The following is a 72,089-nucleotide window of genomic DNA, read 5'->3' on the forward strand; positions in this document are numbered from 1 at the left end:
AGGAAAACACAACAGCAGGTTCCCATCTCCAGTGAGGGCTGTCCTCTGGGAATTATGTGCTTCTCACTAGCAGCGGCTAAATCCTCTTTGCAGCTGCAAGACAACCATTTATTCCTCAGTGCCTTATATCACAAAAGCGATGACCAGACAACCCAGATGCCATCTTCCTGGGTGCCACGGCTCACCCATACAAGATTCTGCCACAGCTCTTTCATTTCTTTCATTTATGTTCTCTGCTGCACCGCAGTGATTTGGGATAATTGACGGTGGAATTCTGCTAACGTGAACTTTGGGATTGAATTGGTTTAGATTAGTGAATGTTCCTATTGCACATTGGTGACTGCCTGTGCAAGTATTTATTCTTCAGATATGCTACTGAGGCTTTTTGTCGGAAATGAGTGTTTGGAAAGAAGACAAAACAAAGGAAAAATAACAATAAGCAGTAAACACAAGAATCTTGTGGTAGTAAGAGAACCGGAGGAAGCAGTAGGTTGGTATTTGGCTACATGCACTGCTGAGTTCAAGGATTGTGCTGTTACTCCGTATTAAATTTCAGTTTCTGCTGAACTTTCACAAGAGATTTCCACTGGTTTTCCTTTTCGAAAGAAAGGGTAAATTAGCCACTAGATGGTAAAGGAGCTGGTACAGTGTATGGCTTTACCAAGCAGGATCACTACATCCACCTCTATGAATACGTCTCCACAGTGTAAGGCACTTGCCTGAATGTACATCATAATATGGCAAAAAATCCTGCTACTGGCCTTCTAATCCATGGGATGCCAGTCTCAGCAAATATATGGTTCAATTACTCTACTCTTATACAGCAGTGACTTGCTGAAGAATTAGGATATCATTCTTGTTACAGCAGCTCACTTTCAACAGTTAGATGGGATTTTATAATTTCCTTTATAATTGTGTATTAATGCTGAAATGCATCTCCTCCCTCTGTATATTTCATTCCTTTTTCATGGTAGTGAGCAATACTGAAAGGTCTAAAATCCCCCTTTCACAGTACCAGCTACCTCACCCAAGTGAGCATTGGTTGTTTTAGTTAATGCATGTCATGGTAATCTCAGGAAATTTTCATTTACTGTTGTAAACTGTACAGCTTCACAAATTTCCCATGTAAATTACAATTCTTCAGTTTTCAGTATACATACTGCATCTCCTGCGCTACATGACTCTGGACAGCATGACAGTGGGAAAAGAGAGACCTTTTTCTTCACTGCTGATTGCATCGCAGTGGAATCACCTATCTTCTTTGCTGCCTTAGCCCTGCTGACTTCTCCAAACAGCTGGAGAAGTGGGAACAGAGTCTCTGCAATGTTTGCTCTCTACAAATACATAGTGACTTGATCTTACACAGATCTGAACTGCCAAGCCCCAACTCAGGGAAACATTTCAAGCCTTGTTTAGCTTTAATCCAATAAATTACCTAACTGAAGTCCACTGAATTACTTTGGTGCCTAAAGTTAAGCACAATAAAGCATCTGAGCATGCACTGGGACAAACAGCTCTGCACTTTTGAAGCTCATACTCTTAACTGAATAAGTCTTAACTGAGTAAGTCTTAACTGAGTATCACGCTTAGGAGTTGTGGAATGAGAGTCTTACCCGCTTTACATCCTTTTGTCTTCAGTCCTTAACAACAAGCACATTATTCAGTCACCTCTCATTGCACCATATCAGGTCTGCAAGCACTACAGCTTCAAAGAGGCAGAGTGCTAAAAATGAGGCAGACTGATCATATGACATCAAAAACATACAAGAATTTGGGTAAGCGGGGGGGGGGGGGGGGAGGAAACGGGCATGAAAGCATGTGCTTACAATCCCTGGACAAGCACTGCTCTCTCAAAGACAATGTACATATGTTATTTATATGCCACCATTTTAATGGCTCTTCAATGAAAAACATCTTGTTACCATAGTAACTGCCACATTGCATGCTATCTCTGAGACTACTACATCATCATACTAGACACACACAGCGTTTCACACCGATAAGTCATGGGCATGTCTGGTATTTTACGAAAGAGCAATGTGTACATATTTTCTGTACCTTAACCCATTACTCTTCATGCACACTATTGATGTGAATTTCTCAATATGAGAAAGGAAAATTGTGTTCTTGTTCTTTCTCTTATTGTTTGGGCAGATAGCAACATATGCTCATAATGGCAACTCACAATAGCAGGAAAAACTTTATTTTAAATTATTATTTTACCTCTCCAAGTATCACAAGCTATTTACAAGTTGAAGGAGAATTTGTTGAATTGTTTCATCTCAGTTTAAGTGCCTACTTAATCCATTTTGGCATTTCTGTAACACTGTTTTTTTCAGGATACTTTGCAGGGAGTTGTGCTTGTTTGCAGCAGACATTCCCTGCTGCCATCCATGGGCAAAGACTCACTGTGAGGTGCAGGCAGAGGTCCGTCTCCATCCTTCACTCCATCATTTATATATTTTAAGATATTCTACATCTTACCTAAGCCATTGAACACGTAATGTGTGTTGCCTCAATTGCTTCCCTATTTCTATCCAATGCTATATTCTTTGTCAGTCATAACTATCTTAAAGATTTAAAACGACACAAAAAGTGGACTGAATTTTCCCTTTGGGAATGGGCGCAATAAAAATGCTTTGCCATGAGCATAAGTAAATGTTGGGTGTCTGTACATAGTCTCCACAGGTAGAAATTCAGAATAAACTATGCAAGAGTGTCTGCACGCTGCATACAATAACAGCTCTGAAACCTGTGTACTAACATCCATTCAGCGGTATAGTTGAAGAAAACACAGGTAAACAGTCTGCTGTTTCTAATTTGATCAGTATAACATCTTCAGATGTTTCGTTCACTTTAAGCTGGCAAGTTTATTGATTTTGAATGCATTATCACATAATAACTTTTTCCTTTTTTTGTTTTATAAAATCAAAGGAGAATTAACCCTGGAGCCTACCTGTGGCAAATAAAATATCAGTATTGTTGGCTACATTTACAATACAACTAGCAGAAACACCAAGCTGTTAGACTTACATCATTACAATGTTGTTAAACATAGTAGCAGATACTGCAGCAGGACATAGCTGATAAAGATTTCTTGAGACAGGGAGGAAGAGTAGGAACCATCATTGTCAGACTTAAGAGTCCTGCTCTGCTGTGCAACATACGGGTGATAAAGAGATATGACCATTTTTCACTGCAAAAAACAAGATGCAAGACAAGGATGACAAAATTCAAGCCAGCTTCTTGCCATGCCTCAATGTTAAAAGCCCCCAAAGGCTCCTAATTCAGGAGCGGACAAAAGTCAAGACAAGTCAACTACTATATAGTCCAGGAAATGACCTAGGAGACACTTATATGGAAGAAGGAGGAGAAGTTCCACCATTGGAGGTGCTGCTAGGCCAGCACCACATCCTTCCTATGGCTCTGCCTCATAACACAGGCTCAGCAAGAAAAGTATATTTTCGATCGTGTGACTTATAATCACACCAGTAACCAGCATTTTTCCCTAAGTTATAGAAAACATACCCAACTAATATATTAAAAATATGACTCATCTGGAGAGATATTTTTCTTTGAATATTCAAGGATATCCTGCATTGTCACTGATAGGGACAGAACTTGCTCAACTTAAAACTTTTTAATTGACTAGAAAGTCTGGAAGCCCTGAGGCCACGTATGCACATAGCACAACAGACTGTTTCTGCTTTCCCACTAAGAATCATGAGCAGCCTTGCAGTATTTTCCTCTTACTCATGAAATTGGAACTGAAAAAACAATGAATTTCTCACACTGTACGGAAATGAGCTCAGCCCCAAGACAGATACTGGGAGCTTTAAACCCTCACACCAGAAGTTATGTCAGACCTGACAAAACATACTTGTTTATAATATTAAGCATAGGCTCTAATGGCAGGAGTCAGCGTATCTGCACAGTCTAGGCCACACTGCTGTGCAAAAAAGGGGTTTTTTGTTGTTGATTTTTTCTGTCCAGACTGGAAGGAACCTCCTGTTAATTGTCTCAGAAAGTCACTTGATGGTCTGTTATTCAATCAAAAGATAGAGGCCACAAAAGAAGAGCTTAATATAACGAAGTTAACGTGCCCATATAGCCTATTTCTATTACCAATTTTCAGACACAGAAGAAAGTCGTGTAAAAGTTTATATGTAACTGCAAATTTTGCCAGTTTTGGAAAAGGACAGGATGAAATAGTGTTAAGGATTATAAAGGGGTTCAAATCTTCCTTTGGGCATAGAAGCCAAGAAGAATTAAAATAAAATCTTTAACATTTAAAAAGATGTAGATACTACATTAGTTGAATTTTAAGTTTTATATTTCCCTGACCTCCCCAAGTCTCGCTGACTGTTTCAAGCTTTTGTTTAATGTCATTATTTCTGATTTGGCTCTGTGCTCCTCAAATTCTTAAATATCCTTACACTTTGGTCCCCCTTGTAGCTTTTTTCACTAACCTCCTACTTCCCATTCTACTGAACTACTGAGACAACTTTAAAAAGGTTACTGTACATCTAATTGCACAAGCACCAATGATGTGTTTCTTTGCTGTTTAATATCTTTAAATTCTATGTTTTAGACCACAAAAAACAAGCCAGTTCTGCTTGCTCAGAAATCATTATCTGCACTGTTATTGATACCAGCAATAAGGGACCAGACTCTGCAACAGCAGAACACAGAATTTGTGGCAGAGATGGAAGAAAGTGAAACAACTGGATGTCACATTGGATTTGCTTTCTTTACATTTTCAAATTGTTCTGTGTTGTGCAGGAGCGATATGGTTTAAAAAATAATAAGAAAAGTCAAGTAAGAGACCACTATTTCCTGTAGTTTGGTCAATTCAGTACATAGAGTTCTTTCTACCTATAACTCACTAGTGGCGTATGGGAGAAATAAAGGGAATGTGGGAAAGAGACGGGAAAGGGAAACGTACATTGGTTATTTCAGAAGGCTCTTAATAGCTGCTAGCAAACTATCTGGAAAAAAACTGAACCAGTTCCAAACCTTCATATGTTCTAAAGCCAACTTGTAATAGAAGGTTTTCAGCACTGGAGAGAACTAGTCACTCATTTAGGCATCCAAGAGCCATACGACCAAGACCTAAGTGTGAATTCTGCTACCCCTCCTCAGCTACCCGTGTTTCTGAAGTGTTTTCCATAGCTCAATGCATCAAAGAAAGAAAAGTATAGTTATGATTTCAAAATTTGCTAAAGCAGCACGTATTAAATTATGCAGCCAGGACTTATTTGTGTTTGAAATCTGTCATTTCCTAAATTTTAATCCTACCTTTCCAGGCATCACTCATTATCACCTGAAATTCAGGACCACAAGCAAGGAAGACTGCCTGAACACATGGTTACAAGAGAGTGATTTTCCTAGCAAAGACAGCCATGTGAAAGCTTTCAGAACTTCTTTTCCAACTCTTGCGAGTTTTTAATGATTTGGATAGCGTGGGTAGTGGAAACAGATGCTATCGTCTCTACATTTTTGGCAGAGGATAAAGCAGCAAAGGCTAACATATTCATGCTGTTTGCAAACTGATGTATACCACAGATCATCTTTCCAAAATACATTTGGGCAGGACAGAAAATTTCCAGCTCTTGATGATACAAAATTATACTATTAATGTCTAAATATACCATTACTTTTTAAAAGAAAATACCCCTCCTCACAATGCATAATCTTTCCTGTTCTCAAATGGATAAAGGATACATATTTGGATAGCCATTTAGATTCTTTCCCCTCCCACAGAAGAAAATCAGGTTGCCAAGTGCTTTAGGATCCTCAGATGGAAGGCACTTTGTCTGAGCGAATTCCATTATTTATTGCTACCATGCAGCATTCAGTACATCCATAAGGCTTCCTGCAGTCTGAAGACTATATTAAGACCTAGTGCAAGCAGATGTAACTCCACTGACATCAGCAGAGCTGCACTCACTTACATCAGGCCTCAACATGGTCTAAACACTGCTGCCTACGGTTTATACATTGTCTATTTGTACCAGAGAAGCCTTTGTAATTTAATAATAATAGTTTAGATCTGATCCAGAACTCAAGGTACACAAGCTGCTCAGAAAAGATGGCTAATGCAAAGCAAACGTCCTTTTTTGCTTCACCCTAACCTTCACCCTGTCCTAAAGCAGCTTGTTTTGGAGCCTTAAAAAATTAACCTTCAAAGATCACAAAGCAATAAAACAGTTAAATATTAAGGAGAGCTGATAAAGGGCTTTAAGCATTCTATCTGTCTGTATAATACACCACACTATACCACAGCGTCTGCACCACATATGTATCCCTGTTCTTTTTGTTATCCCCTCTTAACTACTTGTAGGCTGAGATGCATCATGTAGCATATTTAATAAATAGCTTCTGTCATCCAATAACCTGAAAATACTTCAGTTGCATTCCTGCAAGAGATTAAACTGCATTTAAAGTGGTGAATGAAGAGGAAGGCAATTCCAGAATACACACAACATGCTATCATTTGAGAACCTGTTTCTGCAGCTCATTTTGCACAGGCAGATCACCATGTGAATGCGCATCCTTCTTAGGGTCAGTGGGACTATATGGGGTAAATATGCCCCAAAAAGGGATCTGGTTTCAGGATGAGATTTTCTAAGCACTCCCACAGTGCTGAGGCTCAGGAAAGGCACCAATTCATATCAAGTAAAAGGCCACTCAGTCTGGACCGATGATTACTTAAAAGTGACAATAAAATGCAGGATATTTGGGGGGTTTCATAAATAGTTTAAAAAGCAACCTCGACTCAAGATTCACCAGCAGACCTTTGGTCTGACTTTGATCTGCTACTGGAGAGCACTCTGGAAAGCAAAGGCCCTATTCCTAGAATCAAGCTGATACCACTGACAGCATCATCAGTGATTCTGATAACTAAATCGTACCAATGCTGTATTGAACTGTATGAAAAACATGGGGAAAAAAAAACCAATATTTTTCCCATTGTCGGAAACAAAAGGCCACTAAAAAGGGAATGGTGCTTCTATTAGCCATGTCCAGTAACAGACAATTAAAACCAAGACACTTGCTATCAGCTCCTTTATAGTGTGGTGACAATATTGCAATATGTTTTGCATTTTGGCTTTAAAAAGTGACAACAATTTGATTTTTCTGATTTAATTATTTTTAGCAAAGTAATGACATAAGCTTTTATAGAGCATCTTTTGAGAGACAGTGTGTCATGTTTTTTGAAAAAAATCTCCAGGCAGTTTAAAACCAGACTTGCCTCATACCAGACTAATAGTTAAAACAGGTGGTGTTAGAGAGAAAAATCAAGTGGGCAAAAATAAAACCTCAGTTGTATATCTTTTAGTTTTAAAACTACCAGAAATCTCCCCTGTCTCTTTTAAACTCTAATGCTATTTCCATATACACTATAGCATAAGAATTATTAGGCTAATCTATCATGGATCTACAATCCTACTCAGTTACAGCAAGAATCCTAAGATTCAGTTCCAATGAATTTTACCAATAATTAAAGAAGCTGTGCTACGTATACTTTAAATAAAAACATAAACGTGTTATTGTTTTCAAAAAAATACTTGCAGTGAATTGCCAGAAAAAGACAATTATGTATTATAGTGAGATGTTCAATTAAAACTGCCCACCTTTCAGAATAAGCATTAAAGCAATATACAATATTTCCTTGTTTTCCTTCTAATGAGTAACAGTGGTTGAACAGCCTAGAATCATGGTGGAGTCTTCGAGTGCTCTGCAAGTCCTAATTACGGCACTTATTTTGACAAGCAGTTACTACGGCCTGATGTTGCCGTGTTTTGCTCTTTAGAGAAAGCTGTTTTGGTAAGAGAACTGCCTAGAGAAGGTACGGCTGCGATGGAGAAGATGGGGAATATAAGAAGATCATTTTTTCTTAGGATTACTGTGTACCATATCTAATGCTTCTTACTCCATCTGTATGCTTGAGGCAATAAGCCCTACCAGTAAACCTTTCACCTTTCACATTTTATATTCAAAGACTGTCAAGACAGATGGCAGTAAATGCCATCTTTATTGAATTATGATCCTTAGTACTTTACCAGAAATAAGCAAGTATTAATCAAAGTACAAAGGTTTGAAAAAGGTAGAGCCGTGAGAGCTTTGGGAAGAAAACAGCTTGGCAGGCATGCTCTCATTTTTGACAAAAATTAAAATAAAGAAACATTACAGGAGTTAGAAAACTTGCCAGATACCAAGCAGGGTTGGATGAAGCATCTTTCAGACTCCCTATAAATTTTCAGAGTATTCTGTCTTTTGTTCTGTGCCATCTCTACATGCCTAACATGACTGTTTTTCTGGGTAAAAGCATAACTGTTTAGATTTTAATTTATTTTGTTTTAATTTTAGTTAGTTCACCAAATCTTTTCAATTACTTATGGTTGTCCTTGGGCCCCTTATTGGTTTGGGGGTTTTTTTGTGGTTTGTTTTGGTTTGGTTTGGGGGTTTGGGTTTTGGGGTTTTTTTTAACCTTTTTGCCTCTTCTTGTGGTCTCGCTGGCTTTTTGTGATCATAACTTCATGCTTCTGCAATTTGTTTTGGCCAAAAGACAAAATCAACACTAGTCTTTCTCAGAGCAGAGCCCCATTCTCTGCACTGCAGGTTGGAGACGGGACACCGCAGTAAACCCGCACTCATGTGCTCAGTGTAGATCCAGAACAGTCTGCAATTTGTCCCCTGCCTAGGAGGAGTTGTGAGCTAGCAGGTAATCTGGTAAACCAAAAGCGTATATTAGAGTTTGAATCCCTTAATACACTACGGCTCTGGAAACTTGAAGCAATTACTTTTAACAATTATCTTTTTTTTAATTGCCAAAGGACTATTTTCTGTAATATAATAGAAGCTCTGGGACAAACAGATATACGATAGAGCACACCCACATACAACCTAGGTCCAGCTATGACGACCAGGAGCATGCTAATGGGGCACTACAGCCCTTTTAGCCCCTCGCCACACCCTGTAAACCCAAACACCGCATACAGTCCCAGCTATCCCGTAGCACGCCTGCTGGTAGAGCCACAGGAGCAAAATGAAAGGCCTGGCTACAGATATGTGGGAGGACACGAGCACACATTCGAAGAAATACCTTTTCTCATATTAACTTTCTTTTATGAGCGTGGTTTAAATACTAACCAGCAGGTAATTTGTTCATGTGCTTGCATGCTGAATACCTTGAATCGAAGAAACCAGTTAAGTTGTACCAGACTTTGAGGAAGAAACTCGGACTTAAAAATTCTGTTTGGTTCGAGCTGGAACCAAAAAGCTGTACACATCTATCGCAGATGAAAGCGTTTTCTCTAGTGAAATCCCACTAGGTGTTTCTCCAATAGCAATGCTCATTTAACAAGTGCACTCTGCCATGCAGGTGGGACCTGTTAGGAGCTACAGCATATTGGAACATAAGCCTTGTGTAATTAATATTTATTGCTTACGAATATTCATTTTATTTACATCTTCATAGCCAGCCCCATGCTCTACAAACCAGCGTGGTAGGAAAGTAGTAAAAGTTTTCACTAGCTATATGCACCTTCTACTGTATAAAACCATCTCTAAACACCTAAATACATGCATTTATGACGATTTTTTAAATTAAATAGAACAAAATATCAACCAATTTATCACTTGTCATAAAATAAAACAAAACAGTGAGTGACTCCAGATGATGAATACACAAAAATGTCAACATGAGGCAAATTACAGTCTGAACGAGCAGCTCACAGAGCGGAGTTGCCCACGTACGTGATATTACTCCCCAGTAAACCTGATGTGAGCTTGCTTACCTGCTAATGAAAGGGAAGTGAGTTACCCTGCAAATGCAGGTGGGCAAAATTATGTGCAGCTTATGCACTGAGGTCAGAGCAGCTGGCAGGCTGCTAATTACTCACAAAGTTACCCCACAGAAACTCAGCAATGCGTTTGCATTCTGCACTCTGAAGCGTAAGCAGCTCGAGGCACCACAAAGCCTCTCCACTTATTAACAACAGGCAGTGCCTCGGAACACAGGGCGGTTACTTACAATTAAGGCTGGTTCTTTTTATAGGGAGCTGGTACAAGACCTGAAGAAAACTTCATTTTATAGGACCCACAATTTTGAACATACCTAATTTGACACCTAGATAGCATCTTAACCTTCTCTGTTTCCTTTCCTACTAAAGTACTACAGTAATTATTATTCTTCTCTTTTACCATGTAATACTTGATGCTATTTTTCATAAAGAAAAATATTGATTTATCTGCTGTTCATTGTTTGTTGTTACTGGTAGCTTCCTTCCCCTAATAGCATTTTTTGCGACATTTGTCTGGTGTGTTGGCATTTAAAGAAACTGTGGTTCTACTCTGCAAAGCACTTAACTACTTAAATTTGGTTCTGCTGCAATCAGTGAAGTGAAGTACTGGTGTAAATGCTTTGCTGAACTAAGGCATAACTAAATATCATGAATTCTAAAAACCTAAATTTCCATTTTGTCTCCAGAAGCACAGTGGTTCTCTGAAAGGCCAAAATAAATCTTAGGTACATCCTACTTAGGATGATAAATATTTTTACCTTTCTTCATATATATGTAAATAAAAGCATATAAGTATATAAATACATTCAGAAAGACATAGATATTTAAGAATTAACGTTGACACAAAACATCTAGTGTTTGTTCTCTCACTTGCTCAACTATTTTTATTTTAACACAATTTTTCAAGGATATAGAAAAAACTCTAAAAATTAACACAGACATACACTATAAAAAAACCATTTTATTTATTAATACTTCTTCTACCTTTTAAGTAGGATTTTTAAGGACTGTAACTACAATTTAGGCTTTAGAGCAATGTTGGATATCAAACCACCCAGAGACTTTCTGTATCCTTCTGTGTCAGATGGCAAGTTCTACCAGGTTACTACCAGTTTTAAATTGTAAAGAATTTCTATCATCTGTCTATATTTCTGTTATTATTTCTGGTTGACTTTTACCAGACCTGTGCTAAATATAGAAGAAATGAAATTTGCATTATTTTTAAGTCATGCTTCTGCAGTTTTTAAGACAAATATTTCAGAAATTAGATAACACCACTCTATTAGCAAGATTTGCAAAGCTGTGATATGATACAGTACTACACATGTAAATCTGTTCCATAAGGGTTTAGAATCTGTGATCATCCTTGTTTTTTTCCAGGACATTTTTATCTGTTGGAGGACAATGGGTCAAGTAGCAAAAACTAAGCAGTTACTCCAATATAAACTCAGTTATTTGCCATCTGCAGTTATTTGCATTCAAAGCTAGGAGCATGGAAGACTAGAATCTAGTCCATGGATAGCTTATGAGATAACTTACTTGGGCAATCTCACGTCAGGGCTGCAGCAATGAAAAATGTGGAAAGAAAAAAATCCAACAATAAGAACTTGAACAAAACAGTTTGAAATGTCTATTTTTCCCTTTCTCCTCCTATTTCAATCCCAGGTTGTTTATTACTAAATACAGAGCGCAAGAAATCTGATGCACAGTAATGTAAATTCAACTTTAATGATGCACTGAAAAATGTCTTATTGTTACCACGATCAGCGTCTTTCTGGATATAAGAGAATTTATAGGATTCTGAAATAAAGCCCTAAATCCATTATACTTTTCCTACAGAAAAGTAAAGGCTGATTGCTAAGGACAACTGTAACAGTATTTTGGTGAACTACAGACCCCACTTGTCATTAGTGGTCAGAAACTAAATTAGATCTCCCAATATATTTTTCTGTATATATTCTAAACAATCTTCTTGCTATTTGACCCATATAATTTCAGAAAATAGGCTGAACACCGGCAAGTTTGACAAAGCTGCAGTAAAACAGACTGCTATACAGCTCTGTTTCTGATATATTCCTAGATTAAAATAGCTGGTAATTTACATCCAAAGATGTAAAATAAACAACTCGTGAGGCATTCAAGTTGGAAGCACAACTCCTTCTGCAAAACTATGAATAACTTATTCACTAGCATCAACAGTAATTTCATCTCGATTGCAGTCTTTACATTGTAGGCACTGAAGGGATATTAAATACAACAGTATTAACTTCTGCCTTTGTTATCAAGCAATACCTCTTACTCTTTGAAATTGAAAACAATAGCACAAAAAATAAAAGTAAAGAAAGAACAACATGACCAAAATTAACTCTGCAAATCCAGAGGATATGGATAAGTGTTTGTGAGTCTATTGAAATGCTTAAATGAAAAACAGTGTAAGCCTTAAAAATACAGCCAGATTGTAGCCCTACTTATAAAGGAAGAATGACATTTCTGATGCAAAATATTAGACCATGCTGAGTGAAATATATTACACACTTGTTCCAGGTTGGAGATGCATAAAAACTGTTTATTCTTTACCTTGTTCAGATACTTTTGAGAACTCAAATTAAAAGGGAAAAAATCGAGAGAGAGACAAACATCAAGTATTCAGTATTTTACTATCAGCCACTTGGTTTCATTTACTGTTAATGCATATATGCTTTGGTGCTTACAAAGAGAGTTCCAAGGAACATTGGGTGTTATTAGATTGATAACCAACTCATCTCCCCAGCAGGTGGCTCATATATACTTTAACATATGCAGATTAGTTGGGAGAAGATAGTCTTCATTTGTGGTTTTAGGTCATACTAATGTGATTTTCTCTTTCAAACAGAACTAAATAGATGTGTCAGAAGGGGTAAAATTCTTAATGGAAGAGAACACAGATAGTTTCTAACCTGCTGGTAAGGTTAGAAATGTCACGGGTTGTTGTCATTACCACGGAACAGAGAGTTCTTCATCATTTCAAATGCATTTTCATATCCACAGGTAGTCAGATAAGTGACCATTAGCACATGTAGCAAAAGGACAAACAGATGGGATGCAGCTCATTCATTTTTGCCTCTCCTGTACACTTCTATTGTTTTCTAAGTTTGCAGTCATCTATTGACTGTATGATGGGAGTGGTTCACTTTTTTCTTAACTGAAAAGACACTTCTACGTGCAACAAGAAGTATCATGTCTTTTGGAAAGCTACTTTCTCCAAATTTAAACAAACTCCATATTGATTTGGATCTTTGAGGCACTACCTGCCTGGCACACTACTGATGTGGGCACAGTTCTGTCAGAGACTGAGGGCAGAATCAAAAGGAAGATTGGAACAAAAAAAAAATCTTTGATGATGTTTCTCCACACTATTATTTTTAAGCAAGACAAATAGAATGACGTTAAAATTGAATAAGTGAAACAGTGATACAATCAGCAAATTTATAACACTGACAGATCATATCAGGGTATCAATCATGAGTCATGATATGATCAAGGCAACTGACCCGATGCATCATTCAAAATATTTTGAAGGAAACCCATCATGTTCAGTAAATCACAGCTATTAAAAAAAAGAATTCCTAGCAAATTAACATTTTCAGCCATTGAATACAATTTTAGTCAATTTTTGCATGCAATTTATGCAATATGCCTCATATATACATAGCCATATATATAGCTTGAACAGGCAAAGTGCAGTGACCTTTGTAGTGTCCAGCACGGGACTGCAAACAATCGATCTCTTTGCACATCTGCTCACAAAATTATAGAGCAGGGAAGTCAGTGGTGTGCACAGTTCATACCTGTGGTTGTTGCTGCCTAAGGACAGACAAAAGCATCTCTAACTAGACAACTGGGTTCCTTTAGGCACTAGCAGCATGTCTTCATTTAGTTTGATTTCAGTAAGTGAGCTTTCAACAGTGACTGCAGCGCAAGGTTGTAATTACGTCTCAGGAGTGGAAAGACACTGAAGCCCAGATTCTGCAAAGACACAGACATGTGCTTAGCTTTCTGCGCTGTAAGAAAACCCATTCATCTCCATGAAAACACTGCTCCCTGTGTACGCAAATACATGCATAAGTCCTCGCTGGACTGGGGTGCAGGTTGGAATTTTATTTCAGTCATTTAACTGTACAAACTTGCCAATTTTGATCAAATTTTATCAGTCCAGTAAAAATGAAAAATTGTTGTCACCCCCGGCTGAGACTAATACTATGAACCCCTCACTGTTCTTGGCCCAGTGATAATTCTAGCCCAGAATGACAGTTTTCATACCACTCGCAAGACAGATCAATAGAGTAATATTCACATTGGCACAGATGGCCAGAGAAAGGCCGAGTGCACTGCGTTTATTGGCATCGAGGTTTGATATGATCAGCTGTTACCAGGAGCTCACACTGGAGCTGCCATGGAAGAGCGTGCAGTGATGGACACAGAACAACCAATCTGTTAGACCTGCACCGAATGCCAGAAGGAGCAGAGAAGTAGGCTGCATAAAGGGACACACCATTTTAAGTCATATAGCACTCACTATCCCTAGCCCAATTTGGTGGATGAGAGTGTTCCAGTAACGGGGCAAAATAGTCCATCTTTCAAGCAAAACAGCAGATTTTTAGGATAGGAGATTATCAGGGCAGCAAACTGGCAATAGCTCTTCGATTTTGTCTGTGCCAGAGCCCTGCTGCTGCTGTGCCACTGGGAGAAGCGGTAACATTCATGAGCCTGAATTAACAACAACATCAGCCGCATCCTGTACCCATCAGGGGCTACAGCAAACCCGTCTCTTCAGGTGTCCTCCTTTACCCCAGGTGGGCTTTCCATCCCAAATCTCCTATTCGCCTTCCTTTTCCTTTAGGCAAATGATGCAGTGGCAAGTGCCTGGAAGGCTCCCATGCATGGACAGCAAGGGGAGAATCTTGGGCATCAAAACGTTTATTGAGAGAAGTAAGAAACTACAGTATGTTGCTTATGACCCTATAGCTTATGACTTCCACAGACTCAGAAAAGTGCTCACATTTCAAATAAAATCAGATCATCCTGCCAATCGCTTCGATTGTCACTCCTGAGCTTCTGCCTAGGCCTTTCCTTGCATACGTGCTGCGCATCTGCACAAGCACCACACACATCCCCTAGCCTTCCCATGAAGGCAAGTTACTCCATTCTTCCACGAGGAAATGGAGTTCCATCCCAAGGTTTTAGAAGCTATTTTGTTATGTCTGAAGAGTAGTGGCCTGGATTCCAGTGGCCTGGATTCCTCTATGCCAATACTATGTACTCTGGAGGAAACGGGAAGAAATTCTGGGAAAACTTTCTCCTAAGGAAACTCGAGAGTTTCCCCAAATCAGCAGCTGCCTTCTGCCTTCAGACATAGATGTCGTCTAATATATACTGTCCAGGTGTTGCACTGGAAACTGTTTCGTAAGTGAGCCTGCCATTGAAAGAACTCAAATATAACAGCACAGCCATGTATAAGAGAATATGCTACTAATCAAACATTTCACTGAAGGTGAACATACGAGCAGTCTGATGTATACAAGATCTTTTAAATTGATTCTTTAGAGGCACTGAACTTTTCAAAAATATGCTTTTTGAAATGGAAATTGCCTAGCAGTGGTACTTAAGTTGCAGCTGGGCCGCTTATCATGTCCAATGCTTTATTGGTATACAGCAATGTAGCTAAATTGGAAGCATTATTCTAGCTTTCATGGTAGGCAGCGCTATCATTATGGTCACATATAGAGTTGCATTTAAAAGTTCTGTTTTCACTCATTACAATTTGGTGGGGAAGATTATATGGGGCAGAGGCAGGGAGGGTGACGAAATTTTTGATGCTTCACCTCTGCAAGTAAATTACTTATTTTGTTAATTTGGAATACATATCTTACAACTGCTTGATTTGTAAGTGCAGAAGAGAAGGATAATTGCTCCTGTTTCTCTTCACTACACTATCATCCTCCATTATCCACGCTACCCTTTTAATTTTCTACTTATTATCAGTTAAAGAGAGAAGTAAAGAAAAGTTATACAACACAATAACAAAATAGCAAGTAAGGTAGTTACAAAATGTAAGCAATTTAGGGGACAGGTATCGCACCACTACACCGTACTAAATTCACAGATGTGAATTTAATATTCACACAAAGAAATCTATGAAATTAGAAGTTTAATGTAAAAACCTTAGCAGACCCTTATCCGTAGTTACTAGTAGACTATCTTTACACACACATCCTCTTTTGCAATATCTCTAACTTTTTTTTCCTCCTTAAATTATGTGATTTCATCCAGGCTACAAGGAAAAGAGCTGAAGCTCTGCTAAAACATTCCAATGGCTTGTACGATGCTGTCGTTTTCTGTTTTACCTATCACCACTTATAAGTAAAAAGTTATTTTATGCTGGTCATGTAGAACACATCTCCATTCCGCACTTCCTCCTTTTCTCTTCCTAGCTAATAACTTGGAGTAGGGATTTAAGTTAAATGGTTCTACACCTTGACCTCCATCTTGATGTGAACCATAGGTGGCAGAGACTGTATTAGAGTTGTCTCTGGGGTGTTATGCAAAAGACTTCAGTGCTTATATAGTAAAGAAAATTGTGCTTTAGTGGTAGCCTGCTGAGTATGCATTATAATTCTCTATTTTCAGCAAGGTGTTTTATGGGATTCAGTGCTTTTAGGTGCCGTATATTTGGTAGGAGGTGGCATTAAATTTTTCATCTAAGGTTCATTAGCTAGGTTTACATGTTAAAATTAAATTTTTTCTTGTACTTTATACAGAAGTATGCCAAGTGGCTGACAGAAAATCTAAATCTCAGACCCTGAAACTAGTTTTTTGGTTTTTTTTAAATAAATTGTCTAAACAGTGTGATTCAATATAGATGTGCTGGGAAAAATATATCACAGAGGAAAACACTGTCTGTTACAAACATACAGACTGCATAAAACCAGTAAAATCTGCTAAAACCATTTCTGTTTTACTCAAGATCAGTCTGGTGATATTGCTCCAGACCCTTATACAGCAATCAAAGACCTAACTTTAACATAATGGATGGTGGGGCTGGAGTTACTCTTCATAAAAGAGAAACCCGTATTGAGAGCTGAAACTTGTCTTGTGAGACAGAACTCATCATGCCCAGTGTTACCTCATCATAACTCCCTCTTTCAGTCACAGGAGAAAAAAGCCAGCCCTTTCCATCTAGTTATTTAACTTCAGTCTGTCATTTCATCTCATCAAACCAAAGCGTGAGGTCTTTAGGGCAGAGATTGTGTCTGGGGATGTACAAGTACTAGGCTCAGAACCGTGGAACCAATAGTTCACGTTGGGATATTTTATGACATTCTGATTTACATAATACAGATCTATTACAATCTCCAGTTATGTGGTCTTTCTGTGTGTATATATAGATATATACATGTATACATACACACACACAATCATGTCTATATATGCACAAATACATATCGGGCCAAGTACACCCGTGAGCAGGAATTCCACTGAACAGCAATACAAAATGATGATTCTTTGTGAACTGTCATCAGTAGGATTTCAAATTGGCCAAGAGACCTTTCCTGAATTATAGTTTAGTGCCTTTTTGTGTCTTTTAGTCCTTAGCTGTTAATATACTGATGAAAGTTAAAAACTTCACGTACACCATCCATACAGCAGAGCTGTTAGTGCTCTGTCAAAGAGCAAGCACCTCTACTCTGCTTGCTATGGCATTCATAAATTTTTTAGTTACTTTTGACTCAAATTTTTTACGGTGAAATACTAAACAAGAAAAACTCAGTTTGCTTAGGATAATCTTGATCTTACCCAGCTATGAGATAAACAATCATGGTTTTGCTCTTGAATTGAAGAATGTAACATTAAGATAGTTCAAGAAAAGAAATAAAGAATACTCCTTTTCTATTTCTTTTGGAAGCCAAAGTTAGAGCTTTCTGCCATTCATAAATTTTCATGCTTTTTCTTTTTTTAGATAAAACATTATTAAAATGACTTGCACATATAATTCCTCTTAATATTCCATTAGGCAACTGTGCTAAATGCAGTTTTATTTGCATGTGCTATTTACAACCTACATGTACCAATGTTCTCTCCAGTTCATTTAACACACATTTAGGTAGGAGAAAAAACATTACAACTGCAACAAGACAGTGTATTTAGAGAACATATCCAACCTACCCAGAGCAAGTGTAGAAGTCTACCCCAAAATGGTTTAAGCTGAGAATTTAACAGAAGGAAAAAGACTTAGGGAGGAAAAAAAAAAAGCAGAGTTGTTTTAGACATCGATGATATATTTGTTCACCTAAAGTATTGTATTTTTGCTTTGCCTTTGATACAATGATTTCCATTATGCATTACCACTACCCTAGCAGTCTGATCATAATGAAATAATGGAGTAGGCTTATGAACCACTGATACAGAATACTGGACAGTCATCACCATCCTTTGCCAATCCATACCACAGAAAGAGTTTGGTTTAGTTGTTGTTAATTCTTCTTCTGTTCATATAATTCATATTTCCAAGGAACATTACTTCTACCTACCTAATCTTCTGTCTTCATCTACATTATTTTCCTCCTTTCAGTTATCATTGTTTCCCCAACCTTTCCCTGCTTTGTCCTGTGTGTTCCAGCAATATATTCTTTCAACTACTCTTTTTAAACATGATTGCTAGTCCAGAACATTTGGGTGTTTTATATCTAACTCAGCCACTTCCCGGCATACGCATTTCAGAATTTCTCTGAGTCATTTTTAACCTTTGTTCAGCTTTTACTGCCAGGACATAAGTCTCAATATGTATCAGATGTTTTATGTACCATTAAAATACCATACTATCCTATTAACTTTCTTTATCTGAGTGCACCAGTTTTTCAAACTGCATTCCACATGAATGGCAGTTTTTTCTGTCTTCTCACTAACTCTACAAGTAAGAATTTCCCCCACTATCCCAGCATAATTGCATCTTGGGGTTTGGCTCAGGCATGCACTTCAATATTATATCATCGCATTACACTGTAATGCAGGTGCCATACCAAGAGGGGAAAAAAATAATTAAAAACCTTATGCACTACAGTTAGTAGTAAATAAAAACTAAAGGAATCTCCAAAACTATGATGTGGGACACTGAATCCTAGCTATTAAGCCAGTTTAAGATTATCTTTCAACACCTCCTACTCACAGGGCACCCCATTTTAGGGAGAGAGGGAGGAGAGGCACTTATGCAGATGTATGCCAGTGACTCAGACAAAGCAAGAGAGTAACTAAAAATGCCAGTTTTAGAAACATGAAACACCAATCATGATTGAGATATAAAAAAGTCACTTTTAACTGTTTCATTAAAATAATTGCAAATACTATGCATAACAATTTACTGTAGTTAGCTAAGACCCTGCAAAGCTGTGTCCTTAATAAATGAGGTTCATCTGTAGTAAATGGCTTGGTACAACACTGGCGTCTCTAATCAAATTTGGGACAGACGAGTTCCATAGATTCAGTTTATTTCATTAATTTACAACTGCTTAGTGCTCATGGTAGATGGTCAAATGATATTATTTGTGACAAAACTAAATAAAATAAGCAAAAGAAAATGAGGCACATGATGTATTACCGGGATAAATCATACCACAAAATGTAGAGAGATGAAAGCCTACAGCAGCAACACTTAGCACACTTCATTTGATTCCCATCCGTCAGCTTCAGTGCCAGTGGCTCAAAAAAGAATGCAAAGGTAAATGAACACCAAAATATGATTTACAGCACTTGAAAAAGAATCACACAGAAATAAATCAAAATTCTAGTGTTATTTTAGGCCAAGGTTTATTCAGAATATGGGACTTTTATAATAATATGCTGCTAGTGTAAAAACATCACAGTACAAATGCAGTCATAAAAAACCCAAATAAAATAAACCCCATCCGTATCTAAGCCTGTCTACTCAAGGGTTGGGGTTGGGATTTTTCTTTTTTTTTTTTTTTAGTAGATAGTTATATTCATTCCATCCTAAAGAGGATGCATAGTGTCCTAAAATTTCAACTGTGGCTCATGATGCTGAGTGCCTTCTCACTTGCCTCAGTCTTTGCAAACAAGTGGTCCTCACCTTTTTTTTTTTTTTTTAGCATCAAGATAGACTGCTGAAGGGCTCACAAGTTGTGGCCTGTGGATCATGGCTCAGAGGGAGTGCAGGCAGGGGGACTTCACCAGCTAGGGAGGTTTCTCGGCCCTCGCCAGCTCCTGTGTAGCATGGTGACTCTCTTGTTCAGCAATACCTCGTGCCAGGTGTAGGTAGTCGACAGGCTGGTCAACTGTATGTTGAGCACGGGGCTACCACCGTGGGGAAAACGTTGGGGCGCTGCTTGCTGAGGGGTGAGGTATGTGGTCAGGAACTGCCGTAAAGCTAACAGAGCAAGAGACCTGCATAAAACACAAGACTTGAAAGATCTCAGCATACAGAAAATGGAATTTTCCAACAGCCTGTTTATCCTGGAGCAAACAACTCAGCTGCTGGCAAGAGTCACGTGTGGCAGCACACAGCAGGACAGAAAGCAGCAGGCATTACCCAGACACACAGAAAGAAGGAGCCGTTTGTGGAGTGGCCTGTCTGTCCTCCACCTTGCAAGTACCACCAGAGCAACAGCCCACACTATTGCCCTAGAAAAGTGCTTGCACATTTGCTCTAGAATCCAGGGGGGAGGTTTTCTCCATCTCTTCTGACACTTTTTATGAGCCACTGTTGGGACATACTAGCCTAATTAAATGCATAAAAGCTTCAGTAAAACCACCAGGTCTAAGAGAAATCTTAGGGGAAAACACAAACAACTAGACACATATTGCAGGCTTGTCCTACGTGAAACAGGAAAAAAGAGAAAATGAGCCTTTGCTGCACTGTGTATCCAGGTCAATCCTATCTAGACTATCCTCACGTAGCCACCCTATATACAGTTCTTGGACTAGTAATATTTCACAGGTATATCAGCATTCATTATTACAGTAAGCTTAAAGCGTTGATTGTTTTTGCTTTCAATAATCGGAGCTTTTTCTCAAGGTTAACTAGTCCATGGCTGCAGCTTGCATGTTTGATTTCCTTTTTTCTTAATTGCATGTAGAAGCAACACATTGGAATGATTTTTGACCACCTACTGCTATATCTCATAAGATTTATATCCAGTACTTTTATTAACAGGCTAAAAAGCAGCAGCAAAGAAAAGCTTTGATGATAATAATAAAAAAACCCCTAAACCTTCTTTCATACCTGTAACATCATTCCCAGAAAGATATTTTCCTAGTGTTTGCTCCACAAATGCTTTTTATATTACTGAAACTTAAATTGTAATACTGTTGCAAGTAGGGATGAAACATTAACAAATCTAGGCTACTAGAGCTGTATGAAGTTAAGATTATACATTTCAAAGGTTTAAATAGGTGTTTGCCTAAGAGCAGCAATCTCTATGGAAAACAACTTTGAGAAAGAAAACACCAGTTGGATTTTCGTTCTATTATCATTGAAATGGCATGGGGCTTTTTTTGTTAATGACTGAATAAATCAGAATTTCAGCTTTATATTCACAACATTTTCTCCTAGTTATTCCATGTTTGATGCAAAACTGAACAGCAGCTGAAGAAATAACTCACTTTACAATAAAAAGTAGAGTCCGCAGATTTAAGCAGTTTATGGTGAGACAACTCTCAGTTTTATTATGGTGAAATAAGGGTAAATTTTACAAAATAAAAATAAAGAATTCAAGAATGAATCTTACAGCTTTTGGCATGAGAGCTTTTAAGTATCGTTTGGGGCCTGAATGCATGTTTAGCCTCTTTCCCTTCCCCTCCTGCCCTGAAGCAGGCAGTCTCAGCACTGGATGGTTGAGCCATAGGTTTATCTTGGGTCTTTATAACCCAGACAGCTTCCCACAATCTTTTGCTAACAGAAATGCAAAGTCTTTTCCTGCTTACTATGAATTTGGAGCAAAACTTATTACAGTGCCTCTCCCACCAGCAATGGCCCTCATAGATTTTTAAAGAGGCTATAAAAAACACCCCACCAAAACACCCCACCAGCACCACACACAGATATAAACACAAATTTAAAGCTCATGACTGGTGAGAGAATCTCTTCTAGGGCTCGTCACCCCCCGGTATTATTTCCTACCTGCATAAAAATGTTGACAATAGAATGCCTGATGTCTATGAATCAGTATTCCTGCTGTCAACTCAACTGGCAATTAAATGTTGCATCCAAGAAAAATTATCTATATATACAAAGGACTAGTAGAAGTAATTATGTAGTTGGTTAAGCTTAGAGAATGTAAGAAAACCTCCTGAGGTGGTTAATGCAATCCGCACTAGGCATCTAACAAACCTCTACAGGCTGAAGCTCTCGGAGCCTGATTCTCAGCCCCTCCACAGCTTTTGTGGTTATTCACACCTGCACAAGGCAGGTGTAAAGCCGGTGTTCAGATCTGGCAGTGTTTACATCCACACAGCACAGGTGTGAATGTCGACAGAAATCAGCTCAAAGCACTGTCTCATCCCAGCTCGTCTTTCAGTCCAACGTGCTACTTTAAGACTGGAAAGCTGCAAAAGCCATCAACTCTATTGCCTTAAAACTCAAATGTCCATAGGAAGTTCAGAATATACTTAAATGCCTTTCTAACTGTTTTAATAAAATCTATAATTAACTAAATGAGGATCATAAATGTTTTGATGTTTTAGATAAAATGTGATCTGATCAATATATGTAAATGACTTGTCCATTTTATTCTTGGAGAAAGCATCTGAGGTTCATAAAAGTATTAGTAGCACATGGCCTCACTATAGTTTCCAACAGAAAATTCTGAAGGAGGACAGCTGTTTCATCGTTTTAACCATTAACATGATTTACAAATAATCCTTACAGCTCCAATAAAACAGGCAAACCCTGATCTATTTTAATCTAGTGCATTAATAGTCTGAATGATACTGAAAAGCATGAGGCTGGCAATGGCAGCACCAGAAAGACTGGCAGGGGCCCAGGAGTTACCCTTCCTCCGTGCCCTCCCTGCGGCTGCCTCCGCAGGGCTGAGGCTGGAGGCAGAGCTACCGGCGTGCTCCTGCTGTCACCAGGCCTGGATGAAGTTGGAGGTTGGCCATGAGATTTCAGGCTCTCCTGCATCTCCCCGGCATCCCAAGTTACACCCACATATGGAAGCAAGCAGTGAGGAGAGGCGGAAGGAGCGGCAAACCAGCAAAGATCACTGAAAACCCTGCGATTTTCACCATCGGGAGCTGGAGGTGTGGAGTGCGTGCAAGCTCAGAGCCATGCAAACCATCCAAACTTCAATTGATGATACCTTCAAGAGGAATGAGAAATCCCAAACAAACCACACGCTGAGCCAGTAACTCATAAGTTTACCTTTGTCAAAATATTTATCTCCGTCAATTCAGAAATATTTGCACACAGCTCGGTATGGTAACCATTTTATTCATCGCTGCTGTCAGACTACTGTCACCTATACCTCGTTCGTAAGCAAATGTGCACCCGAATTCAACATTCAAAAGTAAAAGCCACATGGCATCTGCCCATCCTTAGCGTGGAAGAACATAAGTCTCAATCCATTGCAAATGCCTATTGAGAACAAATTAACTTGATGGTTTCTGCGAATGTCTCCCATTTTCTTTACATTAATTCCCTGAAATGTTCAAAGGGGAAAAAATCACAAAAACTGCAATGAAAAATTCATTATTGCAGTAAAAGGAATATTTGCAGGTTACACAAATTAAAGGTAGGGGCTGTCCAACTCCAACAGAAAAAAGAAAAAACACACACACAAGTGTTCCTATGAGTGGGAGAGCAGGGTACAACGTAAGGAAAAGGAAGGGAGTGAAAAATGAACAGTAAAGAAAATATTCATTAATTCTACTCACAATTTTGGAAGGGAGGAAGGGAGCAGACCATTTTAAAATAAAGAGATCATAAGAAACTGTTATTGACCCCAAGGGACGGAGAAGAAAGCAGATCAGGAAATGTTTACATAGATAAGGGAGGTATGTAAAATGGCTGGTCTATTGCCCATGAGAGGTTTCAATTACTTCTCCAATCGGCACAACAGTGGGATTACAAAGAAAGCATTCATTTTCCTGGAGTCGGGACAGAGTCAACAGGTTTCAAAAGCCATTCTGGAATTAGTTTAAGGAATTAAACCAAAAAAAATGGGCAAACGTCTACAGTTTAGTGTTGAGAACAAAGTTTCAAATATACATGGCTAAAAACCCCTCACACTAAACAGTGTATAAGTAGTAAAATTTTAACAGATAAAAATATAGGAAAAACTTGTGCAGATTAAGTAATTTAAAACAATCCATAGGTCAAGTTTACTTTCAAGGTCAGTGAAACTGGGTGCACTTCAGTTACAAGGTAGTTCATAACTTGCACTTTGCTTTCATTTGTACTCATCCCTGATACAGTATTTTGTTTAAATGATAAACAACACATTGCTGTTGAAAAACCCATGAATGCCTTGTACTCTTCAGCAACATTAAAGCTGTGCTACTGATCTTTCAATGCTAAAATAAATTAATGGAAGATGCTGTTGCTCTAAGGTCTCAGTACTTTAGAGACTTAAGTGTGTAACTTCTATACATTTCCAAGAGGCTCCTGAGAGCACCAACCTTTACCATATTATAAATAACATATTAGCATCTCAGCCAAAGGCCATGATATAAACTGAATTAGCTGACCTCACGCTAAGGGAATCAGGAGCATCCATGCAATGCCGTACCCAGGTTGAGGGGTGCTAAATTGTAGGGAAGGACCAGTAATTTCTTTCAGCTCTTCCAGTTAAGATTCACAACTCCATCTACACTTTGCAGATACTTCTAAACCTCAGTTCAACAGCTCCAGGAGATTCAAATTACATTCTCTTTCTTCCTTCTTCCCCCAGACTTTAACATATCCGTACACTTAGTCCACTCTTCACTCAGTCTCCTGCCCTCCACCACACTCTTTTTCTTTGTCCCATTTCCACCCTGGATAAATCAGTCTTGTACAAACTTTCCAGAATTATACTACATTTGGACACAAATCAAGCATGCAATATTTCTGCTGAAAATGACTGGTGATCCCAATTGGCAAGTCTTCCCTAATTATCAACCTCAGTTACTCCTTTCCCCTCTTCATCCTATTGCCTCAAATAGTATTTCGAATGTTCATATTTTAAATTTAACTTCAGATTGAGTAGCTACTAATTTATGTCACTTATTCCCTGCTTAGATAAACTCTATACATTTCTCTCTTCTAAACCTTCATCACGAGACAATCCTTTTGTTGTGGTGTTTGGCTGCTTACTGGGTCAGCTGGCAAAGACCAGGAAACCCATCAAGGGGAAAAGACAAGCAGAAATGAAAAAAAAAAATCAAGAACTAAATAACATTTTCTCTGGCTGATGCACTGGTTCTTCATCTCTGGCAAAGTTCTTCACTTCATAAACTAACCCAAGGCCATTAGCTGAGGCACTGAGTTTCATTTTGAGTTCAGATGGACACCTGGCTATTACAGGGAGAGTGCTGCAGCATCTCCAGGCCTACGCACCCGATGTATTTTTTTTAAATCAGAAAAGCAAAGATAAATCCTAAGCTGGGAAATCAAGGAATCCAGATGTAAGAAGAAAAGAAAAAATCCAGTTGTAAGTAGTAAAATAAAGAGGGTCAATTCTGCACTGATATGAAACAATGTAACTGGTTTATTTTTTAAGCGTCATTTTCCTTTTAAAGTTCAAGGCCAATTCCCTACTTGTTTTGGTAAAGTGAAGTGATAAATTGTGTTCTCATGGGTTGTGGTGATGCCTTTGCAGTTACTCGAAAAATCTTATCTTGTAATTTACAGCAACCAGGACTCAATCTCCCTTTGCCTGAAATCCTGTAAAGTGTGCTTAAATGGGGCTGTCAGGGCTTTTCACTTGGCAGCTCAGGGGCCATATCCCTGCTGCAAAGGACAGTCAAGTAATGCATGGACAGGCAGAGAAATTATAAAATTAACTCAGCTGGAGCCCAGGCTGGGCTCACTGCCAGGGCTACAGAGGCACCCTGCCTGCACAAGGGCTGAGAGCTACCGGCTACGGCTGCGGTGACGCTTGTGTGATGGTAGCGCGCGGCTTCTCGTGACAGGGTGAAGGTGGCAGGGGGACAAAGTGTCCTGCAATCAGGTCCCCCAAAAAGGTCCCCCAGGCCCTGCCTGCTGGGAGGAGCTGGGAGCCCCCAGCACAGCGCGCAGGGCGGGAGCGTGGGGCCTGGAGGCAGTCAGCCACCCGGGACGGGGCAGGGCTTTGGGGCGGGGGCTCCTCGCACCTGGCTGCCTTGTCCCTGCACTGGAAATGGCGGCGGGGGGCCGGGGGGCAAGATTCCTACTTAAAAATGTGCAGAATAAGACACTTGTGGCCCATTTGCCCCTTTAGGGGGAAAAAGAAAAAAAAGAAAATTTACAATATACTCAGTCCTGTTCAGGCTAAAGATCTTCATGCTGTTTTACAACCTAAGTCAATTAAAACACATTCATAAGTTTTTCAGGGCCCAGACAACGATGCTAAGCAGAGATTCAGGTTCAGTTCGTAGATGCTTCCAGAAGTCTCCACTTACATAGGAAGGTATAAGAAGAGGGGCATACGCAATTTCTAACGTTTCAGTATTTTTCATACATTGCATTTTTCAGAGCCTAGACCACTTTTCCAGATGCAGCTGCACCACAGGCAGGAAGGACTGACTTGCTTCTTCTGCAAGGGAGTGTTTTTAGATATGCTGACCAAAATTCAAAGGACTGTCTGTTCCTGGTGCTCGCTGAACACTGACACAAGATCTTCTATTCGTTATTGCACCCCTTTTTTCCTTTTTTTTTTTCTCCCCTTCAGTATTGCAGGAAAGTTTCTGCTTTTCAAAATACTTTATGCAAACATATTGCTTGCATACTTCCAAGCTGAAACTCATTTTGGTATTTACAGGGCATGGTTTGATTCTCTGTAGATGCTATTTCATTATTTCCTTGTCTTTCTGGTATTTGTTTCTTCTTTCCATTTTAGCTTCCTCCTCAAATTGAATAAGAAAATGTAGATTTATTCCTTCATCTCTTTGATGAACAAAGACATTGAATATGTTCTTGCAAGAATGAGTGTCATCATATTACAAAAGTATAATCATACAAGTATCAGCAAAAAGAACACTTAAGAATTAACAGCTATTAATGGGTATGAGAAATAGCTTATAGAAAACAAACCATAGTTAAGAATATCTTGACCATAGCCACATGAGAGCATATATTTTTCCCTTACATCTAAATGGTATTCAGTAAAAGAAAACAGATTTCTCCTGAATTACAGACAGATTGTATTTACTCCTTCTCACCAGTTATGTTGTTTCTCACCAACGTGTTGCTTCTCCCACATTGTAATCCAAAAAAAGCCCAGCTGTTTATCGCAAGAACCTGTGACAGTGACTTATGCCAGTACACTTCTCACAGGCAACTGCAACTTTAATTTTTACAGCATAATTTTGACATTTGCATTGGTCAAGATGTGCTTTTCATAGAACACAAAGAGGAAAAAGATGTTCATAAAAAGACAGAACATCTAAATAGGAGCCGCGTGACAACAGAAAACCCAAGAGAAAATATTCATGAGCTTAAATAAAAAAAATATTGTCAGAACTTAAGAAAAAAATCCTGGATCAATGGGTCAGACAGGCCACCCCATGGCGTGCCCATCAGCCGGATCTCCCATAAGGAGCCTGGCGGTGTCCCAGCTCATCGCTGAGGGCCCAGGCTGCCTTGCCCTTCCCGGGCAGGTTTCCTGCCAAGGGCAGGGCGAGCCTTGGTGTGGCTGGCACTGTCGAGCGGGTGGCACAGGGGCTTTGCAGCAGGGATGCGGCTGGGGTGACTGAGGATGTCAGTAATCACTCCTGCCCCACGGCATTGCTCATTCACAAAGAGGAAAACAAAATGTAACCACTACAAGGTACGTTGAAAGCTGTGAAAGTTACCCCATCATAGCTAGTTCTTCCTCGCACACAACAGACTTACTGCGCAGGGGGCAAGGACTGATGGTATGGGAGTGCAAATCCTTTTTAATAGTACGAGGTATAAACAAAATAAAAGTGAAGCATGTACTGTGCTTGTCTCTTCTGTGAAGAGGTCAGGAGTTTGCTTTTGAAGGAGGAAGATTTTTTTTTCTTTAAGTCTGTAACGCTAGTAGTATTATTAAAATGGTTAGACAGTCTTAAAAACCATGGCCAGACAAATATCCAAATGTGCGAAGGAAGTGGGGAGAGAAACTAAGGAATTAGCAGGCACATTCACAAGTTCATTTAGTTTAGAAGAGACCCCTGGGGACTGGAAAGTGGCTAACATAACAAAGTTATTTTAAAAGTGCCTGGAGACATAACAGGAAACCATAGACCAGTTAGCTTGATATAAAGTGGGGAGAAACTCCTAGAATATCAAATGGGAAAACACTTGAAGAAGCACAGCTTGCTTAAGGATTGACAGTACAAGAGCAGTGAGAGGAGGGAGATCGGGGTTCATGGCTCGCTAACTTGCTGGGATTCTTTCAGGAGATTTCTGCCACAGTAATCAGGGAATGCAGTAGGCACCACCAATATAAACTTTTATCTCTACTAAAGAAAGCATATGCTCTCTTTCAGACAAGGATTAACTCTTTCCTTGATGGCACACCACCACCGCCTCTGTGCAGAAAAACCTGATCATGTGCAGACACACCAAACTACTCCCTGACAAGTACCACCTCCTGTGGAAAGGTCGTCCTTCCATACATTTCTTACACAGAAATAATCACAAGTAAATAAAATGAAGAATTTAGTGATACTTTTCATCAGCTGTTTCTGGCAATATCAGTAGCAATGCTGTTTATCAGAAATCCTTATTAAATGTTGTAAAATACACTGCAAAAAAAATAGAGAAAAATTAAGAATTGGGTTCTGTTTTTAAATCCTCAAAATGGAAACAGCTTGAAGTTTGATTTCTTTATACTTTACATGAAAGTAAGCACATTCTCTTGATATGCCACAGTCTGTAGATAATGAACCAGGCAGAAAAGACAGCACTGAAAGTCTGCTTTGATTCATGGGCAAGACAGCACAATAATGGCAATGAATATGAAGCCGTCTACCACTCAGTAAGCATTTCAAATCAGTTTCATGATTATAAATAATTGTTACCATATTTGTAAAACTGAACACTAAATTCCTCTTTTTGTTAAAGAGATAATTGTCCAATTCATGTGAGCAGAAGTTATTCTCCTTCCTCTCCCCCTTTTAAGTAGCTGTTACTTGTGATAAGTTTTATTACATGAAATAAGAGAGCCGAGATACTGATCAGCACAGTTAACTGAACCGAAATGTTACCCAAAACTGAAATGTAGCTGCAAAGGAAACATTTGGCAAATGCAGAAGTCAGATTGTGGTCATGCAGAAGCATTTTACGATTAGAAATGTCTCATTCTATTCTTCTGCCTGCCCTTGAGGAGCCAAAATTAACTGGGATTTCTGGCTATAGGCTGTGAGCTCCCAGCCTGGGACGACTGCTTACATGTTTCAGAGAATTGAGCTGGTTGACAAGACTTGCCATTTTCAAACAGAAATAGCCTGGATGTAACAGCAGATCCAGCACACATGAGTTCACATGCCAGAATTATATCTGCATTACCAGCAGGAAGGCTGTAAAGTACGAACTAAATTTGTTTACTTAATGATTAATTTGGTTTTATTACCCTCACAATCAAGAGCTTCTACATTTAAAAAAAAGCATATGGTGAAAACTATTTTAAGGACTCATTTTACCAAATTTGCGTGACAAGGCAACAGAGTAACAATTTACTGAAAACCATGAAATAAAAAATAAATATTTAACTTGCATCACAAGCTCATCTGAACCCAGTTCTGGCTGCAGAAAGATAGGATAAACTTGACATAGCAGAATTACCCACTGAAAAATCCTCTGTTTTGCAGACAACTGATGAGATTCTCTAACAAAAGGTAGCAACCCTAACAGAAACCCAACAGTGAAGAAAGGGTCATAAAGAGATATTGGGTTTTGAGACCAAAAGTTGAAACAACTGCAAGAGTTGGAAACAGCTGATTTAAAAGATCAGTTGGGAAGAATTCTGCAAGCTATTTTCTGTCCTGCCTTAAAAAAAAGAAGGGTGCTAGGGAGTGAATGGGCTGCAGTCTATGCCGGCCATCAACCACATGCAGCTAAAACCAATAAAACTACGCATGTGACCAGAAACTGGGGATAACAAGGTAAGCTGGAATTAGAAGCTCTGTATGATAGTCTATATACCTTACGTTGTAGCCCACCAACACTACTTATGCTAGAAAAAGACAATTAAAAAAATGCAGCACAATATGTGATGGCTTAACTCGTGTCTCGAGCGCTGTGAACACAGCAAATGGATAGACAGATTTAAATATCATCTAAAACATGGCATTCACAGCTATTGGCATTCATGCCTTTTGTCAGGCTTTCCTTATTCTTTCACCAGCCTGAAAAATATCTGGTTTCCATTCAAAGAGCAAGTGTCATCACCTTCTCTATATATCAACAGCAAATCTGCATGTATGATATGGAGTGCCATGGTGTGCTTTGCAACAGTTTTTGCAGCCAAGTATTTTCTGCTTCATACTCTACATTTGCTTGCAGAAGTGCCAACACAGCTTTCTCCCTCTCTCTCCCTCCCTTCCTCCCTCTATAACAAAGGAACAAAGATCTCATACAGGTTCTATTATTGTAAACATAAATCAGTTCTCAGGATAATGTCTGCCAGTCTAATCCTTCAAGCGATGATCTTCACGATGGACTAAAGTCACCTGTTTTCTTTCCTTTTTCTTTTACAGAAAAAAAGAATCACCATGTCCCCAGCCTGATAAAATAATAGAATCATAGAATCATTTAGGTTGGAAAAGACCTTTAAGATCATCAGGTCCAACCATAAACCTAACACTGCCAAGTCCACCACTAAACCATGTCCCTAAGCGACATATCTACATGTCTTTTGGCTAAAAGTAAAACTAATGGGGTTTGGCTCTACATGCCTCCAGATCTCTGGATGTCACTGATTCTAGATGTTGCTGAAAAGAAATGAGAAGTAATTCTACCTCAGGCCAATCTCCTTAGAGCATGCAGCCCAGTCCAGTCATTTCCAAAGACACTTTGCTCATTCACCAGTTTCCACAGCACTGATAATTGTTTCAGGTCCCAGCTCCATCCAACAGTGTGCCCACCAGAGAAAGCATGCCTCTATCTGTCTCTCTTTCCTCTTATATCCAGAGCTGTAGCCAAACCCCTTGGTATCCATCCATACCATTGCCTGCCTGCAAGTGGTCACAAGCCAGTTTCCGGGTCCTATCACTGTCTGCAGGTTGACATGGTCACAAGCCTTCAAGCCAGCTCTTGTCACTGCCTGCAGAAAAATGGAGGCAGAAGACAGCTCCCAATTTCTGACTGCTCATGCACGTGTTGCCAGAAGCTGGAAGCAGACTCCCACCTCTGCCCTGTACCTTTCTGAGATGAGTCACGTAGCTCAGCCTGAAAATCTGTAATTGCAGTTACTACTAGCCCTAGCTAATTTGCTGGTTTGAAGGCTTCCCCCCCAGTTACATTCCTACAGCTCATCGCCAAATTACACAATATTATCTGAAATGTCATCTAAGACTTTGGAGGTTTATAAGAGTTGACTTAACTGGTTAGTATGAGATCTTTTAAATGAGATTATTAGCTACATAAACCAATGACAAACCTTGAACCCTTCTATTTGGCTGATAAAATATATATAAAACATTAGTAAGAGTTTTACTCCTGGTAAAGCGGTAAGTGGATAAAACTGGCAGCTGCTATAATGATATAACCACCCAGCTGAGACTTCTGAGGAACTTTTAAATACGGACTATGAAAATACCACCTTTGTTCCCTCCCTTCTTTACGCCTTTGTGCAAACCTCTGCTTTCTTCCAAGTCCCAGTGGCAGCAGACAGCTTTATATGCACAGCTATCTTCTGGTTATAAACTTCACACTAAACAACTCTGAGAACAGCCAGATAGTCTTTCCAGATAGAGCAAAAGGCACCCATTCTTTCACAGCTGTATGAAAAACAATCCCAGGGTTGCTGGGTCATGTTGTTTTTCAACTGCTGTGTTGTAAATAAAGTGGTAAATCAAACAATATTCAAACAATGCAAAACACTGCCTTTTTTAGACTGGCATGTCTCATAAACACCTTGTCCAATTCATTTCTCTCACCATCCTCTCTTAAAAAAAATAAATACAAGTTCTCCTGTGGCAGAGGAGAGCACATGAGAAATGTCTTAGCTGCATGGGGAAGTTGAAAATTAAATCAAACTCAGATTTATGGCAAAAAAGCGCTAATTGCTAGCTTAAACATGGAAACAATTGTCTCATATAATATATTGTGATGAATCAGCAGAGCAGTCACAGGTCATCGGGGACAGCGTGAGGAATGAAGCTGCTGCTTCCATCAAGGGGTCATATGTCATTAAGAGACAGATGATTTGGGGGAGGCCAAACAATCCTGGAGCAGCTGCTAGAAGGAGCTGGCCGGTCTGGAACAGGGACAGGACAGACCTCCTTCAGAAAGGGACAGGCTCAGAGATCAGGGAAAAATACGTTGCATCGCATGCAATTAGCAGGACTGAAGCGACAGCCCCTTGCACTGCCCTGCACACCCTTGGCACAACGCTGTGCCAATGTGCTGGAGAAGCCTCACAAGACCCCCTGGCACCGAACCCTGGCTGGCAGAGATGTGCGATGCTTGCTCGCCTTGTACAAAAGGCTGATGGAGGATAACCAGCCCTTGGTTGGCTCACTTTGGGCTAAGCTGGGAATTTATTAATTGCAACTGCTAAATCTAGCAAGACGAAGTGTATCTGTAGGTCTGCCAGCTCTGCTTTATCATCTTCCTTTAAGACATGTTCCAGGTACCTACCAGAGCTCAAGAGGCTGTAGAAACTGTGGGCCTGCCAGCTGCCTCCCTTGCATCGCAGTGCACACAGGTGCTTAACAGGCACAAGGAAAAGAGGCTGGCATGTCCCGCCAGTCCAGGATCCTCTCTGAAGAAAATGACTGCCTACATAGATACACACAAACACCAATATAGTCACCAAATATTTTGCAATAGGAATCTTTTATGAGAAAAAAAAAGAAAAAACCCTTTCACTTGATGTTGCCAGTTTGTTTTCTTTCCTAAATGTTGCTTATGCTACTCTCATCTCCACTGCCAGGGGCATTTATGTACAACCCATCTACTGCTACATTCATCTGGAAGCTGAGACCTGTCTTTGGTACTGCAGGAGGGCCCATTTTGCGGCTTTGTTTCAGAAGGCTATTTGCTTTTTTTCTGGTTGTAATCGAACGAAGCTTTGTCATTTGTCAATGTCTGTCTTTTCCACTGTATTTTGCTGATTTTCAGTATTTGCTTTTTTCACAGGCGTGGTGCTGAATGACAAACAAAAGTTCTCCCTGTTCTAAAACAGGTTACTTCCTAGAGCAGACTCTAGGAAGTCTGCACTTTTCCATACATGATAATTGTTCCTGTAATTGTGTAGCATCATGAGTGACCCCACTGATGTCTAATAGAATCCCGGCCTGCATGGAGTGCACCAACATACATGAAGGAGAAAGACTCTGGGGAAAATGGGTGAGAGGCTGGTAGCTTATAAAAAGGGGGGTGTTACCATGCCCGTTCATACACAGCCCGACCAGCTAAAAAAGTCATGTCCTGTCAGACCTACAAAGGGCCTGACACTTATGCCCGCTTTTGAAGGAGCTGAGCACGCACTGCTCACCAAGTACAGCGTTAGGAACGCCACGCTGCCTGGAGAGCTCTGCAAGCCTACACAGCTTCTGGCCTTCCAGCTCTTCTGAAAATTACTACGTCTTTTTTTTTTTTAAATAATGTACTTTCATCCCTCTTTTACATGATTTTGTTTTTAAGTCTGCATAGATTTGAAGATGCTTTACGAAACTCAGCTCAAACTTTGGACTTTGGTTTGTTTTCAGCCAAAGGAATGCAAAAGACTTGACACCAGAGCTGCAGCAAGACCTCAGGGAGCTAAGGAGAAGCTGTGTAAGGAGTAAGGTTTTCTTCTGTGTTTAATTCCTTAAATCCACCCTGACATTATTCTTCCCCCGCTCAATTTTATTATACCCTTTAGCTTTCTTGTCACATTAGCAGGAAATTCCCATGCCTCGTACCAGTGCCACCAAGAAGAAAAATGGCACTCCTCATTTGATCTTTTACAGAGTAATCTCTCACACAGAGACCAGAAACTCTGGGCCCTCTGTCTAACCATATCTGTATGAATATTTGTGGTACTGGTAGTTACATGAGACAGAAAAGCTTTAATATCTCAACAAATTTTGGCAAAAGTATCATCTCCAAAAATAGGGGGTTTTGGCCATATTTTTGTGGGTAAAGAAAAGCCTCACCAGCTTTACCACATCTCTCAGTACAAAGCCCATTGGTTTCTAAAGGACAGCTCTTCCTGACGGAAAAGTCAGCCTAAGAGCGCTCAAAATCTATTTTTCAGAAGAAGACATGAGATTTTGGATGAAAAATAAAATAAAAAATAAAATATTCTGGACAGCTCTTTTACACAGTCACTGCTCTAATACAGATAACCTTAAGAACTCATTCTCTTTAAAGGTCAGCCATCAATGTGCTCCAAAATCCACAGCTCTGAAAGGTGATGTAACCACCAGAACTGAAAACAGGGCTGGCAACTGGGAACATCCCAAAATATATTCACATATAAATCCCTAAAAAAAAAGTGTCCCATGAAGAAGTATTCCTAAATGTTTCTAAAACGGTGGAGAATTGTTCCCAAGAGAGTAAAGATGTCTTGCTGCAACACTAGTGCAAATGCATTAATGCCATGTGTCTACTGACTGAGTAGTTAAAAGGCTTTCCAGTCATCTAGTTTTCTCATGAACTGGGAGGAAAAACACAGGAGTTTGCAGGAGCTAGCGTCAATAGGGATTAACCTCAGGAACCAAACACCAAATACATAGAACCACAAAGGCATCTTACACGATAATTACATAAGTGATTCAGATAACATAAGTGAGATAACATAAGTGATTTAGAAGAATGGACATTCATGTTAAAAAAAAAAGGGAAGGGGGAAAAAAAAAGTGGTGCAGCTTAGCTGTTTTATTAACAGGTAAGCTTGCTTGCTGGTATCTTCTTCCTTCCTCAACTTCAAGTTCACAGTGACTCAGATTTCTGGAACACAGACCAGAACAAACTGAGGCATCACTGCCTCATGACACAGCTACAGCTCCATTGATCTGTTCCACCTAGTTTCACCAGTATTTAAAATACACAGAAAATTCAGCAGGAATGTTTAAAGATAATCCTCACTGACTGCAATCAGCCCCAGCTCCCAAATTTCAGAAGACTGGATAGCCAGTGACTGCACTAACATCAAATTCTAAGACATGGTTTACTGGCAGACTTGGCAGTGTTAGGTTTACAGTTGGACTCGATGATCTTAAAGGTCTTTTCCAACCTAAGTGTTCTATGAGTCTATGACTCTTTGGCTTCCTGCTGGTCTCCATCATAGCTGTCCACTTTCTCCTTGCATCCTATTTACACACACAGCATCTCTGTCTCCGCTTGTTCCTCACAGCTACCCATATCCAAGGGTCTTCATTTCACTACTCCATTTACTGGAAATAATCTTCCACATGCATACTGTCATATAATTTTCCACCAAATACATTTGAAAGGTACATTTCAGCTTCCATTTAGCTTCAGCTCCGTCACATTTTTCTGCAGTCTATCCATCCATCCCTTCCTGACAAGCCAAGGGCCACAGCAGTAATACTGGGCCGTTACTGTCCCACCCCAGGAGATGTTCGCAACTGAGGCACAGAGAACTGAGCAGGCACAGCAACTTTACCCACCTCAGCCTAGCCTCCTGCATCCAGCCTCTCTCTCCCATTCTTTACTGCTGTTCTTTTCTTCACCACTGGTTTCCATACCTTTCTATTAATGAGAAGAACCTCGAGAGAGAATGAGAGAGAATTAATGAGAGAACCTCGCTTAGCTGACAAAGATCTTTGTATCACACTGATTGCTCCTCTGCATTATCGCTGATGCAAAACAGTACTGTGAGCAGAGAGGCAGCTAAACCGCATGCTAGCATGGCTGTCACATTTCCAACAGACAAAACACTATGTCTTTTGTCACTGCTGCCCTTTTCCAAAAGTGCACATAAAGCTGGAACATGCATTTCCCATATCTTCTATCCATGCTGCTCCTTTGTTTACATTTTTGTCTGTTTGTACTTTCTTGTCCTCTAGGAAAGAGAATTAGACATTAACATGGGCAGCAAAAAAACCTTCTGCTCTTCTCAATTAAATGTATCTTTTTCCTCAAAACCAAAACCCCATTATTCTTAACATTATTTAGAAGACTGTCTGCTGCTGAAGGAAAAAGTGAAAAAAATATGCTTTCAGTTCTATTTACTACTTACACTCCAAGTAGTAGTGATGTGGTTACCATCGTGGGCTAAGGATACAAGTAACACAAAGTTTTGTAGAGAGAAACGGCATCATCCCACTGATGTAGTTGAGGAGAAAATAGAAGAAACTCTCCAGATTTTAAATATAAGTAGTGAACTTCAAGCTAATACTCATATTAGGAACAGCTGTTCTGAATTAAACTTACCTATCTTAATGAAGTGGATGATTCTAGACTGTCTAGCACCTGTGCCTGAAACAGGTTTCTAAACATTTTTAATAGCCTTTTTTTTCTTTTCTGCTGTGCTTTTTTAAAGAGGTGGAAAGGCATTTAATGATGGTTAGTTACCATGGAACTAAGTAGGTAAAGATTTCTGCATTAGAATCCTTCAATCTTGTTTTAATGCCCAATGTATAATACTCTTGCCTTTGACTGTTCAGGCTCATTTGGCCCATGGAAATTAACACATAGACTTCTACAGAAAATCCCGACTGTTACAGGAATACAGAAGTTAAGCGGATGACTTTACTTTAGGAAAGACTTGAAGAAAATGCTATGCCAGACTTGAGTTTGGTGCAGCATGCTATTGGAAACATCAGCTCTCTGACAGAATGTCTAAGGTCTCGCAAAGGACTCGATTTTTCCCCTGTGAATTTCAATATCAAAACTTCCACTGCTCTTGACTGGAGCAGTATTAAGTCTGTTTTGGCATGTTAGCTAGTATACAAGCAGATTACTGTTCTGTTCACCTACATTTTTCTATGCACTTTCAGTCAGAACGGCTGAACTACACGAAGGAGAGAGCTTAGGCATCATCTTTCCAGCAGTCCATAAACTACCAAGTAAAATAGGAGAAGAGTTAAGAAGGAAATAAAGCCCTCTGGGGAAGAAGATGGAGGGGACTGAGCAATTCTCTGAAGACATATTTTTACTGAAGTACACAGTTATTGATACAGTCAGGAGCATACAGCAACAAAATACGTATGTGCTGTCTGTGAACTAAAGTGATCCTTTGAAGGGATTTCTCTACTGTATCCAAAGCAGAGGATAAATTGAAACAGATGCAGAAAAATTCCTTTCTGCTCCACCTACGCTGTGTAATTATATTACTGAAACAAGTTTTAATTTACATGTATTTGATTGAAAAGTTTCAGTTATATCTTTAAAAATTGGGGTTTACAGCACAGATTTTTCTTTATGGGATTACTTTCCTTCTCCTTTCCTTTCCTTATTTCTTTTCTTCCTTTGTCAATATTATTTTGTCTCTTTTTGTTTCTCCTTTCCATCTTCTTTCTGCCTTTCACTGCTATTATATTGTGAATATAATGATTTCTTTTAATTAAAGACCCAGTGTCTGGAATTGAGCGACCACAGGATGATCTCAGTTTCCACCTACTATAAACAAAACCGATTTCCTACAGTTTTGTACCTTTGTCTAATTCCTACCCCCAAAAACCTACAGTAATCCCAGGCTCCCCTTTAAACCTGAAAACGTGACTGGGGAAGAGACAGCAGTACTGAGACTAGTTTTGATATGCAAGTACTAACTGGCTGACCAGCTGCTACCCAGACAAATTCATTGTGATTGAGTACTGTCTGCTTTCTTCAGAAAAGAAACCTTAGAAACTTTTTTACTGGTATTATTATTATTATTATTATTATCATTATTATTTCATGTGTATAACTTCTTAGTTTTTGTGGTTAGAGAGAAAGCTTGAAGAAAAGGCAAACTGTAAGAACCACAACCACAATTCTGATATCATCATCTGAAGAACAATTTCTGAATAACTGGGACTCATAGCATTACTTAATTGCTAGATGGACATGTTCGTGTGCATATGGACACAGATACCCTCTTTACTCACCTTTCCACCAGTATTGGAAATATTTTTCTGCCTCTCACTGTCACATCGACACAAAACTCCCCTTCCTTCATACAGGTAAGTGCTGCTACCTGCTCGGCCTTCCAGCAAGCAAGAGAAAGCTCTCAGTATAGGGAGGGCAGAAAACTCTGTTATCACTCTGCAGGCAAAATCGGGTGGTGTAGCCTTCCTACCCATTGCCATTGCACAGCAGGGCTACCCTGTATCTCAAGCAGTAAGACAACCACAGGGCAAAGAAGTGATAAGTTGTTGTGGTTTAGCCCCAGTCGGCAACCAAGCACCACACAGCTGCTCGCTCACCCTCCCCCCTCAGCGGGTTGAGGGAGAGAATCTGAAGAGCAAGAGTAAGAAAATCCATGGGTTGAGATAAGAACAGTTTAATAATTGAAATAAAATAAAATAAAACTAATATTAATAATGAAATTGTAATGAAAAGGAAAACAGCGCAAGAGAGAGAGAGAGACAGGAACAAAATCCAGGAAAAAACAAGTTGCAACTGCTCACCACCCGCTGACCAACGCCCAGCAGTCCCCAAGCAGCGATCCTGCCCCCCAGCCAACTCCCCCCAGTTTATATACTGGGCATGACATCATACGGTATGGAACAGCCCTTTGGCCAGTTTGGGTCAGCTGTCCTGGCTGTGCCCCCTCCCAGCTTCTTGTGTGCCCGGCAGAGCATGGGAAGCTGAAAAGTCCTTGACCAGTGTAAGCATGGCTTAGCAACAGCCAAAACATCAGTGTGTTATCAACAGTATTGTCATACTAAATCCAAAAAACAGCACTATACCAGCTACTAGAAAGAAAATTAACTCTATCCCAGCCGAGACCAGGACATAAGTAGGGGCACAAGCTCAGCCAGTCACCTGTAAGTATCCTTTCTTCACCCTCTCTGTCAGGTACCTGGTACATTTGTCCATCTATAGAGCAAAACATAGCGACAAGTCTCAGATGAAGAGCAGCTCCACCTTGGAACACAGGATATAAATGTGCCCATCTGTTTATCAAGTCCTTTTGGATATTCTAGGATGAATGGTGATAAATATATTCATACACAAAATAAACTATTGATTATGGTTGCTGCTATGAAGGTTAGTTTCCCTGTATGAAGAATACTTAACAAACTCAGGAGCACACTTTGATTCTCAGAAAAACAAAACAAAACCCTGCATGAAGCTGAGATTCCCTTATCCTATGGAAAGCACAGTGTAATACAAGTTTTACTTGTTCCACTGCATAGATTTTCAACAATGAATTAATTACATCTCACATAAATGATAGTAGAATTCGCAAGGGAAATCAAGTAGTCCTTAATTTGTTGACTTTCCCCACTGATTACAGCACATTCCAGTGTTACAGTAATTCTCATAGTGAGCTTGTAAGCATTTTCCAAGCCAGAACAGCCCTCAGTCCTGTCTCAGTCTAAGCAGAAAAAGTAGGGGTTTGTTTGGGACTGAAAATTACTGTGAAAAGGAAGAAAAAACTCTAGAAGATAATTCTGAACAAAGAACACAGAGAAGCAATAATAGTAGTAATAATCTTCTTTTATTTTTAACACCTTTCACCTTGAAACTTTCTAAAGCTCTTTCAAAATTATGTATACAGGAGTAGCTTTACCAGCTGCTGAAAAGGAGTGGTACCTGAGAAGGAGCACAGCTATAGCTGCAAGGGAAGAAAGGACTTGGTGTTTTCTTCCACTGCGACCTTCCTTTCTCCCTCCACTATGTGTACCCCACACAAACACCTTTTATGAAGCATATTTCAAGGCTGCGATCCCATTCTCTAAATCCACTTTCAAGACCTTTCAACATTCTTTACAAGTATGTGACCATTCAAGACAGTTAACACAAAAATAAAAATCCCTTTTCCCTTCCCAGGCACACGCTAACATCATGGCGCTGAAACAACTTCCACCGTGCAGGCACGTCACCTCGCACCTGGAACCTCCCCTCGTCCTCTGCAGAGGCCACCTGCAGCAGCAGATTCGCCCAGCGGTTTGGAGCGTGTTGTCTTCCTTGGAGGCCCCCGTACGCTCTGGGGTCTACAGGCATTTTTAGCAGTAAGGTCTAACTTGCCAGCTTTTCAGGGCAGGACTGAATTCCCATCTGGGCGTTTGAACCAGCTCATTCCAGCAATCCACATCATCGGATGTGGTGTAAACCTAACAAGTATAAAAACACTGAATTAATAATAAATTAACACCTAGCTGAAGTTTATTTATATGTAATATTAGAGCATATCATGATATTTCTTCATACAAAAGACAATCCTGTCATTCAATGCTTTGTCAAAAAGAAAAAGGGTTAATTTACTGAATAAATTATTTTGTACAAGGTCTACAATAACACTGACATTCCTTTTGCGCAGAACTATTAATATTTTATTTATATTCTCGTACTGCCTTCAAACCTTAGTCAAGAATCAGGTTCCCATTATGCTCTCTCAGCAAATAAAGAGACAATCCCTGCTAGGAATATGTACCAGGTAATTAATTTTTTTAGGGACTTTCTCCTTTTTTTCAGGGTGCCTTTGTAGAAGCAGAGCCTGCCAAAGACACTAACCTGGATTTTCCCTAAAGCCACCCAACACTTTCTGAAATTCAATTTGCTTCACAACTAGAAATTCATCATTTGCTCTTTTTCAAACTTACATCCAAGGACACTTCTCCTTTCCTAGTACTTTAACCATGCGCATCCCATGACGTCAACACACCAAGAAGCATTGCATTACCAGCCAAATGCAGACCAATGAAAAAAGGAATGATACAAAAAAAAAGAGTATCATACATAATCCCTCACCCCTACTCTGTCACCCCCAGAATTTGGGACCTTTAACAAATTTCATCGAAGACAGTAGTGCAGGATGTAAACTATACAGAATCATTAGCTAAACTAATAAGGATCAAAAGATAAATCTTCCATAATTATTTTAGGGTCATACTTGGATGGAGAATCACTACATGAAGGAATCTCAATCCGGAGAAACAAGTGAAATCTTTCTCCCTTGCAAAATGCCTTTAACACTCATCTCACACTCTACACTCTACACTCACTCACTGTACAGGATCATTTCTCAGGTTATAAGTTTGGAATGAGAGAACAGAGGGAAATTTCAAAGTTCTTTCGTTTGCCATAATCTTTTTGGGGTGTTTATAGATCTTGTAGCAAAAACCACAATGCTCCCACTGGAATGTGACCTGCCACTTTTTAAAGTAGAAGAGAGACTGGCAATGAAAACATCCCAGTTTCCCTTTCTTTCCAGCAGCGGCTTTTCACAGCTTTCCTCATAATTGCACATAAATTATGTACTTCCTTCAAAGTCAAGCTGTCCAAAGACCACATTAACAGCTCGTGCATCTTTTTTTCTTTCACCTGCTGTGCTCTTCTTTGGACCAACATTCACCTCCTAATGTGATGACTACACAATGCTCCTTTCTTGGATTTTTTTTTGTTTGATTCAATCTCTGTTCCCTATGACAAGATTTCCTCTTCATTAATTATCCTGAATTAATGGCAAGCGGTCATAGTGTAGCACCCAGGATCTATCATCAACAGCCAAATAATAGCAGGAATCCTGACTTCACACACCCGCCTCTTACAAGATACAAGAAAGCAGAAATCTAAATAAATTCTTTTGAAGTTATGCCCACATGCAGCAGCTCATGGTGCAAAGACCATAAGGACTGAAGTCTTGCTACAATCAGTTGCAGCAAGTACCACTTCATAGTAAAATTGTATTTAATTTGGCCTTGCTTTTGACATACAACAGAGTGCTGTCAATATGTCTTTCTCCTTCTTTTGACTGCTGATTGCTTTTTGAATCAAGAATTGGTGGCACAACTGTGCATCAAGAATTCGGTGGCACAACTGATTTTCACTGAGTTGTCTCCGTCGTGGTTTCTTAGGTGATGCAGCAGGCAGAGCGCAACTCTACTCTTTCTCTCCTAGCTTAAATTCGGCGATCCTTCTCCCAGCCTGTTGCCGGGGCTAAGCAAGCTCTGCCACCTCCAGCTTAGAATTTCCCCCTCCAGTGCAGATGGATGTCTGCTTCCGTATTACCTACAGCAGCTCCACTGAGATGGAACTTCCTCAGTGCATCATCTACTGCTGGGCCAACACATCCACTATATACAAATCCGTACCACAAAAGGAGGGAGCCTGTCCAATCTCATTATCCTGGACTACATCACTTGCAATGATGAGACATATATCATAGACAGTATTAGCTAAGGGACTTACCTAATTTACGAGCAGTCATGAACACTAGTTAGACTTCCTCCCAAGCTACTTATGAATTTAAGTTTCTGAGTTTGGAATCAAAAATTACTTTGGAAATAGGAGCATAGCCTGAAAATAACAGATGAGAGGTTCTGATATAGAAAAATCAATGATAGTTACCACACAATCATGCTTTCAGGAAAATGAGCCCTCCATCTCCTGTTGCATGTAATCAACTGTTAGATACTTAGCAACTCTCTACTTACAACATAGCCAGCCAATATCAATATTAATTAGAGTTGAGGAAACAGCTCATAACAAACAATTCGTTTGATGAGTTCCACATATTTTGCAAATGTCACTGCTCTGTTAAATTTATAATTTTTCATTATTTCACAGAATATATACTTTCTTGCCAGCTAACTAGCATTGGAATTGTTAATTAATTGTGGTTTGTCACAGAGATCATTTAAGAAATCTTCTCTTTTAATTTTGCTTTGTATGTTATAAACAACTCTCATAGAACACAAGTTTTAAATTAGTTTATTGGGAGAACAGGAGCTTTCAAGATGAAAATGAACATTCTGTGAACATCTGCATACCCATACTTTGAGTAATTGGGGAAAGCACACAGAGAACAGAATGATGTGACTAAAACCAATACACTAAAATGCTGTGGAACATTTTGAGGAAATTTTGATTGCATGTAATAGTACCAATTCCAACCATATTCTGATGAACAAAAATTAAACTGTCAAAAGAAGGAAATACCTGCAAAATAGTGTTTCTCAATTGTTTTACTGTTTACAAGGTCTTTCACAGCCTCCAAAGTCCTGCCAGGGAATCCTAGAGATCTCCAGGAAGCCAGAGGCAACTGCAGAGAAGCCCCTTATCTCTAGGCCAGCTCTTGGTCACTGTCATTTCTTAATTGACAACATATTCCCAAGCAATTCACACTACAGATTTTTGTGACTGAATTGAACATTGTTGTTTAATCATGCTGAAACCACAGAAGTACTTTCAGGCAGGGCTTGGAAAACCGTTAAAGCCTTATGTTGCGTTACATTTCCTAGCAGACCTCATTCAGTAGAGAATGTGCATGTCTCGGTCCTCTCTGTCTTCTCCTCTTGCTCAATGCCTGTCCCTTCCCCATATGTGGACTTCAGAGTCTGAGGTATGGGGAGATGAGTACACTTCCCAGAAAAGTATCCATTAGACTTGCAGATGGGAAAAAACAAAGGAGGGAAAGAGAATACAATACCTAAGATTTCCACTGATTTCAAAGAAAAAGTTAAATACACAGCAGCCAATTATGCCAGAGTACAAACACTTTAGAAATGTAAAGTCTTGCAATCACAGTCCACCTTACTAAGTATTTGACTTGTTCCAAGATTTAAATAAAAATACCAGTACTGAAAATGCTTTCCATTCTGTTTATATTTGAGAATACTCAACAGCATTTCGAGATTTAGAAAACCTACTGTTTTCAGTCAATTTTTATTTTGAATAAAAATATCCTGCATCACTCAGCAAAGATTTCTCCTGCAGTATCGATAAAGTTTTTCAGAAAAGACAACTACCATTTATAAAAAATGGACTCAAATATATGTATTCTTCTCAACTCCTCACATCCTAAAGCATTCTGCAATTTATTTCCCCACTTTCATCTACTGAGATTCAGAGCAGCCATGGTGTGATCATATGTTTTTTCAAGAATAGCTGATGAATACCTGAAAACTCTCCCACTGTGGGACATTCTGTTTTCTCAGGAATGAAAAAAGCAGCCAGAATGACACATTTTCTATTTCTAAAAATAAACTAAAAGGCCAGAGAAATCAATGAAAAAAAATCACTGCTAAGACAGCACAAAACACAGAATACCAATTACAGTTTGGCAATGTGACTAATGAGATAGCCAGCTAATTACCTGATTCTGATAAACTTTTTAGCAAATAATAATTTTATGGGTAATGCTTACTTCCTTTCTAACACTGCCATTTTTCATAATGAAAAAGCATAATGGATAACATGATAAAATCCCTCCCTACCTAAGTGAGATTTTGGTTCTATGCTATTAACCATCTGAAGACTCAACTAGTTAAGCAGATTATTGCTGGATAAGCAAACTGAAAGAAGGGGGTTGTCTGGGAACAGGTCAATCTTTTCCCTGTATTTCCTTACATGAGAAGGTAATTTAATTTACATAGCCTTCTCTGCAAGGATTTCCTGCATTTCCCTGCTCTCCTATCTGGAACCCTCCTGGGAGGCAGGAAAGGAAAGGATCTCTCTGTAACCCCCACTTTTTTGCACAGGAATTCACCTCCACATCCAAGGCTTCCCCCCTAATTTGATAATTACCAAATACTACAGAATGAAGAGGAGGTTAATTCAACCAACACATGCTGTTCCAGAGAGATGAGAGTAAGGGTAAGTTTTTCCTTTTTCAGGTCCAGGTGCCCTACTCTGATCCATGAACTCAGATACGTAGGAATAGTTCCACCAGTTGGAGGATTTTTCAGAGCACTGCGGATATCAGCACAGATCTGCTGCCCTCATTTCTACAGGTGTTGCAACACCGGGCTACAAGCATTATTCTGATCTTTAAAAAATACCTGTTATCATGTCCCCTCCAAAGGCATAAAATTAATTCTTCTGAATAATTCCTCTCTAATCAGGATTGATTCATCACTAATCCACAGGCAACACCCCCGGCACCCTGCCCCAGGAATGTGTGTGTACTGGGGAAGCGGGGCACCAAGCCAAAAGTGGCTTGAAATCTAAGGGCAAGCAGAAGCTCTGAAAACCTCAATTATTGCAGGTTTTTAAATACTATTAAAATTCCATCTAACTCAAGTTGCAGAAAGGACATGTAATATAAAGCTCTACTTTTAAAGCAGGAAAACTCTTTGTAAATAATGTAGTTCCATCATTGCTTTGTATCCCTCTTGTCTGTATCCCCTTGCTTCTTTTGAAAGTTCTTTCTGCATGTTTGTGCAGCATATAGCACTCTGGGATCCTGGGCTATGGCAGGAACATCTAAGTGTTTTACTAATACACACCATAATATGGCTTCTTGGATATCTAATGCATGCTGTAATTCTCTTTTATTTCTGTCTGTCTTAAAAACTGAGATTTCACTGAGCTGGCAATAACAATTAAGAGTAGATATTACAGATCCATATACTTTTTTATCACGATAGAGATTCCAAACAACAATTGTGCATGAAAGGTAAGGAACTTCAGTAGAAATCTTGCCCTGCATGGTAAACAAACAGCTGTTTATCATTGGCCTAATTACCAAGTTAATGAGATACTAATTTCTATATTCATAAAGTATGCATGAGCAAGCATAAGTGTATGCAAAGCAGAGCATAGTGACAAATTTAATAAATAAAATAACAGGGTATTGGTAAATAAACATTAATGATCTTTAAACCTAAGAATCAGGTAATGTTTTATGGGAAGCTTGCATGAGCAAGACATAATTCTAGTAAGTCTAGATGTTTGTATATTAACAGCATCGAACAAGTATAAAGTTCTCCATTTAGAAAGGAAAAATACCAAATGTACAAACATAAACTGAGGAATAACTGCGCTGGCAGCAACGCTGAAGAGAGGGTTGGAAGTTACAACACAGCACCAAAATAAGTCAAATTAATAATATGCAGGTGCTGCAGGAAAAGGAAAATTTTCTGGGAGGTCACCTATGAGTACAAGCAGTAATTCTGCTCTCCTCTGACGATGTCACGGCTGAAGTGATTCATTAGGAAAGAGCTAGAGGAATTAGTGAGAATCCAGAGGAGAACAAAAAAAATACTAAGAGGTTTGGAAATTGTAAGCTTTGCAGAAAGGTTGAAAAAAGTTGAATTCTTCCATTTAGAGAATAAAAATCTGAAGAGTACACTGTAAATTCTTCAATTACATAAAATATTGCAATGAGGAGTATAATGACTGATTTTCTCCATGCTTCCCTAAGGAATTATGAATACTCACTGACAGCAGTGGGGACTTAATATATTAGGAAATCTTTCTCAATAGTCAAGCCCTGGACATTTAAGCACTGGAATAGCTTATCTATGAAAGCTCTGAAACCTTTGCAACTGCCAGGTTTTTAAGAAGCAGTATGACAACCATCTCCCAAGAGATTCTTGCTTTAGAGCAAGAGGATGAGATCGAATAGATGACTCCTGTATTTCCTTTCCAGTCCTTCACTTCTATGATTGGCCATTCTTTGCTGATTCTGTATATATGAAAAGTAGAGTGAAATAGTTCCCTAACATCTACAAAAACTGGAATGTACCAGCTTCCTCAACCATATATATCCCTGTGTCCCACCTCTGAGGAAGCAGTGTATGTTTTAGGAATATTGTCTGTGAGGTACAATCTACTCCTTGCAAATATACATGCTTGCATGAGCCATGTCACGGAGAGAGCAGAGATATCAATTCAGAAGTTTTCTCTTGCTGACTAGTGCAGGTGTTTCAGTAGGATGATCAATGTATTTCCACAATTGTACTGGAGAGCATGAAAAATGAACAATGTGAAACCAAATGGTGTGAGAGCTCAGGATCATGTCAACTCTGAGAATGTTCAGCCTGGCAAAAACATGATAAACAGCAGCTCTTAAAAATAGTTGCTGTTTCCCCTTTCTATTCCACTCCCCCCCAAATTTGTTTTAAAATTATTATATGACAAACTGACACTGTGCACAACATTACAAATCCTAGCCTGTCAGTGTAAGCCTGACAGCAGCTGGGTACCATATGCCTAAAAATAACTCAGAGTTCTAGCAAATGCTAGAACTGGGGCTGGTTTCATCTTTGTCCTTGTCGTTTTTAAGGAAGGATGGGCAGCCATGGGTCCTGCTTATGTGGAGATGGTAACTGCCCCCCAGAATTATTTAACTAAAATTGAGATTTCAGTTGCACTGAAGATGATAGGTTTGACCCGATTTTCCTGGGAAATCCAGAGCTCCGCATCATCCCTTCTCATCCATTATCCAGGCTTAGCCTCCTTCTCTAGGACAAAGGAAATTCAGCTCCTTCTTCTCCCAGAGGAAGGGAAAGAGAGAGTAAGTCTATGCCTCTCACATCGTGCTGAGGTGTTAATGAAATATCAGTACAAAAGTTCATCACCTCAATAATCTATTTCTGTTTTGTTTCGGGTTTTACCATTTTTTGGGTTGGCTGCTAAACTGAAAAATACGCTATGCACACAGATCTGTAAACTGCGGGTCATGGATTCCCACATAATTAGCTACCTACTTACAAGTAGCTGGATTTTTTCAAAAGTTATGTGATTAATGGTAGTTAATAATGGGGTGTTGGTAGTTTCTTCATAGCTTCAGCTGAAACTAGCTCTGTGTTATAAACCTTTTTTCTCTCTGTCAAATTCTCCTCTTATTACAAGGACATTACATCTTGGAAAAATTCTGGAAATCAGTCAGATTTATTTTTCTAACCATCATCATCATTTCAGTCACAGCACTATTTAAAGTAAGGCTTAGGTAGTGATTTTTTTTCCCCAAAAAACTTAGAATCTGTTTTTCAGTACATATTTCAACTCAGATAAAAGGATTTAGATGCAAAGTCCTTATACTATACAACAGCTTACACATATGATGTATTTTGTGCATCTGAGAAGTCCCACAAATTTCTCAATATCTTGTCAAACTTCTAATCTTTATTTCATTAAGATTTTACTTATGGAAAAAACAAATATAGAAGTTTCTAGACTTTATACTTTACATCTACTTTTATGTAATATTTAGCCAAGTAGGTAACAACTGGATAAACATCAATAAGCTATTCCAAACATTTTCCTTTCAACCTTTAGGACATTTTTATGTTAAGTGAAAAAAAATCATATGGAAACACTTTTTAGATTCCTATCATGCTGTTAGACAGAAAGACTTTCTAATTTTTAAAGTCCAGTTCTGGTTTCAATGTTACGGTGTTCGTTCTATATTTTTTGATGCGTGGAAGCCTTGTTTTCAGCCATGCCACAGCTTTCTTGACAGAAGTTACTAGAAAACATTTACTTGTAGAAGATGGAAGATATGTTGATCTCCAGCAGTTGTTGCAGCTGTCTGGGTCTGAGGGATTTCTGCGTTTTTCTTTTCCCTTTTCAGAAGGTCTCTAACACAAAGCTTTTATTAAAAAAAAAAAGTAAAGGTATATTTTTCTATGGCTGTTGGTTTGTTCTTTCATTCTTTAGGCTGCCTGCTAGTAATCAGAAATTGTCTTTCTTGCCCCATTCCCTTAAAAACTTTAAATTCATTTAATATAACCATTCTCCACCTTAATTGAAGTCCTAAACTTGAACATCACCGATCACAATATTTCAGTTTCTTTTCTCTTTCTTTTCTCCTTCATTTATTTGCTTCTCAATCCTAAAGAAACTGTTGAAATTATAGGGACAATATAAATTTAGACTGAAATCCTCCCCCCCAAACTGTTTACAACGTCACTAGCTTTCAAATCAACAGTTACTTCATTCCTGATCTAATTCTTCTGACTGAGAAGATGACATAAAAATTTTAGAGCAGTCACATTTTCCAGCTATGTCTATGTGTCTCACATTTTCCAAAGTTAATTTTCACAGTTTTACATCTTACCTGAGATTTCCTGGGGAGTGGGCACCATCTCCCTACTCGGCAGCAGTAGCTCATTTTTATTCAAGCTATTTGCTATTCAGTCTCTAAGCTTCCTGCCTCAGCTTAGCACTGCGAAGGATCCTGCACAGCCTCGCTAAATTCTCCTAGCTGTTAGACTGCTTTCTGCTTCTTTTGTGAAAGTAAGGCCTGTCACCAACCCAGCATCACTTCCATCTTGACTGTCCTCACCCTGCCTTCAGTCAGTTGTCAGTCTGCTGCCATTTCCTACAGCCTGGATTAAGCTACTATCAGTCTTCTCCCTATTAAAAAAACCAGTAAACCTAATTACTCGACCAGCACCTGAATACAGAAGTCTAGTAGAGACTATCAGTCATTGCTTACTATTGTATATTCATTTTGTAGATAATTGTCTGTAACGTTGGAAGAGTGAGCCTGTGACTCCATTTCATAAGGCCCACAGCGATGTGAATTGTTCTGAAGTTACCGGGTGTCCCCAGGAGTCGGATGCAGCCCCCTGATGTGGGTCTGGGCCCCCTTGCACCCTTCCCACTGTAGCTTGCGTGAGAGGCAGAATTTGGCCCGTGGCTCCTTCCAGGAAGCAGCCGTGATCTTCAAGCCCCCTCTGCCAGCTTCCCTGCCTCGCAACTGCTACCCCGCTACTTAAAGCCCATACGTTTTGTTGCGAAGTAGAAAAGAAACTGTGGTGCTGTGCTGACGTGCTGAGAGGTGTTTGCACTGCAGCAGAAAAGAAAAAGATGGAATTATGTAGATGGGCCTTCCCTCACCTCAGAGAATCAACAACGGATAACGTTAAAGCATGGATCGATATGCAGTCTGCCACAAGTGTCTGGTGGCTTATTCAGACCTTGGCAAGGAAGAAAGAATTTCCCTCCCTTGCTTTAGGGAAAGTGTTGATATAAAAACAATTGTCAAAACCTCATCATCTAACCATCTGATATTGATCCTTTCATGTCAGCCAGTGCTCTGGATTCTCCAAAAAATCAACACAGGGTTTCTAACAATTGATCCTACACAGTACAAAACTACCACACCAGCCTGTCTTAAAACACACCTTTTCCAAAATGTGCAGCAATAAAAATCTAACTCCCTGTAAGGAAAGAGGAGGGGTAAGTCACACTCTCCCTCTTCTGAATTTTTGTCTAGAGAGTCTGATTAGGTTGGTCTCTCCATGGACCTCAGTGGAGCCTAATCAAGATACAGTGGTTCACAGGACTGGAGCAGCTCCTGCACCTACAGCCTTTGACTGCAATCCCATTCAATGCAGCGATCTCATTGATCAATTCTTGTAATACACCTCCTGTTTGCTCCTTCTCTTATCCAACAAAAATTGCCCCTTGTCCTTCCCTAAAATCACATGAAATTAATTCACAGGCAGTATCCTGATTTTAAGTCTGAGACCTGCACACAAGAGAAATAAAAAAAAAAGAGTAATGCAGCTCAATCCTCAAAATCCTCTGTCATGGTAACACAAAATAGGAGAATACACAGACTGTGAGAATTCTCACTCTTAACCTTCTCCTGACAAAATAAGTTAAGCTCGATGGCCCTGTTGTTCAGAATCATATTTAACAGGTATTTGAAGGGAGGCCTAATTCCGAGAGCTCAGGACGACACTTTCCAAAGCGTATGTATTTTCTGCTTTTTGGCACACAGGAGGGTCCATGTACCTATTGTCTTTTGATGGCTGTTTAGCTGTGACATTAAATATCCTCTTTTCTCTCTGCTGGCAGCCTTTCGTTCATCTCTTAAATACAGTGGTACATTTTTCATAGCCTCCTGCATGTGAAATAGACTTCTCTGCTACTCCTTCCCTGTGTGGTAATCTTGTTTCACTAACATTACAATAATTTAAAGTCATACTGGTAAATCTTCTGTTAAATACCTTGACAGCTGAGAACAGGCAACACCATGCTACTAAAGAGTCCCTCTAAAAGACTTAAAATCTCTCCTAGGTGTGACAATAACTATTAGTTACTGTTAATTTAATAATTTTCTCTTAAGATGTATGTCCAAGTTTACTGTCAATCAATCAAGCTGCATTTGAAAGCCTGTTTAATTTCCCAAATTCAGAGATAAGAGTTCACAAAATGGAAAGAACAGTATCCACAAATTAAAAGTGAACCACAGAGAAGGCATAATAATATGAACAGGTTAGCTAAGGGCTTGCGCTGGGAAAATGCCTAAAAATTCTGCATTAAGTGAGATAAGCAGGCAATGTGATTTGGTTGTGATAGAATGAAGCAGTCTGAAACTGCTGTGAATCTGCAGGATTGCAGGTTTTCCTTCCTCCAGCATGGAAAGTTTGGGAGCTCATCTATAGGATGTTTCTGTAGGGCAGGAAGATGCTTTGAGAAAAGAGCTGCATAAAAATGTGTGCCTGACTGGAAAATGAAAGAAAAAAAAGTAAAGACAAACAAACCCCAAACGAAATCTTTGGGGGTACAGTTTTCCTCCCTTGATTCATCGGTAGAGTTTGTAGGGCTCAGCAAGAACCCTTGAAATCGTAGGCTGAGACCACTGTGCCACAGATGGGGACACCTCCTGGCCATGCCAGTAAGTACCGTTTTCCTGTGCCTTCCATTTGGAAGAAAAGATGCCCTGACACAATGCTAGAATCTCCAAGGGCCCAGTTATCCCAAAGGATGTGTACAAAGGGCTCCCAGTGAAGCTAGTGGAAGCCAGTCATGCATGAATTGAGGAGCTGAGCTTCAGGAAGCTAGATATGAATATTTGGGGCTTGGCTCTTTCATGAGATAAAAGCCAAGGGATAAGGAGGAGGCTTGAACAGATTACAATGAGAAGTCTCCCCATTTAGCTTTTTAAAAGCAGGGGGAAGTGGCCTAGTTTTAAAATAATCTCTATTTATTATTTTTGTTTTCAGCCAACGCTTCTTGGGGGCTTAATAATCTACAGAGAAGCCCTGCCTGGCAGTGGTGAGCAAGCAGTGTCCTGGAAGACACAGAGCAGAAGTAATGGGAGAGTCATCGTGGAAGGTGGCAATTCAAAGTTTAAGCAGGAACGACAGGCACAAGGACACTATTACCTGCCAAATCCCAGTATGCTCCATCGAAGGCAGGTTGTGTGCAGGTGTGAATTACACAGGAAGAAGTTTATCCTTATCTTCTAAAAACCTCTGCTGCCCTATAAGCTGCTGCACCCCTTCAGTGGCCTCCCTGTGACTGGCTCTGTGCAGTTTACCTGAGGTACAATTTATATTCTTGCAAACTGGTTGGTTATTAGTTTGACTTCATGAAAGCCTTCTTATGTTACAGTTGTTCACTATAAATTAAGTTAGCGTGAGAAAATCAAGTGCATCAGTAACAATTTGGCAAGTGGTCAATAAGTAATCCGCGCATAAACCATTTCTATTATCTGACATGATCCATAGATGGTAGGATGCAGGGAAGCCTGGTTTTGTCATTCTTTGGGAAAGCAGTAGCCTGCGATGGTAGAAGACTGTGTGAGTGCTTCTAGCCACCCTCTCTGTCAAGCAGGGACTGCTCCCTCTCCCTGTGAGCACATCAACAGGGCTGCCTGGGCAAACTTCTTTTTCAAAGGCTGTTTATAATCTGTCATGAGGAACACAGCTCTTTTTCCCTAAGGACAGTAAGAAGGGAAAGACACTTCTCGGCAGCCAGAATGCAAAACATCTTTTGGCTCATACACAAAGTTTAGGGGAAAAATGTTTCCTGAAGTCATCCTTTTCCCCTCTTCTACCCATTTTGCCCAACACGTCTTGGTGAGCCGTCTTGTGGATGGAGTTATATTAGAAACTTCCAGGTCAGTAAGTTTATTCTGATCGCTGCATTATAGTACACCTGACTGTCATTTAGGGAGTTTTTCTGGTTTTATATTATTTCTATCTGTTGCCACATTTGTCAGTGAATTTCAGAAGACAGTTATAATTATTTATAGAAGGTGACGGTTTACTGAATTTTTTTCCATTTAGCTTGCCAGAGATCTTGAGTGAGTTTGTAAAATTGCTTTTAGACCAAGCTCTGGCAATACAGTGTTTAATGCAGGTTACCTGAACATTATCTAAACAGTAATAGTAGATGTCTGGCAAAAAGCCAACGAGGGTAATGCAGGCTGAGTCTGTCTGCAGAGCGGTAATGATCTAATGACTAAAACTGAGAAATGCAAGGAAAATCTGGGACCCCCAGATACAATTAAGGAGTAAGCAGGCTGAGATGCAGAGGAGTAACCCCGGAGGGAGACAGGCAAAAGAATGATGATTAATATCAGTATGTCTTATGCTTGATAGGACCAGTCACAGCAATTACACTAGTGATTCTAAAATGGGGGCAGGGGCATATGGTTGCACATAAGGCTCAGAAGTGTTATTATGTTCAGATATCACCTAGATCATTGTAACATAGTACCTGTAATGACTGAACCATGAGCTGTCCAAGAATACACATGCATGGAAAGCACTATGAAGTTTGTTACGCCAAAATTGCTGCATTGCTATTAAAAATACAATTTTTACAACCCAAATTCCTCTCTGGATATTACAACAAAAGCATCTGCTCAGTGTTGCTACTCAAGACAAGACTGCCTGCCCTTTAAGTGAATGGGATTTTTGGAATAAACAATCAGGATGATGATGCTTTCCACTGCTGCAGGGATTTTTATTTACTTCTACAGCATATTAATATAGACAAGAAAAAACCCAGATAAACATTTTTTTTGGTTGTACTAGATGGCAAAAGTATATAATTACATCGCTCAAAATCTCATCAGCTCCCATCAGCCTAAGCTACTTTATGAACATATTTATAACTGCCGAGTATAGAGCAATTACGGGAAAACATTCTCCTTTCTGAATGCATCTGCACTTTTAGTATGGTCTGATCTAATTAAAGTCACTTCCACTAAAGTCAACTGGAGTTTTTCCACTCCAGGTTAAGGCAAAGACACAACAGGCACAAGAGGACCCCAGTTCCTACAGCCAAAGCTCTGATTTTACCCAAATAAGAGTGTTTCTAGAAATGATCTGAAACATGACCCGAATACAAACCTCAGCTGAGACAGCAAGTTGTTTGGCTTTATTTTCTCAGTAGGAGTCAAAAACCTTCCTATTCAGTGTGAGGTATCAGGCAGGAAACTGTACTCTAAACAAACACCATTTGGGGACAAGAAATCAGGGGAAAAAGCAAAGATCGAAGCTCCATGTTCCATTATTTACAGGCAGTTGAAATTGATCTCAATATTTCTCTCAAATACTTTGTTTTCTGAGAGAGACAGTGATATATTTTAGGGTCTCCTGTGCCCTAAAAGCTCTATCAGTGCTAATACCTGGAAGACAATGGAAAGAAGTTAAAAAAAGAAAACAAACTGCATGCAGTTTGTTTAATAAAGCTATTAAGATAGACTACTTCTTTTTAATGGAGAAAAGATAAAAGATCTGAAGCACTTTAAAAGTGAAAAGTTAACATGACAGGCAAGTTTAACAGGCTTAATTCATAATTCCATATTAGATTCATATTGATTTTTTCTCACCAGTACTCCCTTTATCTAAACAACCTTTGACTGTCAAAAGCCTGGGGAGACTGCCAAAGACCACTTCATTAATACATTCAATAGGGATTGTTAAGTCTCACAAATATAACTAGTTTATGTTTATTTCGGGACAAAAGGCACAATTAAATATTCCAGCTTGAGCCAGCTGGGCAACAAAATTTATTTTGGAGATTTGTCAAGAGGCAAAATGCCTTTGCTCACATGACCGAGAATACGTAGCACAAGTTTTTAATAGCTGAGCAGAAACTACACACAATGCCATTGAATTCAAAGGTCTTTCACTTACTTCTTGAAGGAGAAGCTTTGTCTAGCATGCTGGATTTGTTTTCTTTAAAGGAAAATCTATGGAATGTGTCTATTGACCAAACGTCAAGGTAAGTATAGATGGAGATTTTTGTCTTTACATTCTAAGCCAGATTCTCCAATGATAGACTTCATTTTAAGTGTAATTAGAGTGGGGCAGTTAGTGACAAAGCAAGTCCTTTGTTTGAAATAACTAGATTGGTGAGTATCTTTTAATGAAGCTGATTTGATCTTTAGTTTTCAAAATTAGGAAGGCAGAGAGCATATACGTATTATGTCAAAACCCGGGGCTGCACACAAAGATTAAAAAAGGAAAACAATTTTGGACCATATTAAGACGACAGGGTAATTATATTTAAGGAATTCAAACTTGCAAGGACTTTAGTGACAATTTAACATTAATTTTCAGGACACATCACAATCTTCCATTTTCTTTCTCTGTACATTGCTAATAAAACATTCATAACATTAAGTACACAGGCAGAATTTGAAGGAGATGTAACTAACTGCCTGGCACACCAGAAAAGGCACAGTTTCTCTGGTTCCTCCAGAAAGAAAAGGAGTGCCCAACTAATTATATGAGCAGACAGTCATGAGCACGAGAAAGCCCCTTTATCCTTGAAAGCACCACTGCGGAGTGAACAAGAACTATCACAGTAGTGACACAGACTGAACCTGCCTAAAAGACACCAAGCATTTCATAGGGAACAAGCAGGAAAAGAGTTGGCACATGAGCACCAAGCTCCAAAATGGATACAAGCTGGCACAGGACTTTTACCAACAAGCAGAAAAATTCCTCTTTCTCTTCCTGCTTGTCCCATTTATTTTACATTTGAAGGGATTTCTGGGTTTGGGGTATTTTGCCTTTTTCTTCTTTTTACTAAGTATTACGTACATTTATGTCTTATCAACAAACATTAGGTAAACAAATATGTAAATAACACGGTGAGCAGTATGATTTGCATTCTTATACGATCACATTACACAAGCCAGATCTACATTTAAGTGCTTCAAATAAATAAACTTGAAGAAATATGGAAAGACATGCAAAGTACAACTGGAAAGCTGCTTCCCTCTTCTATGCAGACATACATGCATACTTCTACACACTTAGTTTCTTGATAGCTTTGAGGCACTACTTCTTAGTAATTGCTCTAGCCTAGTTATTTTAGTTACACACTAAACCATCAACTTTTCCACAATTTCTGAGTAGCAGTGAGTTCCTACACATTTCCACCAGAACAGAACATAATTCATGAGTCTTTACAGCAGGGAAATATCCTACTCTGACATTGTCAAAAATTACATAAGACAATTTTGCTCCAAAAGGAAGGATATCGCATGCTTAAGACTGGATTGATGAAAGAAATCGGGTTGAGTTCCTGACTATTTCACAGTCTTTCATTATGGCCTGAGGCAAGTAGTTTAACCTCTCTGTATCTACTTGCTATGACTAAAATGAGTATAATACAATTTTTTTCCTTTATTTTTTGTCTGCCTTGCCTTTGGGTATTCTCCAGCAAGGCATGTTTTTCACTTTGACTTCAGTCCTGCTAAAGTGCACACACTTCAACAGAATTACCCATGTACTTACTGTTGCACACATTTAAGGCAACCTGCTGCACCAGGAAAAGCACCTACCACAACAAAGTTTCAAAAATACTGTGATATATATAAATAATACCTGCTTATCAATACCCCTCATGGTTATCACATACTGATTTTTATTAAGAACCTATTAAAATATTTATGCCAGTGATATTCCTATATTATAAAAAGGAGTCTAGAATTACAGTTGAGAACTGTGATATTTTAAAAGTACTCTTAAGCTTAGTTTCAGTGGTTTCACATACTGTAGCAAAGTTACATGGGCTTTAAGTCTGCAGGAGCAAGGCTCTAATAGGTGTAAGTACTAAAGATCTTAGAAAGTGGCCAAAGAATCATTAATTCAACAGGTCTAAAATGTCTTGCACCAATGACTGCACCTTGCAAAACAAAACCTAAATGGTTTATGTTTGGTGTACTGTCAACATTGTATGAAATCACCTTTTTATAGAGAAAAAAGACTATTCCTATAATGTAAGATTTTAAGTACTTATTATTAGTAAGCTATTGTTACTTCATTTTATTGATATGAGTAATTTAATGTGTGAAAAATAATACATTGTAGGAATCATTCCACTCCTGCAGCAGCAGAAAAGGTGTTTACATGAAGGACATTTTTTCAGACTAACGAAAAATGAACATGTGGCATGTTTCTAGCCCCCGGGTAATTCCTGACCCAGAATATGCATTACTTTATTTTTTCTCTTCTCTTATTTTCTTATAATCGGCTTAGTTTGTAAACAAACTGCAATATCATTATGAACAATATTTGGTATTTATTGAACAACATCTATTCACAGAACTGATTTCCTAGTTGACAGGGCCATCTCTACCACTGGCCATCACTGCTGCTATTACTAGGTTCCTCTGGTGCTTTACTGATGTTTTAAGCATGCTGCCCACACAAGCATTTTTTCCTCACTCTCCCTCTCCTGCGCTACCTCAGACCAAACGTCTTTTGTCTCTCCTTTTTCAGTGCCCCATAAAACAAATCTGTTGTCAATTTGAGGACACCTGGAATGAACTTCGCAGCGGATTCCTTGACCTTTTTAACACATGAGGGTCAAAAATCACCATCAGCAGTTGGAGAGAAAAATGTGAAAGATCAAAGTCTTCCACTCCCACTACTGTTCTTGTTTTCCTTTGTTGATATGTGCACTGCTGACAGAAACCAGCAATTTTTATCTCGAAAGTGCAAATATTTGATAGGAAACTGAGGCCAGATGTATAAACCTAAAACAAACAGCAAATATTTCTGTGATTCTTTTAACAGCACTGGAAAAGGTCCTTTTTAACAAACAAAATCTTTCTCCTAGAGGGTTTGTAAATCAAACATTGTAGCTTTTATTAGTTGATAGACTGTTGATACTAAATAAGAGCTGACTTTAAGCCTGAGAGCAACTGCATAGACTCCTTTCATTGTTGAGCTGAGATATGCAAAAAGTAAACACCATAAATCATGAAAACTTTGCTTTGTACAAGTATTTAATGATAATAATATACAACATTTTGCTAGAACAGGCAATGTTTTTTTTAAAAAAATACATTTTTTTTTAATCAGGCTCTCTGCCAATCTATATCTTACAGAAAATTATTCATTTTCTTTCACTTTCCTTGAAATAAACTTTTTTCTCTTTTGTTTTCCAACTATTATTTTTCTCTGCTGACCTTTATGTGGCCCACATTTTAAAGCAATGTAATGAAAATGCCTCCAAGCATCTTAACAGTTCCAAATTGTTTATATTCCAAACTGACTCCATCCCAAATCAAATGTCAATATATATTTGGTCTTTTAAAAAAGCACAATATTATTTTTGAGGTATGTTCAGAGAAGTATTGAAGAAAGAGAAGAATAAGAGTGCAGAATCAAAAGAACATGGATTTGGTCTACAGTTGTACCTAATTTGTCTTGTAAAGTCAGACACTGAATTCCCTCAGCTGTTCCCATTCTTTTGCAACTCAACAGAAAACTGAACGCGTATAAGGTGTGAAGTTGCCACTGAGGAAGTAGCTGATAAAATTTTAGGGCACCTATCACAGTATCAGCAAGGTCCCCTCTGATACAATTTTAATGTAAAGCCCCTTATTTCCTTAAACCATTTTCCTTTGCACCACTGTCACACGGAGCGTCACAGTCTCTAAATGTGCTAATAATCCAGGAATCTTATTTATGTTCAAATAAGAGTTCTACCCATGCAATTACAGTTAAGCTGACTATGCATGAAAATAGTATAATTTAGGATTGAGGCTTGTCAAGGATTTATTGTTTGGTGGCACAAGTATCCTTGGAGAAGCCAAAGCCTTTGTCCATGCCCCTTACCCTCTTGGTATAGAAACTAGGAAGATGCTGCATGCCACCTCCTAAGCAACTTAAGAAAGGACTACTGCTGAAGACCAAGGCCTCTGTCTCAAGAGTTATTCCATGCAAGCGGACCCGATACCAATGCAGGGGTCAGAATATGTGTCTAATTACGTAAAAGGGTACAATCCAAAAAATCACACAGTTGTTGAGTTCCCGTTACACACTGCATACATAATACAAAATCAGCCAATGTACATTATAAAGAGCTAACTCTTAAAATGTGTGGTTTTAAGTCAAAGTATCAAAAAATAGCACATGTTGAAAATCACTGGATGATTTATCAACTAACCAAAATATCTGAGCAAGTCCTTAGAGAATCTTAAGGCAGAAGCAGTTTCCACACCAACTTAATCAATCCCCACTATGATTTCCATGATTTGATGTTTTTAGAGAATTTTGATCCAGTCTTAATTCCCATAGCTTTACCATCTGCACGACATTTTTATGAAAGGTAATTTTATCCCCTCTGCCAACCTGTTAAATGCTGTCAAGGGAGGATTTATTAGTTTCCATGACTCCAGACAATACTTTATTCTCCCTGAGTTTTCAGCTGGCAGAGCCAAGTTCCTAATTTTATCAATTGAAAGCATTGAAACTATTCATTAATAAAAGGCTCTAATCTACCTGGTTTGTGACTCAAAAGCAACACTTGCCTTTCAGTCCCCAGCTGACAACTGCTTTCACAGAAAGAGGGAGAGAAAAAAAAAGTTTTTCTGTGTGTTGTAAATCTCTGCAAATTGAGAACTCTAGGCAGAGCTCCCCCACTTTCCAGTAAGCAAATCCTTCAGAAGTATGAACATATCAGAAGTTTAATTGCTACAATGTGTTGGAGAAATGTAATATTCAATTAAGCTCTAAGCTTTTTAAGAGCACCAAACTCATTTTGCTCTTAAAATTCTACACATACTACTGATGGTCTTTAATTATTATAGTGCAGTGATTAATAAAAGTAGCAATGCGCCCAGAAGCCTAAGCGCACACGAACTCTTTCTGCTTTAGGGAAGCCTGAAATGCACGACAGTGGATCCTTTCCAAACGTATTTATCAGAAAGCTGTTTATCTTCTGTAGTAGAGCTTGATTCATAGTCATTCCCTTCGTGTCAATGAATGCAGCACAAGGCCTTTAATACTCCCTGGTTGGGAGCTAATGCCTTTAGCTTTCCATTAGGTAATTTGAAAGACCTATTCATTTTTTTTCACAGTCAGCTAACTAATTCTTTAACACTTCATTTCAATACCACTAACACTTACTAAGGGATTGACTTCACTAAGTGAACAATCTCAGCTGTCTCAACATTTCATCGTTACCTGACATATATAGCTGTGTCTAAATCAATGAATCACACTGAGGTAGGTCTATCCCCTTGAGCATTTTCCTTTTTTTTTTTTTTTTTTTTTTTTTTTTTACATCTAGTCCTAGTCCCAGTGCTCCTCTTTATTGTTCAATGGGAAACTTCCAAGATCTATGGAGAGTACAATATACTTGCTTTTTTACCCCCGTTTCTATACTCTTCTTCAACTCAAATACAGACCATCAGCTCTCCATTTCAAGAACAAGGATTGCATTCAAAATGCTTCCTTTCTGATGTACCTCATGGCAAAGGTGGCAAAGAAAAGACTGTTTCTTCCTTCCCTTTAGCCTGCAAAGACAATCAGACACCATGACGACAGGCAGAGTGTAGGAAAGGTGAATTGGGTTCTTTTTTTACCCCCTAACTTGGCAGAATTCATTCTCTTCCACCAAAATTCTATCAAGTACAACAAGGATGAATATCAGGGATAAATTCATGAAAGTTTTCAAGATGAATCAGTGAACGCATATTGAGTTTAGATTTCTGCTGGCATCAGCTTTGACTGTAAAAAAATACCAAATAAAAATGTAGTAATTTATTTATTCCAGGCATGCTTTAGAAAGTGAAAAATGATAGAATTTTATCTCCTGGCATGTCTACCCCACAGACAAGCAGTATAAGGAATTTCCTAGTAAAAGATACAAAAGCACATTAGAAACAAAACATCACTGAATTTAAGGTAACTTTCTTTCAGTGCCTTTGCTAAACACTATAAAAGGGCCCTACCAAGATGCAGAACATGCAACTTTTGTTGCCAGCCTGTTTGAGCGTGGTGTCTTTGCAGCTTCTGCTGCTCTGCAGAAGTTATTGCCCCTCCATTGCCAACTTGCCTGTGTCTCAAATGCATCAGTGAAGGGTACTGCAAGAAGTTACTTGCTTTGAATCTTTTTGAATCAACTTTGCAGTTGAATAATGACAAGATTTGAATTTTTTTTTACACTACGTAGCTCATCAGTAGTGCACAGGTAGTATGTAACCTTATTTTTGGCATAACCAGGTTTGCATTATACTGTTTAAAACAAACAAACAAAAACCCAACATAAACCCAACACAAAACAAAAAACCACCAAGAGTCTCCTGGAAGGAAAATAATCAGATGAGAAAAAATTGTCTCTGGAAGCTTTTTAATATTAGCTTTAGTGATCTAAAACATCAAGTGAGCTTTGTCTTTCCAGAGGAATGTTAGCTGAGAAAGAAAAGCTGGTGTTTGCCTGTAGGATGCCTGTCGCTGAGGTCTCTCCAGGGCAGCTCTAAACTCCTTTGCGAGTTTCATTTCTATGAAAAGCAGAAGGGGACCAAATCTCAAATAATCAGTTGGTTTCATATGCTGAGGATCAACAGTCACCTTTCTACTCAAGTCTGAGTGAATTCCCTTGCCAGCAGAAAGCAGGTGTCAACTTTAATCCTGCAATTTCTGCTTCTTTAATGAATCTTATAGCAGATATAGTATACTTTGATGTTTTACTGCCATAAGAAATTATGCCTTTATACAATTCAAAGCTGGCTTCTCCACATTTAGTTACAACATACTGTTACGATAACTAAATAATTTTCAAATTTTTGTACTTTAACTTAAACCCCAGTTAGGCACCTAAAGGCATCCCAGTTTTCAAAGATACCTACAACTCAACTTGACCAGGAACGAGCAATAAAAAAACAGAAAAATTAAATAAATGCAAATAAATTACATAAACTCTTTTTGAGTACAGAATAAACTACCATTGTACTGAACAGTGGGTATATGGGTGTATTATCTCAGAATCTCATCATTATGACAGGTTTTTACAGTGAAAAGGCAATGAAGTCTCATATAAATCAGAACCAATTCACTTTCTTCATGACTGTAAAGCCTCTTGTTACTTTTACTGTCAGAAAAAAGAATCACTTCATAGGAAATGGTAGAACCAGCTACACATGTTCAGCATTGTAACACAGAAATCACATTATAAGATTACTATTGAGTTCTTTTAACTCAGACAAAGCCCTCTTGTTAGCAAATGATACTTTGTATTTGGCCATGATTTGTAAAATCGGATAATATTTTCCATTTGTATCATAAATTTCATCACTGGATATGAAAGTCAGCTAGTGGTTATTGGCTGCTTATGTACAATATGATTCTTGAGAGAGCGTCTGGTTTTTTGGATACAGAGATGGAAACACCAAATTAACTGATATTCCCCAAATATCCTCAACATCTCTGGAAGAACAGGCTAGGAAAGCCAGTCTTCCTGAACTCCAGGCTCCTGTGCCTTCACTGGCAGAACACCTTTCCTAACTTTAAGCACCTTCGTTATCATTTTTTAGATGAGAAGAACAGGGAGGAAAAAGATCAAACAGAGCTAAAAAGAGAGGTCATGCACTAGTGAAAATATTAAGTAAGACAATTTTGAATGAGTGTTGATTTAATTCTTGTTTCACAGACCTCATACTTTTCCAGAGTAAATTTTAAGAAATTAAAAAAATATCATCACTATGATAGCCTTGGGAAGCTGGACCCCTTTCACCAAAATACACCTATCTGGAAGGTGAAGAATTAGAAGTCACTTACATTATTTTACAGAAGTCCTATATAAATAACATGGAACATGGAATAGATAGAAAATGGAATATATATAAGAGAATATGCAACACCAGAAATCCAGCCTCCTGTCTCAAATTACTCTGTTCCAGTAATTTTGAAGACTTTCATAAAATCTAGAAAACAAAGCTGAATCTCAATTAAGGACTGCTGAAGGGAGAATGGTATCCTATAACACTGACATCTGGACTACTGCTAGCACATGTAATGTATATCTGTCACTGACAGCTTATCAGGTTATATATAATTCTGAATCATTAGTCATGTCTTTCGCAGCAAGCACAGGAATCTGCAAAACCAACATAGTCATAGAAGAAGTACCTTTGGAGGACAAACTCACTTACATGTAACAATCTTAGACGGTAATCATAAGCCATTAATATAACGCAGACCATAAATGTCAATACAAATAGTTAAGTGCATGTCAACAGGCAGGGTATAGACATGACTGACCTAGACAATCAACTTAATATGGCAAATGATAGCTTTGTAAATATCTCCAGCATTGGATACACATTTAATCTCCACGTGCTAAAGATCCAATAGGAAAAAAGCAAAATCCAACATCATTTCATAAGGGAGGGAAAAAAAAAATCTGTTCCTATTCCCACAGCCTTGTAAAAGAACTTCTGAAAAATGTCCAAGAATGCAGTGTGCCCCGACACAAACTTATTCAAGATGTAGCTAGCAGATAAAACCCTACACATGACACCAACTGGTTAAACAGAGGCAGGCTCTACATGCCCTGTCATTTGATCATGATATAGATTGATCATTTCTATTACTGGACTAGACTGTAATGAAAAGCCTTGTGAATGTGCTAAGACCATTTTAACAGCTCACTAGAGACCCAAGTGTGGAAGGAGCATGCCTAAGCCAAGTCTATATGCAGTCCATATACCACTATGAATAATGAAGTGTTTTAGGCAAAAAAGAAGATATTACAATGAGCACTTTTTTCTGTCACTGAGATTTTTTGGAGGAATTCTACTTAAAATTGATTGGGTGTTTTAGAATTGGGGGATATGTTTAACTGTTTGGTTGAATCCTCAACCATAAACTGTTTTTCTGAATAGTAACTTAGTGGAAGAGGCAGGAATTTATATACTTTTAGGACACAAAAGATATGAAAGAGCCCAATAAAAGACTGCTGTAGAGAACCATTGTTTCCAAATGCTTAACTAGCACTGCTATTAATTCCTTCTAAAACATGGCAATTTTTTTTCCTGTAAAAACACAGTGAAATTGCTGTGGAGAAAGGTACAGTACGTACGCTTCCCATGTACATTGGGAGCATGACAGACATGAATACAGTTTAGGGTAATGTTGGAAGAGCCTTCTTAAAAATGCCAACTCGTTTCTTTTGACAAGAAACTGCAGTCCTACATGCATTCATTTAATTATTAACAATTCCTGTTAGCATCTGAATACTCAAATAAAAACTTTAGAAATTACATATAATTGTACAATCAGCTTAGAGCTATAGTTCTGCTTAAAAATCTCCCTTCTGAAGCATATGGTTAAAAAAAAGAGAGAAAGAGGTTATCAGAAGAATGAGACCTCCCAGACTCTATTCTCCCAGTGTCATTATCAGCTCATGCCCATGAAAAAATTAATTCCTCTGTTCTGCCAGGAATGGCAGTCTCATTATCCGTACTAGAATGACGACAAAAAATAAGAAAATGTAGGACCACTGAAAATTTTAAAAAATCAAAAGTTGTTTCAGGGTGAATACTGTTTTATTTAAGTGTTCAGAACTTGTTATTACTTTATTAAACAAAATTATGTGTTGAAAACGTTTTTTTTTTCAAATAGAAGTCAAAATATCTTAAATTAAAATGCTATGTAGGCTTTTCTAATACATTTCAAATGAGCTGTTTTATGAAAATAAACATGATTTTATTAAATATTTGGGTGTAGCCAAAACTATTTCTTACTGGAAATGCTAGAGTTGAAAAATTTTCTCCCCCTCTGTTCCTAGTACAGGGGGAAAAGCAGTTTCAAAGCAGACACCGTTGCTGATGGATGAAGTAGACTAGCAACACATAATGGTTCTGGAAAAGTCAAAAGATTGGACTGCAGTAAACGTATAGATGGTATGAATTTCATTATATTTGCGATGCATGTACGAAACAAACTGCCGGTCTCCTTTTCCCCAGAATAGACCAGATTCATAGTACCACATTTTCGTAATACAATGTGTTAGAATTGATGGCTTTAAAGAACTGATCCAGTTGGATTAATGATCCTTATCACACTGTTACACATTTGAACTGAAGCAGCATGCTTTATTTGCTGACAGTATTCAGAGCTGAGATTATGATTTAATTTTGATCAGAGATTTTTTTTTGCCTAGAACATGAATTACAGCAACAGAAATGTTAAAAGAAAAAATAGCATATGGCTAATTGACTGGCTGAATAAACAACTGCCCTTTCCTTTTAAGAGCCTTCTACCAAATATTCATTTGATGCCTATTAGCAGCAGGCATTCATGGAGTTTCCGCTCATGGCATCAAAAAAACACAGGAAACAAATGTTAACACTTGCCTCAATGCAGAGGAAGTGCCATTCTCTTAAATTTATCCCATAATATCATGTGGATTAAAAGACAATTCAACACGTTTTCATATGTATCCAATGAACAGAACCTAAACCAGAAAAAGGTTCCTTTACAGAGACGTGGGATTTGGGCCAGATCCCTTTGGTGAGGAATGTCTTAGAAATGGCCAGTCAGAGCAAAGTAAACAGCTTAAGTGTGGGCTCCCCCCAGCCAGCAGGAGTCATTCATTAGGGGCCTTCAAGAGATAAGGAAAGTACTGACACGGTGGGGACAGCAGCTAAAATTACACACTCACTCTGCACTCCTCATACATTTGTCACCATGAGATATAAACATTTATGTCAGTGATAACAAACCACTTACCTTATTTGACTATTTTGAGCACCAGTGGAATTTAAGGAATATCATAGCAGTGTGTTATGTTTCTGCTACAGAAAAATTGTATCACAACTGCAGTGGTTTTAGATGCTATAAATTAAATTGTACAATCTTTGTCTTCTCTCATCCCAAAAGAACAAGTCTCATAACTACCACACAAATATTCTTGATCACTGCAGTGTAATAAGGTGCCTATAGTACTGTGATTAGGTTGCTGTACGGTTAGTATGTGGCAGAAAATTCAATATTTTCATCTTAAGCCAGTGGGAGTTGATGATCAGCACTTTAATTGTGTCTCTTCACTGCTAACTTTTGAATAATTCCTAATGCTAATTCCAATTTTCACACTTTCCGGCAAAACGAAATCAACACATATGAAATTTAACACATTGCAGCTTATGCCAGAAACTTTCTCTAAAACTTTGAGTAAAGTCAAGTAAAAGTGTATTTGAGCAACGAGGTTTAAAATTAGAACCATAGCATTTGACTTCTCACATTTCCGAAAGGATTTCACCTACGAACACCAAACAGGATTTTCAGCCTTGCAGGATATATAACAAACATTTGTTGAGGAAGTTCATCTTGCAAATTCTTACCTATAAAGCAAGTTTGTTATGACTGTGGGAACTTTGTATTTACAAGGAAAAAATATAGTTCACTTTCAAAAAATCCTTTCAATTCAAAAATAAATAATGTGAACACTAAGTGTCTGTATGGTCTAGAGGTGCTCTGTGCCTTTAGTATTTGGGTGACATTTCCTGTGTATTTGCTTACTCTGTATTTGAATGTTGGAGGTTCTACAGTGTTCTCTTAAAATGCCACTACTCTGAAAAGTGACTTCAAAAGATAGGATTGTTTGATGTTTATTGTTTCTTAGTGATTTTGGTATCATATGTGTTCCAGTTCAAAGTTAAAAAGATTACTTGCTTTCTGATTGTTAGGTCTGCGAATTGATCCTAGTTCCAAAAAGTCAAGAGGCTCCCATTGCTAACATTTCTATAGGATTTCAATGTTCTATATTTTGTTGCATTTATATTAATTGGGATGACGCTGTCACTCAAGAAGTGTGCAATCTATCGATATTATTTCTTGACGATGCAACATAAAGAATAGCATCTAGTCTATACCTTAAAAATCTAAAAAACAGAGGCTATCTGTATTCTTGAGTAAGCAAGTGCAATTATTTGCACTGCTATCTGTGGAGTGAAAAAACACCAAACTTTGAAGTAACTAAGTGATGCAGCTACTAATTTTAGGGATTTTGGGGGACAGATTTTAGGCAAATACAGCACGAGATTAGGACAAAGTTTCTTTTGCTGTTGATTTCTGGATTGGACAGAGAGGTCTTGAAGACATAAACCAATTAACAGTTAAGGGAGATGCCACAGCGTCACAGGATATGTCTTCACCTTTGCTTTCAGGTTGCCCCATGCTTTTCCAACCACATCTGATTCCTCAGGGCTAAGGTGGAAAATACTTCATTACAAAACATTTTTTACTGTAATTTTCTTGGACAGAAGCTTTTTAGATACTGTCAAATTCTGCTTATACAAAGGAAACAAAGTTTTGACTCATGTTTTTTCGCCCTGCAACTTTGATAATTGAAAACTGCAAGAAAATTAATCAAGACTATGTTGGGACAGCAGATCACTACGGCGGCACACTACCTCGTTTGGCATAGGAACAAGAAAAATAGTGCCAACTGAATTTACACTGTAAATGACTCTAGATCTGTCCTTGATAGCTACACGTTATCTATCATTAATGATCTGCTTACTATTTGAACAAAGCTAAAGTACTCCATTTACATATATAGTAAACATCTCTTCCCTTAGCAAACAGATTTGACTCAGTCTGTCCGAGACTGCACTAGACTCCTTAGTACACACAAGACTCTCAATTTTCTATTCAAAAGAAGGTTATTCTATCTTTTTGGATTCTATCTTTTAGACTAAGACTAAGACTCCTTAGAGTCTTAGACTAAGACTAGGACTTGTAAGACTCCTTAGAAGGAGTCTATCTTTTTGGTACACAAAACTCTGTTCTTTTAAGAACGTAAGTATCTCAGTCTCTTCGGTAGTCTCAATGTAATTTTCAACTTTTATTACTTGGACTCTTACAAAAGAAAAAGCAACCCAATCAATTTCTGTTAAAAAGTCATTGTAATAACATGTTGCTTAGCAGAGTCCTCTGTCTAGAATCAGTAAACACACATTCAAACTAAAATACTGTTTGGTGACTAATCTTTCTCTCCCAACACCCATAGAGTCCTGCTAACTCCAGCTGAATCTCTGTGGCAAAGGTGAAGGTAATTCTTTGACTCTTCCTTTTAAACAGTTAACCCAACCCCCTGTTGGCTGCTTTTTAAATTTTGGTGTCTAGAGGTAACTAGACTTCTCAGGCGCATCATTTCCAGGTTGACTGGATGATTTTTAAACTTTCCCAGCCTAATTGTGCAGGGATTTACACTCCTTATCCTGAATGCCAGACATCCATGATATGCAAGGACACCCAGAATTTTATACAAGCAAGAAGTCAGTACAATGCAGGCATAGTCAGATGCAGGTATACCCTCCCTTACAAAGTATAAAGAAATGCTGTGATAAGTGAAGGTTGTTTATCAGTAATTTAAAGATGAAAGTGCTTATGGAACAGTTGAATCTAAAGAAAATAAAATCTTGCAGGCCAAAAGATGCAGAGTTAAGCTTAACCTGTATCAGCATTCCTATCACCTGAGCATTGTTTATCATTGGCATGTACTTGAAATTAAAATGCTAAAGAAAAATCTTAGAATGCAAAGCATCTTCCAGAAGATAAATCCAAAAGGAGTGAGAAGAATTAAATCAACAGGTGAGTTGCATTCATTATTGCTGGCACTATTATGGCAGTTACAGGCTGCACAGCACTCCTTGGGAGCATAAGAAGAGTGGATGGAAAGAATATGTAGTTTCTCAGTGAGAGAGTATGTCCTGTAGGGTTGCTTTTATCCTATCCATTAAAACTCACACCCACTGAACTCAGATTATGGTGAAATAGGATTATATTAAATCTTTCCTCACTTTATGAACACTGGTTCAGTTTCTCAGTTAGTGTACACTGTAATATTGCTACTGACTTCAGTGGTGCTACACCAGCTCATTTTAGCTTAGGCTGGCTAAATAAGTATTAAAACTCTGTTGGTTTTAATACATTATTAGTCTAGAGGTTTCCTCATATTCCCTTTTCATCTGTTAATTGAGATAATTTTTATTATCTGTTTCTCTCTCTAGCTAATGACTCAGCACCTCTTTCATTCCCTCCACATTAACGTTTTATTGTTGTGAATATTGACACAGAACATGTTCATAATTGGTCAATAAATACCATACCATATAGAAAAAACAGTATAAATAACTTCTGTGAAAGTAAAAGACTATGACTCCTTTATGGAATCTCATTTAAAATGGATCACAGCATCCTATTGTATCCTGTTACAATATCAAAGGCATTACACTTAAATTAAAGAAGCAGAAATAAGGGAAACCATCCAGACGAATGAAAATACTTGCTCAGGGGAATAGCTTTATTCTAATCCTGAAACTGTATATATATATGAAAATCTTCATTATCAAGTAAAATCCTAGATCCTGTGACAAGGCCTCTTCTAGTAATCCACAACTGAAATGATTTCTGGTAGTCCTCTGGGTGAAAACAGGCCCCTTGGCCAATTTATGTCATAGCAGGATGATCCAGAAAGAAAAAAGACTTTGAGGATTTGAGGATTCACACTACTTTAGTAGCTGTACACCTTAGCTTTGTTTTCCATGTCATCAGCTCTGAGAGACTAAGATTCATTACCCTCTGTTCCTTTATTAACTGTGCTATCCAAGGCTTATGATCCCTGCATGACTTCAAGATCTCACTTCAACATCAGCTTGGTTCAAGATCGATTCCACTTTTTGTCAATATTATTCAAAGACTCTGGATGTGCATCTCATCTTTTATTTAAAGCATCTATGTACTTAGTCATACCAAGGTAAGTGTAAGTACAGGTCTGATAGAAGCAGGTATAGTTCTACTAACTTCAGCCAAACTGAATCTACTGAAACTGGAACTGAAGTTGGTCACTTGGCATTCAAATGAAAGTCCACCCATATGGGTAAAATCCATGTTTATTCTATTGCCATCTCCAAATAATATGTCATCAAGTATATTCTTATTAGAAAAATCCGTTTGTGCTACTAATAATTAGAGGGCTGTCATGGTCTAACCCCAGCTGGCAACTAAGCACCACACAGCCACTCGCTCACTCTCCCTCCAGTGGGATGGGGGAGAGAATCAGAAGAGTAAAAGTGAGAAAACTTGAGGGTTGAGATAAAGACAGTTTAATAGGGAAAGCAAAAGCCGCGTACGCAAGCGAAGCAAAGCAAGGAATTCATTCACTGCTTCCCATGGGCAGGCAGGTGTTCAGCCATCTCCAGGAAAGCAGGGCTCCATCACGCCTAACGGTGACTTGGGAAGACAAACGCCATCACTGCGAACGTCCCCCCCTTCCTTCTTCTTCCCCCAGCTTTATGTGCTGACCATGACGTCCTATGGTATGGAACAGCCCTTTGGTCAGTTGGGCTCAGCTTTCCTGGCTCTGCCCCCTCCCAGCTTCTTGTGCACCCGGCAGAACATGGGAAGCTGAAAAGTCTTTGGCTAGTGTAAACATTACTTAGCAACAACTAAAACATCAGTGTGTTATCAACGTTTTCAGCACAAATACCAAACATAGCCCCATACTAGCTACTGTGAAGAAAATTAACTCTATCCCATCCAAAACCAGCACAAGGGCGTGATCCTAAAACACCTTAAGAATTTAAGTTAATAATCTTTAACGACTGGCGAATCCAATTAATTCATGGTCTTCTCTATTTACAAGCTGATCATAAATAAATCAAAAATATCTACCAACCTGTATTATTCAGCAGTTTCAAATCCTTATTGGTGTTGACTGTATGCATATAACATGTTTGTTTAATATACAAAATAAGAATCAGTCAAGGGGATTTTGACTAAATATACCACTCACACTAGATTTTAGTTTTCTGATTAGAGAGCCTCAGAGGAAAATTTTCAGCATATGCTCACATTCCCAATTGTAACATCATCCCCAGCATTCACAGGCCACTTCCTTTGCTCTTCCTGTTAGAGAACTTTTGCAGTTGCATTGTTTCAGCAGAGGGTAAATTAGGCCTCAAAATAAGAGCAGCGAGTATGTCAAAAGAACAATAAAAAAGTAGAATTTCTACTTGTAGCATTTTCTCAGTTCTAGCAACCGACTCTCAGGATCGCACCTGAGAACAATGTGCTCTGAAACTATAACAAACAGAGGTACTTAATAATGCAGCCGGTTAGATAGGAATGAGCCCCTAGAATCTTCCTAGCCAGCTGTTGTTAATTTAACAGATTTCATTCTTCATCAGCCTGGTCTTGGTCCATCCCATCTCGACGCTGCGAAAACAGAAGATGTGAGGCTGAGGGCTGAACATCCACACTAGAGACCTTTTGCAGCCAGCCCCTCCCTGCTCGCTCCCACACTAGCCTCTTCACTTTATCGCCGTCCGGACCACAGTACAGATGAAGCACATACAAGACTATATACACAGTCTTGGCATCTGTCCTGGACCCTGGACGTCTCCCTTTGTGCTGAGAAATAAGCCATCAACTTAATGAAATCATTGATGGCATTTCAAAGGTTAAAACAGCACTGTAAGTATTCCCTCTTACTTTCTCTCATCTCTCTAGAGAAGACACCACTAGTTCTTTGAAACAGTAAATAAACCTTAAACCTTTACGTGTTCAAAGGAAATGCTGGCTTGTCTCAGAGAACATTCCTTTTGACACAGCCTCCAAAAGCCTGCTCCCTGGCAAGTTCATCCTGTTCCTCAGGCAAGACCTGGGTATTCCCTGCTGTGAAAGAGCAAGCCCTTCTTCCCCTTCTCCCTCAGTGGAAAGTACATCTTCTTTCTAGCCAGGCTAACCTTTGACTTTGTCTATAGCATAACAATATTCTCTCCTTTGAAAGCTTCCTGGAGGACTTCTTCCTTTAAGGCACAGAATTGCCCTAATTGGACCTCCAAGAACGACTGTCATCTTTTTTCACATTGCTTTACAAACCCACTATCCTCCCCACCTCTCTATTCTGTGGTGTTAGATTTTGTTAGGTTTTAGATTAAAATAAATTAAAGGCAACTGCATGAGGTTAAAGGCACTTTAGGGTTTAAACCACTGTTATTGCGGTAGCTTTCTCCCTACTGTGGCACTATCATGCATCCATCACGTTGTCACTTCTCCTTTCAGTGTACAATTGACAGAGAACAA

The 72,089-nt window shown here is 38.8% G+C and overlaps 1 long non-coding RNA gene across 1 annotated transcript in view; it reads right to left on the bottom strand.

Moving 5' to 3' along the window:
- The window catches only part of LOC140654767 (uncharacterized), a 2,339-nt gene extending 633 nt beyond the window's left edge, over positions 1 to 1,706 (bottom strand). Inside the window, exons 1-2 of the long non-coding RNA XR_012043520.1 lie at positions 1,614 to 1,706; positions 1 to 93 (exon numbers count right to left, since the gene is read on the bottom strand). The exon at positions 1 to 93 is cut by the window's left edge and continues 41 nt beyond it. This is a non-coding gene — a long non-coding RNA (uncharacterized lncRNA). The remainder of the gene's footprint in view (positions 94 to 1,613) is intronic.
- Positions 1,707 to 72,089: the final 70,383 nt, after the last annotated feature.

This window comes from Ciconia boyciana, chromosome 7, assembly GCF_034638445.1.
Source record: "Ciconia boyciana chromosome 7, ASM3463844v1, whole genome shotgun sequence".
In the NCBI taxonomy this organism is placed as follows: Eukaryota; Metazoa; Chordata; class Aves; order Ciconiiformes; family Ciconiidae; genus Ciconia; species Ciconia boyciana.